The 72089-nt window shown below is 37.9% G+C and overlaps 1 long non-coding RNA gene across 3 annotated transcripts; it reads right to left on the minus strand.

Moving 5' to 3' along the window:
- Positions 1–16684: 16684 nt before the first annotated feature.
- LOC102555866 (uncharacterized) lies at positions 16685–59813 on the minus strand. Of its 3 annotated transcripts, XR_015646830.1 has the most exons (8): positions 58802–59813; positions 57396–57526; positions 56476–56611; positions 53375–53613; positions 50943–51097; positions 48415–48520; positions 47652–47779; positions 16685–17507 (listed from the first exon to the last, which is right to left on the minus strand). It is a non-coding gene; the product is annotated as an uncharacterized LOC102555866 (long non-coding RNA). The 3 variants fall into 3 exon arrangements; XR_015646831.1 differs by lacking the exon at positions 48415–48520; XR_015646832.1 differs by lacking the exons at positions 16685–17507; positions 53375–53613 and having other exon boundaries at positions 47672–47779; positions 58802–58888.
- Between the last annotated feature and the right edge of the window lie 12276 nt (positions 59814–72089).

Here is a 72089-nt window from a genome sequence, read left to right on the forward strand (position 1 = left end):
CAAAATATTTGAGATGTCCATCACTGCTGCTGATTTATTTTTCTTCCCCTCCTCCCTTGGTTCCCTGATGGAAACAGAAAAATTGAAAGTTAATAGCAGAAAAAAACTGTCTTTACTTCTTTTTCTTTCTCATTGAAAAACAGAAAAGTAAGTCAGCGGATCCTTGAGGCTATTCCTACATGTCTCCTTCTACCTAGATCCATATTTGTCAGAGTTCCTCTCATTTTTTCTTAGCCTTTCTGAATATGAATCTTGTTGTGCAATTGTGACAGCCTGCTTACTAATTCTGATGTGACTGTGTCTGCTTCCACAATTGCTTCTATTGTGTGCTCTCTTATAGTTTTTCCTCATAATTCATATCTAATATTGTATCCTCCAAGAAATGTTGGAAAATTAAGTACAATTTTCTACCCATGTACTGCTCCTCATACAGTCAGTTTGCATGAAGATACTCTGGAGTGTCTTCCTGACTCTGGACCATATTAAAAGGAATTCATTGTTGAATACAATGTTTATATACTCTGGATAGTCCTAAGAGTACATGGTGTATACAGAACATTTAATGTGTGTTCCAAAGAGACCATGACATTTTCCCAAACATATACAATTGTACATTGTTTACTACTGTCAGGAATACTCTAGTCAATATAGTAAAATTTCACAAATATCCTTAATATACCACAGAGACCTGCTTGCTAAAGACAGAATGCAAATAACATTAAAGGCTAAGTCCCTTTGTTTCCACTAGTACACAGACAGAATGAAAATTACTGGTTCCATTTCTTTCTTATCAGTATGGAATATCAAACTGTAGACAATCATGACAAGATGGCTTCATTTCCCCAAAGTGACCAAACACCCCTGAACTGTTAGTAAGAGAAGTACTGACATAGAAGAATAAACATGCTAGAGAAACTTGTAATTCCCAAAAGACAATAGCAATGTAAACAAACATTGGATTGTTGAAGAGCTATGACCGTTAATAGCCACAGGCTGACAGAATCAGTGTCCCAAGACTGTTTGTTTTCTTCGTATGGTAGTGTCTCTGCCTCTTAGCTACATCCTGAATTTTTGAGAGTCCCTATTTGAATGCTGAGTACATTTGCTGCCATAGCATTACTCATGTTAATAACCTAAGGATGTAAAATGTCGGAACATCCATAGTATCTGCAATTAGCTGAATCTTGAAATCAAGAATCTTCTCTGCAGAAGTCACACTCTGCATGACTAAGACAGTGAATACACAAACCAAATGTGATAGCTGAATTTCATACATGGTGACACTTCCTGTAGATGAGTAAAGGAATCAGGAATAAACAATCACTGTCTTTTTAACACTCCTCTGACTCCATCTCCTGTCTGCTCTTCCTTCTCTTTAGCACCATACAGTGGGGCTTTGGTTATAGCAGGAGCAGATAATTCCTGTAAAAGAGCCAGCAGCCTAACTGATCAAATCCCTCCCTACAGATAAACTTCTTTGCTCCCCTTGCTTTTGATTGAGGGAATTTGTGTGTTCAAATAGAGAATGGAATCAGAACCAATCAGTAGAGAGATCCCATATGTAGACATGAACACCAAAGCCTGATGTACCTTGGAGATCTCCATCAGAGCTGCTGATTCATCCCTTCCCTTATTCCCTAGGTATGGAGGCAGAAGCAGCAAAATCAAAAGGCTAAGGCAGGAATTCATTCTTTTATCTTCTGCACTGTATATAGTCACACACACACACACACACACAAACACACACACACACACACACACACACACACACACACACACAAACATCAGTGCTATCTAGTGGTTGAATCTATTCCTGGCACTCTGCACTTGGAGTGTTGCCACTTAATATGAGGCCTCCATTTTTGTCTGTGCCTTCTAGACTCTGACACTGATTTTTGAAATGCAGCTATATTCTGACTGTATGCAAGGTTTCTTTGTCTACATTGACATAGAGCAAAGCAAGTCCCTGGTACCTTTGAGTTGATCCTATTTCTGACTCTTTGATCCTAGACCCTAACCATTTATCTGGAAGCATATATTTCTATCTGAGTTTTTCTGATTGTGACTCTGATCTTGCAAATGTTTCTTCCTGCTCCCTGTTCATGATATCCCTATGTCTCTTGCTGTATGTTTATTTATTGAATATTTGCTTTACAGTGCTTCTTAATATATCAGTCTCCTTTAGTGTGCTCCAATAGCAATGATTGGATGGCTATTTGGAATATTCCTCTAAGACTTTTTCTCAATATACCTAAATTATCATACTAATTTGAAAGTGTTTGCATAATTCTAAAACTATCAAGATAATTATTTTTGAAAGGGATTTCTATACTATATGCATTCTCAGCAATCCCTCATTTGTGTCCAGAATTGGTGTATTTGTACATGCATTATGTATTTTTACAAAAACAAAAACAAAAACAAAAAACAGATTTCTTGACATCTAAACAGATGCAAGGGTTTTATTATTCCGGGTACCTCAGGCAAATTAGTATAATTACATAAACATCAATGACATACCTTGCAGTACTGTTTCCACAGTAAACACAGCATGCTAATAAGGAGATAATTATCATTAATTGCTCATCAACTATTAAAGTGAGAAATAGAAAATGGCTGTGAAAATTCCATTTTTGAGAGTCTATATCTCCAAGGTGATATCCCCAACAAGGTGATGTCTCCCCTTATCTTATAGAAGGGAAAAGACTGACATGGTTGAATAACCATAATCTAGGAACTAGAATTTGCCAAAGCACAATAAAAGTGTAAACCAAAGCTGGACATTCAAACATGGCTGTCATTTATCACAACAGAATGGTAACCTCTATCCAGAAAAAGCTTTGGTTGCTAGGTTCATTAGGGTCAGTGAGTACTACAGCTGTAAATTTTCATAGACTTCCAGGGTGGGTGGTGATAACATTTATTAACATAGCAATTTGATGAATGCATTAGCAAATCTCTAGCTTCTTTCTCAAGATGGGGATTAAAACCAAGTAACTCCCTTGCAGAAAACCCTGTACTACATGTCAAAGACAGGGATGGCATAACTTAAGGATGATGCCTGAGCTTCACATAGGGTCAGAAATTTTTACTGGTATCAGGATCAGATAACTCAAAGCATGGAGATTCAGCTGCTGATTCAACTAGCACTTTCCTCTCCCTCCTTTTTACTTCAGAAGCAATGAAGCTGAACGTGAACTCCAGAAAATATATGTTGTTACCATGGGCTCTTGTCTCAAATCTGTAGTTGCCCTGTATCTAGCTCTTTGGTGACAGATCCTTGCTACCTCAAAGAAAAATTTTATTCCTGCATGAACCTTAATAATTATGAATCTCAGCTTCCATGTGTACCTTGCTGCTGACTTTGTTGACTCTGTGTATTCTGCTTTTTATTTTTTCAAGGGCATTGATTTTATGCTAGAAATACACACACACACACACACACACACACACACACACACACACACACACTAGTTTACCAAAAAAGATGTTGGATTTAAAAATGAAATATGCTTTTCAAGCCCTGATCAGAATTTATGCAAATTACCTACAGAGTTTCATAATGATGTGGAAAAAATAAGTATTTATCTAAGAATGTAATGCTTAATCCTTAAAATATTCATTCATTTTCACAATTTCTTCTTAGCTAGGTTTCTCTTTTGTATGTTTGCTAAAGCATTTGAATGGTGGTGACATCACTTTTGGTATCTCATGTGCAGTACATGTTCATATTTGTTTAGTATTAATGTATGAATATTGAATATATTTGGATAAATTCACCCCTTTCTAATCCTAGTGTCCTCTAACTTCTCCAGTTCTATATAGTACAATTAGAAGTTTATGTACACAGTCTCTGTTGGCATAAGAACCAACTTTAAAATCAGCTTCCAAATCAAGCAATGACCTCATCCCTAGGCATCAAGGCCCCTCTTGCATCTGTGTCCATGGCAACCACCACATACTCCTAGCATGAGCATCACCCATGCATGGTGTTGCACGTGATTACCTGGCACCTATGTAACAGACCAAATAAAAGACAGAGTTCCCCAATCCCTTACACCTTTTTCCTCTTTCTTCTCTTCCTTGCCTCCCCATCACTACCAGTAAAACCTCTTCTCCTCATGGTTCTGTGTTGGTCTGGCAGACCTGTCTAGATACAAGCTTCCTTCTTTATTTTTTCTTCTGCTATAGGACATTTTTATTTATACTTCTATTTTAATTTTTTTCTTTGACATTTTATGTATTTATATTTCAAATATTATTCCCTTTCCCAATTTACCACCTAGCAAATCCCTAACCCATCTCCCCTCCCCAAACTTCTATGATGGGGATCTCTCACCAACCAACCCACTTGTCCTTCCTCCCCTTCCTGGCATTCCCCTATGCTGGGGCATCAAGCCTTCTCAGGACCAAGGGCCTCTCCCCCACTGAGGTCCTACAAGGCCATTTTCTGTTTCATATGCAGCTGTAGCCATCAGTCCCTCCAAGTGTATTCTTTGGCTGGTGGGTTAGTCCCAGGGAGTGCAAAGGTGTCTGGTTGGTTGGTGGTGTTGTTCTTCCTATGGGGTTGCAAATACCTTCAGTTCCTTTAGTACATTCTCTAACTCCTTCATTGGGTATCCTTTTCACCGTGCAATGGTTAGCTGCAAGCATCCAACTCTGAATTTGTGAAGGCTCTGGCATAGCCTCTCAGGTGATAGCTATATCATTCTCCTGTCAGCATGCACTTCTTGGCATCTGCAACTTTGTCAGAGTTTGGAAACTGTACTAGGAATGGATCCCCAGGTGGGGTTCTGGGCGGCCTTTCCTTCAGTGTCTGCTTCACACTTTGTCTCCATATTTCCTCCTGTGAGTATTTGGCCACCCCTTGTTATTGCATAAATTAAAATTTATTGCTATTTTATTTTATTATTGAATAGTTTTATTTTTCTTGGACATTTTATGTATTTACATTTCAAATGTTATCCCCTTTCTTCCCTCTCCTATACCTGCTCCCCTCCCCCTGCTTCTATGGGGATGCTACGATGCACACCTACCTGCTCCAATCTCAAGACCCTGGCATTAACCTACATTGAGGGGCCAAGCCTTCACTGCACCATGGGCTTTTCCTCCCTTTGAGGCTAGACAATACTATCCTCTAACACATATGTGGCTGGAGTTATGGATCCCTCCATGTGTACTCATTGGTTGGTGGTTTAATCCCTGGGAACTCTGGTGGGGTCTAGTTGGTTGATATTGTTCCTCTTCATATTGTATTGCAAACCCCTTTAGGTCCCTCAGTTTTTTCTCTAACTTCTCCACTGAGGGCCTCTTGTTCAGTCCAATAGTTAGCTGCAGTCATCCTCACCTGTATCAGTAGGGATCTGGCAGTCTCTCAGGAGACACCCATATCTGGTTCCTGTCATCAAGCTCTTCTTGGCATCAGCAATAGTGACTGGGTCTTGGTGGCAGCATATTGGTGCCCATGTGGGACAGTCTCTGGATGACCTTTTCTTCAGTTCCTGCTCCACTCAGACAACAGAGAGGGCCCCTTCCCCAAAAGAGGTCTGAGGAAACTCTACTGGCCTAGGGGTGGCTTCTCATAGTCTCTATGACCAGCCTCCCAGTCAACGTACAAATTGGACTTTGACACTTGGGTGACTTCCCTCTTGGAAGCTGTAGTTGTAACCACTTTCATGGGCTCTTGCATACACCATATCCCTAAGCTTAGGTAGGCTGCTTTCATCAGTGTGTTTGGGGCACATCCACATGGGCACTTGGCATGTATAGCCACCTTCTAGAACAATTTATAACAATTATTTTCAATTCAGTAACAATATGTTTACTTAAGGAAACTCACTGTTCATCAATATAGAACTAACTATAAGAATATGGGTGGCATTTTAAGTAATACATACCTGTCAAAGTCACTGTCTTTTTTTAATTAGATCATTAAATAATGTTAACCATTATGAAATGACTTGAGCCTCATGAATTTTGCCTCAGAACATACTAGATTTTGGCTCAGTTAAAATAGCTTAAAAATTGTGATTGCGATCTTGGCTGTTGGAAGACAAGTGTTTGATGGTGTTTAAATAACCACCATTACTGTTTCCATGCAGATGTATATTATAAATTGCGATGAAGATAGTGTTTCTCCCAGGTACTTAATTTTCAAAACATGTATTCAAGCTGGCTACTAAATCCATTTAATCTTATTTTTACAAACTCTCCCACATGTTCTGCGATGGTCTGGTAATAGCAGTATGGTTTTAGTATTGGAATTCTAGGAATAAATAACATATACACAAGTTTCAAAGCCAACATGGGTAACTTTGCCAACTACATGGCAATGCATAATATAATCATATAAGTAAAAATCTACATAATGAATATAAATCAAGGACCATAGAATTGCCCATTCTTCATAACAATATATTATACTTCTACTTCCTCCCCAGTTTTTATTCTATCTTGTGTTCTTTCATGTTCAAAATTTATTTTCTGTATAGTGGATGTAAATCAAAGGAAATATGCAATGTCTATACTGCTCAATTGCATTCCCCACATAAATAATGAGACAAGAGGAACAAAGAGAATTGTCCTCTTATAATGTCCCTGAATTTTTCAAAGATTTCAACTTTCTATATTCTACTTTACAATAAGGTCTTATTAAGAATTTCTTTCAATATTAAGGTCTTAGCCAAAATACACTATTGGTAGTTCTTATTGGTTATTTTCCTACCATATTATTTTAATATAAATACTATAGCTAGCATACATTGTACAGACACATTGTAAATTTCTAGGAATAGGACACATCTCTTCTGAGGTAAGTCTCTACTAAGAAACATGAATACAAAAAAATAGTTCAAGGACACCACAAATTTAGAACAATTATAGCACAAAAAGGGAGAACCTGTATTCTTCTGGATCAATCCCAATGTAAATCTATTCAATACAAAGAGGGGATCCCTAAGCAGAGTTACATGGGATCAACAGAAAATGTATGCATTCCAGATTACTTCTGTATAAATTTCTATACTTAAATAAAGAATAATATTTAATAAATAGTAAACAATTCCTCCCTATCATAAATTATAAACCCTGGAATATGAAATACTAATCAGTCTTCAAGATACAGAGTTGCCATAATCACATAATTATGGGAGTGGCAAATTACTTATTAAAATTATGATTAACTAGATAAGGTGGAAGCCATACCTTACGTTATTAAAATGGTTGTGAACCCATGACTAATAGATCAATGACCTATACAAACTACTTTTTCTCTTATTCTGAAAGAATTATAAATATAAAGTAAGTACTAATTACATACTAATGTCCCTACAGACACATGAATTACTTGTCTCACTTCAGGAATATTATTGTTACAGTAGATTAAAATAATGGCATTCAAGTAGAATATGAATAGAGACACAGAGCCTTTGGTAAATGATCCCAATATGGGATATCTTCATCAAATCCCTCTCCCAAAACCTCATAGATCTGTTTAATAGGAGGTAGAAAGAGGCTAAAAAAGCCAAGGATCATTGAAGGTTACATGAAACAATGTTTTCCAGAAGCAACATTACTGACAGACATAGGAGCAAGTAGAGCCTGTATCAATACATACACAAAATGTTCAGAGTTTCAAAACATAAAATAATACCAGAACAAAAGCTAGAAAGTAAACAAAAATACAGGCCCTTAGAAGGAAGACATGCTCAATTCATATCTACATTGAAGAACAGCAAAAATAAGATTATACTTCTGAGAGTGTGTCTAAAGTTATATAAGCCATACTTCAAAGTAAGCCCACTTGCAGAACAAATTTATATATATATATATATATATATATATATATATGTGTGTGTGTGTGTGTGTGTGTGTGTGTGTGTGTGTGTGTGTCTGTGTGTAATGATTATACATACATATTATATTAAATGTATTTATGGAGTATATTAAATATTTATTCTGTGTGTGTTTCTGAACTTTTGTTTGACATGTCATTGTTAATCTTGCTTAAAAATTTTTGCTGTGATGGTAGTTAAAATAACCAATAAAAAGGATGATTTGATTTTCCAAATTTGGTTGTGTTGTCCTTATTATTTTGGGAACAGCATGAAATGCAGAGGTAGAGAAGGTCCTTGTATATAAAGAGACATTCATTATACTGTGGTTGAGAAAAAGTGACTTAAATATGCAGGACTAGTTTAACATACATAAAGTATTCATGTACAGAAGTATATTAATTCAATGGATGACAAAAATTATAAAATCTTTGAGAATCCCTATCCATCTTCATAATTTGAAGAAAAACATTCAAATGTTACTTACAAAAGTTAAATTCCACTGGGCATAGTAGGGCATGTTTTTAGAGTCCATACTTGAAGAGCAGAGACAGGCAGATTTATGTTTTTTGAAGCCCAGTCTTACCTACAAAGTTCCTTCTTGTATAGTCAGAGCTATACAGAGATCCCATGTCATGAACAATCAGCATAAAAACCAACCAAACAAACAAACAAATGCCATAACTTTAAAAGGAATTGTCACATGTACAGACCTTATGGTACTTGTAATTTTAAAAGTAGTCTAAGAACATCAACTCTTCCCGACTCCAATGGAAATTATTCTAGTAGGTGTCCAAAGGATTCAGAAGAGAAAATAAATACCGGGCACTTCAGTTTTATTAATATTTTATGCTTAAGACAAAGAAAATAATTTGAAAATTTTGTAAGGATTATAGGTCTTTTTCAGAGAACACTAATTATTCAAATTATTTCCAGATAGATATAATTTTAGCAAAGCTGTAGTAAATGAGAAAATAATGTTTGCCATTCATTTTTATATACAATTACTCACAATAAAAAAATGAAAGTCATAAAGGAGGTGGCCTTACAATAACATCATGTGAATATTGATGTCTACATCCATAATGGCAGATTCTCTTGATGCTGAGAGTAAGCAGTGACGCAGAAATTAGTTTGCAATATCAACGAGGAACACAGTGAGACTATCTTGGAAAAGAACAGGACAAACCTTAGAGAAACAATGAAATAAATGTACATATGTACATTATACTATTAACACAAAAATAATATACATATAAATATTCCAAAATCAATCTTATCACTAAATACAAAAAAAAAGTAAAGAAAGCCTTTCTCTTTGGGAGAATGACTGTGGGAACTAATATGGCAATGACAGTTCTCAACTGTTAGCTTTAGATTCCATAAAAGTTTCAAGTTGCAACATATGGAGGCACTATGTTACTCAAAGTTCTCTGTGGACAATGATATAAATGATATCAGTGTAGAAACTGTCTACAGAGATAATATTGCTTTCAACTTGTTGACACTGAAATTCTCAGAGGTTCAATTTTTAATCATGATTTATGTTTCCATTGCTCCTTGGCAAATTATAGTTCTTGTACTTGCTCGTCTTTTGTGCCGTAGGATATTTGAGTTCTCTAAATGTTTTCTTTGCTTGGGAGCATTTGTGAATGAAACAGTTTAGGGTGCTACCTGATGGTAACTTAAGATAGAGTTGAGATCTATCAACAAAGCAAAGTAGCAATCCAATTATTTATCACATAGATATATCAGATGAATAGTATTTTAGACTTCCATTGAAGAAGCACTTCAAGACTGACGTAAGAATGACACATCTTAAAATAGAAAGAGTAACTTTTGAGGCAATATTACATTTTACTTCACAGGAATTAGATGCAGGTGACTTAGAGCAGGAATAACTTGAATCAAACAATCCATGCCTTTGCAACCTTCTGTCTCTTGTTGACCACATGAGCAATCTTCTTTCTCTGTGACAGCTTATAGTCAGGCTTTGGGTATACAGAGGACCAGGTGATTCCTAGTTTATATAGACAATACCCTGAACATAAAATCCTTTGCTTCAGGCAATTTTATTAGGTCCCATTATTTCTTTTTTCCATTATTTCTGATTATAGGAATATATGCATTTTCATAAAGAACTAAATAAGAAAAACAAACAAAAAAAAGAACTAAATAAGAATCAATCAGGAAATAGATCTAATATCTAGGCTTGAAAAAATCTCCAAATATCAATACCTGATCAAACCTCCCAACTCCATGGGGTCAGAATCACCCTACTCTCTTTACTGATGCTAAATTACTAGGGTTTCAACTCTACTACCCATGGTGGATTTAGTCCACTCATTCAGAAGGAGCACTTGAAACTGCAAAATAGCCATGGTCGCATCCAAGTCTTTCTACAGAGTTGTCTATCTTGTTTATTAACTAGAGTAGTAGTGCTCTCTAACCTGAAATGAGATTTTCAGAAACTAACTCATGGATGGATTTTTGTTCCAGAATGATAGAAGACAAAATGTGGGAGAAAATAGAATCAAAATCATTTTCCATTATTAGTTAGGGATGGAATCACCCCAAATATAAAGTACTGCTAAGGAAAGCATGAATTAGATGTGTCTAAAGGATCCCAGGTCCTCCCACTTTCCATGTTCCTCTAAATGTATCTGTTCCTTAGTCTTCTCTTGATTTTTTTCTAGAAACTTTTTTTTTTAGGAATAAACACCCTGCCCTGTCCTATTGCCGTATCCATGGATCACTTCTGTTTCTCTGTATCTATCTCAACCAGAAAATGAGATGGAGAAAGAAAGTATAATTAGAAATTAGTGAAGATGCAAGAAGAAGAAAATGTGTTGAAGACAAAGGAGGTACTGGCTTTCAGGCTTGGAATGGCTATTGTACATTAAACATTCAGAAAAAACCTACATATGACCATCACAAAATCCAATGTTAAAATTTTCCAGCAAGTATGGTGAGGTATATGGAGTTCTTGTTACATGTTAGGGAAACTTATACAGTGAATATATATATATATATATATATATATATATATATATATATATATATTATAGAGTCATATTTTGGTGCCTATACTATTGTATGTAATATAACACCTACTTATATGAGCAGCCCTACTTTATGTATCTGGGTTTAAAAGATAAACAAACAAATATCAGCTTGAAGTCTAAGAAAACAATATATTGGTGTTTCCTTAATTTATTGCGGATGGTTGGATATATGCATTTATGTAAAATTTATGAAAGACTTGTACACTACATATATAAAGCAACAGGCTCTATCAATGAATTAAAGAAAAACATAGTTTTGTAGAGGACATCGAGGTGGATCTGAATATAATAAACATTTTGTCAATTCTATTGCTATAGAGAATAATAATGAATACACACAGTGTATTTTGAAAATTGCAGTAGACAACTGATTCTGAAACAACGATGTCTGCTAATTTAACCTTTTAGCTTTTTTTTGATTCTTTTTTATTTTTTATTTTTTTTGGAGCTGGGGACCGAACCCAGGGCCTTGCGCTTCCTAGGCAAGTGCTCTACCACTGAGCTAAATCCCCAACCCCTTAACCTTTTAGCTTTAATGTCACCTTTTAATTAATTTATTTATATACTTACATCTGAAAGTTTACCTGCACTTCCAATTTCCACTTGAAGAGTTCTTCTCTCAGCCCCCTCCATTTCAGATCTGAGAGGGTGGCCTGGTACAAAAATAATAGCCACGACTGGTTCCTGCCTGTCACTGTTCCATGCTCTCTTGGACCCAGAAAGTTGCTCTCTGGCATTAGGGATGGCACCACAAGGCCATATAGAACTACCATTAACTTATCTCAGCAGTAGCTTGTTCCAGTGTGGAACAATGCCATGTTAGCCCAGCTATCTTCTAGCTCCAGCAATCTCTCCACTCCCATTGCTATTCACCCTGGCCACCCCTGGCTAGCCCTGGCCAATCAGGAACTCTAGTTCCAGCTACCTGGTAATATCAACACTCAACAAACTGTTACCCAATAATCAAATTTATACATCAATTTATATGTTAAGTACATACACAGAATAAATTCACTGCCAATTAATAAAGATAGAAACTGCCCACCTAGACAAGATAAAATTGACGTAGATAGAATCAACCTCCTCCTTCTCTCTCCATCTTCCTCCCCTCTCTCCTCCTCCTCCTTCCTAGACTTTCTCTGCCTATCCTTCCTCCTCATCCAATGATAGGTTTTGCTTTATCCTGGACTTGCCTTGCTGCATAATGACATCATCATACACATCAACCTTTTTGTATAATTTTAAAAGAAACCTTTTTCCTCAAATATAAGATGAGCACAATTTTTATCATTTTGTAATTTAAAAGTATAAAATGTACCTAACATACAGTCCAACATTTATCAGTTAAACAGAATATTTAGTTGTCTATTTTAGCTTAAGAAAGGCTTAAAACCTACATTATATCCTGGCTAGCATAATATTCTCAAAGTTAAACAGCCTGATAGGCTGTGAGTTTATAATCAGTCTTCAACCCCATCAGAAATCTGGGAATGACCAATATATCTGTAAATATCGAAAGCCTACCATGGGTTCTAGAACTGAGACAGTTTATAGAGACAATCTTCTACTTGCACAATCATCCTATTAGACTCTGGATACCTTTCAGAGTTATACTGATTAGATTTGACAAAGGTAGACCTCCTGAAAAACTAAATTCAAGAGACTCAAACAAAAAGTTATCTAGATACAAAAACATTTTTTGTCTTGAGAATTATATATTGCAGAGTGTACCTGCTTGGATTGCTGATTTCAAAGACTTTCAACACAACTATTATCATTTTGTAATTTAAAGGTATAAAATATACATAGTAAAATGTATTTCGGGCTAAATTCTCAGTTTGACAAGTTGTTTACTTATGAGAATTGATATTAATAGAAAGGTGACCAAATTGTTTTTATGAACTACCCAATTAAGGCCATATGGCTTGATGATGTTGGCTGTTGAGTGTTTCTGGTTAATTATGATATTTACTACAACAGGAAGCTCATGTTCTTTTAATGTGAACTCCAAGAGAATTGCTATGATAGTAACATTAATATATTATTATTATTATTTACTATGTATATATTTTGTTAATACTATTTTTTAAGTCCTAAGAAAAACAATGTTAAAATAATAACCTTAACCCCTCCCCTCAAATCCAGGTAATCAGGTTGAATACTCTTCAATAGATTTTTCAAGCTGTACATGGGTGTTGAGATATCCTGGGAAGGGGTGGGTAGGGAAAATTGAAGAAATGCAAGAGCCTGATGTCTATCTTGACTGGACTCAGCTGAAAGTTTTTGAGATCAGGATTTCAAGCAGGTACACTCTGCAATATATTTCTCAAGACAAAAATGTTTTAGTATCTAGATAACTTTTTGTTTCATTCTTTTGAATTTGTTTTTTCAGGAGGTCTATCTTTACCAAATCTAATCAGTATAACTCTGGAAGGTGTCCAGAGCCTAATCACCCTTTTAAGAAGCACAAAGACAAAACTTTTCTCCCAAAATAACATGTTTTTAGTCTGTAGCCAGACAAGCTTATATCTTGTATTCTCTCACAGAGGAATAATATAACCATAAAACTCAAAACCACACAAATTATGAAAATTAAAACAATTTTAATAAGAAATAGGATAAAGGTATATGAGCCTGTTTAAGCTGTTCTTTCTTTTCTTTTTTCTCCATCTTTATTAAATTGGTATTTCTTATTTATATTTCAAATGCTGTTCCCTTTCCTGGTTTCCAGGCCAACATCCCCCTAAACTTCCCCCTCCACTTGTATATGGGTGTTTCCCTCCACATCCTCCCCTCACTACCACCCTCCCCCCAACAATTACGTTCACTGGGGGTCCAGCCTTGGCAGGACCAAGGTCTTTCCATTCCACTGGTGCCCTTACTAGGCTATTCATTGCTACCTATGCAGTTGGAGCCCAAGGACGTCCATGTATAGTCTTTGGATAGTGGCTTAGTCCCTGGAAGATCTGGTTGGTTGGCATTGTTGTTCATATGGGGTCTCAAGCCCCTTCATCTCTTTCAGTCCTTTCTCTGATTCTTCAACAGGGGTCCCGTTCTCAGTTCAGTGGTTTGATATTGACATTCGCCTATGTATTTGCTGTATTCTGGCTGTGTCTCTCAGTTTAAGCTCTTCTAGTCTGCCATGCTGGGAAATTAACCCAAAATTTCTGTGGAGCCCATATTAAAAAAGATGAGCTTCCTGTTGTGGTCAATATCAAAAATAACCACAAACCATTCAGTAGTCAGCATCATTGAGGCATATGGCCTTAGTGGGGTAGTTCATAAAACAATTTGGTCCCTTTTTATTAATATCAATTCAAATAAGCTAGCAACTTGTCAAACTGAGACTTTAGCCCAAAATACATCTGTTGAGAATGCTCTACCTAGAGTGTAAACATCTCTGCTTAAACTTAGGGATTAATTTTCCCTATTTAAGTTCTGAAATACAGGTGAAAATCTTCATGTGATGGAGATCTTTCTAACTCTAAAAACAAATGTAATCACATTTCCATTAATACCTGTCATTAATAAGCAGGCACCTTGTCAAACCAGGATTCTCACCCAAAATTCCCATGGATCCCATGTTAGAAATTGTTTGAGTATTCTGTAAGATTTATTAGAGTATTAAATCTTTATACCATCTCTCTCTAAAGCTCTCTACTTGGAGCCTTAGACCTTCACTCATTAGCAATGTCTATAATATACATCTGTTATGTACTCTGCCTGGTACTACAGACTTTTATCTATATCTAACTAATTTTGAATCATGGGTGAAATTCCCCATATGATTTGGGCAAATTCAAATTCCCCATATGATTTAGGCAAATTCTGTATATAAGCATTCTAAAAGTAAATAAACTAGCCTTTTAAATAAATCATATCCTAATCAACATCAGCTAAGGAAGCAGGAGACCTATAGTCTATGAGCAAACTCCTCCTCTGTTCCTTTGTTTAAGAGTCCTGCCCTTGGGCTATCACATGAATCAACATGATGCTGAGACCCTCTTTCACTTAGTAAATAAAGCTTTCTCAGGCAGAAACCCTTGAAATTTTAGTAGATTCTTGCCTAAAATGTTATTTTCCACTTATTGGGGTACAAATAAAAACATAGACGCAACTGGGTCAAGCATGTCACCACTCCATCCTCTCTTTGACCCAGGTGGTTGCTCCGTGGCATTAGCTATGGCACCATAAGGCCATATAGAATTAACATTAATTTATCTCAGCAGCAGCTGGTTCCAGTGTGGCACCACGCCACATTAGCCTAGCTATCTTCTCACCCCTGCAGTCACTCCATTCCCATTGCTGGTTGCCCTGGCCAACCGTGGCCAGCCATGACCTCTGGTTCCAACTACCTGGTAATATCAAGACTCAAAGTACTGTAACCCAACAATCGATTTCTATGTTAAATACTCAATCCACAATACATCCAAAATATATTCACTGCCAGTAAATAAAGATTGAAATTTTCCACTTAGACAAGATAAATTTTACCTAAACCACCTAGATCAGAATCATCCTCTTTCTCTGTCTCCATCTTCCACCCCTTCCTCTTTCCTCCTCCTTCCTAGACTTTCTCTGCCTACCCTTCCTTCACATCCAATGATAGTTTGTCCTGTACCTGCCTGCTGCATAATGACATTATCTTACAGCCCTTCCCTGGGTATTCCCACACCCTGGTGCATCAAGTCTCTAAATGATTAGGCACATCATCTCTCAGTGAGGCCAGACAAAATGGCTGTCTGTTACATAGGTGTCCCAGTTTCTGAGCAACCCATGTATGCTTTTGTTGGTGGCTCACAATCTGGAAGTTACCAGGTGATCAGGTTAGTTGACAATATTGGTCTTTCTCTGGGGTTATCATCATCTCCAGGGTCTTAAATCCTGTCGTGTAACTCTTCTATAAAGTGCCCTAACCTCCATCCAATGTATGGTTCTGGATATCTTCATCTGCCTCAGTCAGCTGCAGGGTAGAGGCTCTCAGAGGACAGATGTGCTATGTCTACAAGCACAACATATTATCACTTACAGAATCAAGGATTGGTACCGTGGGACCAATGGGATCAATGAGACATGTCCCTGAGATGAGTCTCAAGTTGGGCCAGTCACTGTTTGGTCATTCTTCCAGTCTTCATTACGTCATCCCTATCCATACCTTTTTTGTAAAACAGAACCAATTTTGAGTTTAAAGTTTTGTAGGTGGGTTGCTGTTCCATCCCTCTATTAGGGGTCTTATTTGGCTGCTGGTGGTGATCTCTCCAAGTTCCATATCCCAACTCTTGTGCATTTTGGATATGGTTACTCACATTGACTAATTGAAGTCTCCCCCAACCCATGTTTCTGTGACTTTCCAGATAGTACTCCTATCCCCATAAGCTGCATATTTTCATTCATTTCTTTCATTCCTTCTCTGGGCCTCTCTCCAAATACCTGATCCTGTCCCTACATTTCCCTTCACACCCAGGTTCCTGACTTCCTCTGCCTACCAGACTATTTTGTTTCCCTTTTTATGTGGGATTCAAGCGTCCTCACTTGAATCTTCTTTTTTGTTTAACTTCTTTGGCACTGTTTGGTGTATAATATGTATTCTGTAGTTTTTTGTCTAATATCCACTTATCAGTGATAACATATTCATGTCCTTTTGAGTCTGCATATAGAAAAACTCATAAATAAATAAATCATATTTATTATCCTCCACAAAGCTAATGTCCAAGTGGATCTAGGAATTCTACATGCAGCTAAGCATGCTGAATTTAATAGAAAAAAGTGAGAAAATCCTTCAACACATTGGCATAGGAGAAATTTTATTGAAGAGAACAATGGCTAGGGCTCTAACATTGATAGTTGATAATCATAACTTCATAAAACTGAAAGCTTCTGTAAGGCAATAGATACTCTAAAGAAGACAAAACAGTAGCCTAAACATGAGAAAAGATCTTCACCAAATCGCTATCTGACAAAGGGCTAATATCAAATATATATAAAGAATCAAAAGGTTAGACACCAAAACAACAAATAATCGAATTTAAAAAAATGTTACAAAATTAAACAGAAAATTTTCAACTGAGTAATCTTGAATATCCAAGAAGCACTTAAAGAAATGTTCAACATGCTTAATCATCAGGGAAATGAAAATCAAACAACTGAGATGCTGTAGGATTAGTCTCTGGAAGGCTGGATGCAGGAAGTTTGATCACACTACTCCATGCTGTCACCAGGCCGGTGTTGAGCTGTGGAAAGCTGTGGGACACCCCTCTGGGGTGGGGAAGCATAGTCTGAGTACTGGAAACAGCCCGAGCTGGCTCTCAGGTCAGGTCCCAAGTCTGCAAAGACGCCGGAGCCATCTGGTTCTCAGGCTCTTGGGCATCCAGTCACCCCTGGAATGCCTCAGAAGAGCTGAGAATGAAATGGAGGCTCAGAGGCTGGATCTAGGCCGGGGATGGGGGATGGGGTGGAGCTCCAGCTGGTCCCACTGGGCGAGTCCTTTCTGGATGGTGGTAGGCTTGAGTTTAGTGGTGGGTGCTACTAGGAGCACAGGGAATCCTTCCATGAGGGTGTAGAAGGAAGCTCTGTAGGTGAAGACTTTCTTGGTGGCTCTTCATGGAGGATCCTGATAAAAGAGGCAGTCCATGGCTTCAAGTCATTTATTGTCATGGTGGAAATTGAATGAGTAAAACTGTACCCCATTTCTCAGAGTGGGCCTGAGATTAAATAGCTTTTGCAGGGAGGAGTGTCTGGCAACAGAAATGCATTGGCTAAGCCTCCATGACTTTAGGTTCCTCATCAGTCTTGAGACTACATGACCTGCGGTTGTGTCCTCTATCAGTGAAGGTGTTTGGGTCATGGTCCTTACTGAACTGGTGGTCACAAATCTATGGAGGGCTTGGGTCTAGTTTCCTGGGAGTCAGATGAAACTCCTTCCCTCCCTCATGATCACTGGGTTTTCAATCGTCCTCAACCTGGAACCAGGGTTTTTCACTGTCACACAAGATTCCACCTTATACCAATCAGAATAGCCAATGTCAAAACCTTAAGTGATATAGCACAGGTTGGCATGTATGTGGAGCAATGGGAATACTCTCCCATAGCTGATGGGACTGCAAACTGATATGATCACTCTCAAAATAATCTGTTGGTTCCTCATAATATTGGAAACACTTTTACCTGAAGATCCAACTATATTACTTCTTAGCATATATCCATAAGATATCCCACCATACGATAATAACATGTACTCCACTATGTTAGCACGAATCTTAGTTATAATAGTCAGAAAATGGATGCAACCCAGATGTCCCTCAACTGAAGAATGGATACAGAAAATATGGTTCATTTACACTATTCAGCTCAGTACTTCTGAGCTTTCTATAAATTTCAGCATTCAACCATCAACTGTTTTTAACCTTCAACTTTGTCTGTGACTCATGCTAACAATCTGGGTATGACAACAAATGCAAAATATTAATTCAAACTGGGATGAGTGTATAAAATAAACAGTAAAGTCCTATTAAAATATTTGGCTCTTGCTTACTCTAGAAAACATAATCTATTTATACTTGTAAAATGGCATTGTGTTTATTTCTGCCTAACACTGTAGTTTCATAGTAATGTTTGCAATACCTTTGTTTTTGTAATTCTCATGGACAGTCAGCATTCAAGAAGCAATGTGACAGGGACATTTCTTGATTCCTACTGTCCAATTTATCACACTGTTGTGTGTAGAAATAGGATAACCAGTATCTGGTCCTGATCTCCAACTTCTTAGTACCATTTTTTCTCTCTTACAGCAGAATACATTTTGCCAGTAACAAGATTACCCTATGATGATATTTTTCCGTTGACATTATATACCATTGTAAGACAATATTCTGTTCTATCTCCATTATTCTGCTTTCCCTTTTTGTGACCAAAAGCACTGTGAGGGCTAAAGGGTTAATTTCATCTTAACACTTATAGTAATTTAAAGAAAGAAGTTGCTACAGAAAGTTGTGGCCATGACCTGCAGACAGTAACTAAAGCATCGGCTATATGTATCACTGCTATTTACAACTTTGCAAGCAACACTGGCTGAGTATCTTTCTTTTTAAACTAATCGAGTCTATTTGCTCAGAGCGAAGATGAAAAATGTTGTATGGGTTATCCCATATCAATAGCAAGTAATCATAACCGACACATTGAACAATAGAATCCAATTGAAAGCCCATACAAATCCAGACAACCAAGGTCACCTGGTTACTTAAGAAGAAACATTGATAGATATAGTCACTGGACAAAGATACCATATCTAATTTTAAAAAATTCCTCAATATACTCATGCTCATGATTGTGTTGAAAATGCAACTCTAAATATATCAAAGACCACAGCATTAAAGATAAATACACTGAACTTATTGGACTATAATGTGAGAAAGAGCCTTAAACTCACTGACACAAAAAAAAAAGAATTTCCAGAGAGAACACCAGTAACACAGAGACTTAGACCAATAGAACCTCATGAAACCAAAAAGTTTCTACACAGTAAAGGCCACCTTATTTCAGGAAAAGTGACACAATACAGAATGGGTGAAGAGGTTGACCATCTATACATCAAATAGAGGACAAATATACTGAGTATATGAAGAACTCAAATAAACACTATACACCAAGAACAAAAAATAACATATTTTTATGATAGCAACCATAACCAAACAGAAATATCAGTACAGGTCATCAAATGAATAAGAAATATTGAAAGAAATGTCCAACATCCTTAGACATAAGGTACATACAAATCAAAACAAATTGAGATTTCATCATATACATGCTATCATGGCTAAATATCACTAGTAACAGCTCATCTTAATGACAGTTGGAAGAAAGGGAGAACCAGTCATCCATTGGTCATAGAAGAGCAGTCCTGTAAAGCAAGTATAAACCCAGTTGCTTCTCTTCTTTTTGTTTTTGTTTTGTCAAGAAGATCAGTCTACCTCAAAATACAGCTCTACCACTTTTGATGGTTTAGTCATAGGATAATTCATACTACCATAAGGACACTTGCTCAACCATGGTAATTTCTGCTCTATTTGAGAGTAAAAAATAAATAAATCAATGTATATGTATATGACTAGAAGAAGAGACAAATAAATGTGGTAAATTTGGCCAACATCATATTATTAAACTATTAAAAGCAATAAGATCATAAATTTGCATCTGCTTAGATGGAACTACAAAAACATGATCACAATGGTGTGTCCCAGACCCAGAAAAGAATTATGATATATATTTACATGTGACTATTATTCTTCAGTCAATGATTATAAAGATACAGTACTTTAAGCTGCAGAGGATAGATATAAGCTAAAGGATTAGATGGTAGAGCTAAAACCCCTTAGAAATGAGAGAAATGGTAGATAGCTTTGGATGAGCAAAGGGATCACAAAATGGAAGATGAAGTGAGGAATGGGAAGGAAGATGTAGATGAGTGAATGAATATGGGAAGAGACAGCTAAAATTCTGGGCCATTTGTGGGAAAGCAAGGGAAACAAATACAGAATAAGTTTTCTAACACATATTCATACATATTGGTAATAAAAATAAAATTGCCATAAAATTGAGGAGACAGAGTCACAAATGGTCATGTCTTTTCAACTGGCAGTTTCTAGTAACAGGGTTGGGTTTATCTTAATTAGTTGTCCAAAAGAGTCCCATGCCCATGCCCAAACAATCTATGATGTTTCCAAGAATATAACACTCTCTTCCCAAAAGTACAACAAGGCCCAATTTTTTAAGAAAATATGTATAAGGCCAAATGAAGGTGAAGATGTGGAGCTGGTGACTACATAGAGCCTGTAACTAAATGTCTTAGGTACAAAAATGTTCTTTTCATTCTACCAAAGATATATAATATACCAAGCCAGCCATTGATCTATAGTGGTGTCTTGCTTGCAAGATATGCTAGTGTCATGGTGGAACAGTGTTAGTATTATTGTGGAAGTAACCAACCAATATCTGTTTTGACTTAAGGTACACCCTCTGAGATGGTATTCACAGTCAACATGGCTTATGCAACCAAAATCCTGAGACTAGATGGTGTAGGTCTAGTACTATTCTGAAATTATAAATAGAAACACACACACACACACACACACACACACACACACACACAAATAAAATAACTTCTAATGATATTCTCCTACCTGCATATATAAGTGCTTAGCTCAGCCATTTTTAGAGAAGTTTCCTCCTACAGGAGAGAGCAACAAACACAGAGACCCATAGCTAGACATTATGAAGACAATGAATACTCAGGGAAGTCTGACTTCTCCATTTCCTCAGGGTTGAGAAACATGGTGGAAGAAAATATAAAAACATTATAAAACAAGAATGGAGGGAGGGAACCAAGTAAGGTAGGTCCTCTAAATCCAAATGATACAAGTACATAGGAACTCACAGAGACAAAGGCAGCATGTACAGTGCTTAGATGAGTCAGCATGAGGTCCTTAGTGTACATATCATACCTTCAGGCTAATTGTTTCTGTGGGATTTCTGATTTTAAACTGGAAGGCACTATACATGAGGAGCCGTAGTGGGATAGTGAGCTTCCTGAGATGACCCAGTAGGTTGCATGGCTCAGATGGTTGAATCCTGGGACAGCATAGTTCCAACCTATATCCCAGAACTGTTTCTTGCTTCTGGTGTGCTTTCTCATTGCCATTGTAGTATTACTCATTTTTCTGATATTGTGTGCTTGGCCAAAGAAAACCGTTTTACCTATAGTCTTTTATTATTGATTATTGTGCGCTAGCCTATCCTACTGGGCAAATTTCCTGCAGATTAAAATGAATATGAATTTTCATTAAATAACCTAGTTTGATGATTTTATAGAATTCCTGATTTGATTCAAATAATTTTAAGAAGTTCTGATTAAAATATTTGATAGATAATATAAGGAAATGATTTAACTTGCTTTGCCAAAAATATAAAAAGTTACATCAAGAATAGAATGTACTACTCCTCATAGAATAGTAAGCAAATACTTCATAAAATAGTAGAGTGAGTTTTCATACACTACAAGACCTAAGTAGCACTAGGAAGAAAAATAGGCTTGAAACAAATAAATGACTAAGAAAAAACATTCCTCTAATTCAGGCCCAAGAATGAGGCCAGAGCTGCACATCATGAAAAGTAAGACCATGAACACAAATATCTATTACTTAAAAATCTAAAATAAATATATGAAAGAAAATATAGATAAAATTATTGGTTTGAACTTCTAAGCAGTTTATGGAATGAAAGGTAGAAAAAGATCAGCTTTGAACTTATAATTAACAATGCTGTTTTCAGTGGGTTGGATACGCATGGCCCAGGGAGTAAGTGGCACTATTAGGAAGTGTGGCCTTGTTGGAAGAAATATGTCACTTTCAGGTTGGGCTTCGATCCTCTCCTCCCAGCTGCCTGGAAGGCAGTCATCTCCTGTTTGCCTTTGGATAAAGATATAGAACTCTCAGCTCCTTCAGCAACATGCCTGCCTGGATGGTGCCATGCTTCCTGCCAGATGATAATGGACTGAACGTCAGATGCTGTGAGCCAGCCCCAATTAAACGTTGTCCTTCATAAGAATTGCCTTGGCCATGGTGACTTATTACAGCATGGAAACCATGCTGCAACACTCTCTTGTGTAATAGTTTATCTGTTCTTGAATGAGATAATTCTTCTGCTTACACATAGAACTTTGTCTTAGGGCATAGAAACAAACTAAAGGAAAAACTAAAATTGTTGGAAATACTTGGTTGGAGTTTTCTCCATCCACCAAATTGTGTGTGTGTGTGTGTGTGTGTGTGTGTGTGTGTGTGTGTGTGTGTGATTTTTTTCTCCATTTTTTTCTTTAATGGACAGTCACCATCAGTAGTAGTTCAACTAGCCACTATCAGTAGTAATTTAGCCAGTAGTCCTAAGAACTAGATTCTTTTTCCTTTATCTCACTTGCTTGTTATCATCAGCTGAGTCTCATGCTTGATAAATTGAATTTCCCAAGGATACAGGCAATATAGGAGAGAAAAGAGGAGGACTACTGTATTAAGTATCTGAAAATAAGAGAGCTACCGGAGGTTGTTTGGGCTGCATAAATACTTGGCAGACATAAGACTCTAAAAAAAAATAGAAATTTGGGTCTCAATTCCAGTTCAACAAGGTAATGATGGTAAAATGCAACTTGTATACAAAGATAGCAAGTAGAAATTTCATATGAAACTAGACAGGCTTTTTTGCTGTGTGTCTTTTCCTAGACTGTCACGAAGAGAAGACATCTAGGAGAGGATATCAGTAAAAGAATATATACAGTCACATTGTACCCAATACAAATTTAATACTTTTGGAAACAAAGCAAGAGTTTGAAGACACTTCAGAAGAGCAAATTTATGAGATTCCTGTATCTTGTACAATAATGAAGAATCTGAATTCCAACTGTTGATGCTAGAAATTTTCCCTAACAGCACCTTTCTGGTCATTGTCAGAGAGTGAAGCCCCAGGTGAATGACACTCCAGGCAGATGATGGAGGACTTCAAGACTGAGGCATGAATGATAGAATTCTAAGTATAATCAGTGTTTTCAGATACAAGAACATGTTTTGCAGAGATTACAGGAGCAGGTGAGTCAGTACTATCATGGAGAAGGCCAAAAAGGTCCTGCATATGCTGGGTTTCTTCTTTATCATCATGTTTGAAAGAAAGCCTTCATTCTGGGCTGAGAAGCTTATAGTTAATCCATGGCTAGAGCCTGGAATCAGCTGAGAGCTGGATTCCAGCCAGGAGCCTGAGTGGTAGAAACCTATGTGCAGGTAATTTAACTAGCTCTTGTTATCTCTGTCTGCATCAAAAAAAAATAAAGAGAGAGAGAATGGATTGAGGACTAATTAGTAGAGAAATCTCAAACCTAAAAGTAGGAGTCAAAAGACTATTGCTACCTGGGAGATATTAATCAGGACTGAGTTGATTTTGTTTTTCTGTTTTTCTGTTTTTGTTGCTGTCATTGATGTTTGTTTTTATTTTTGGTGGTCTTGCAGTTTTGCTGTTTTGTTTTGTATTCATCTATTTCTCTTTGCTTCCAATCTATTGCAGCAAAACTAGTGAAAGAAAAAGGAGAAAAAAAAACAGGAAAATCTAACATTCTGACACTAGTTCTGGTTTACAACAGACTAAATGAGACAGTGGTACTGTGGGCATAGCATCTATCTAGATGCTTGGACTTAGACACTGGATATGTCCACGAAACTCCATTTCTATCTGGGACCTACTGACACTAGGCTGCCCATTCCAGTTTTCTCCAAACATGTCCTGTGTCATTTATTTTATCCCACATCCTAATATAAACTAATTCTAACTTTGCATAATATAATTATGTCTATTTGAGTGCCATTATAAGGCATCTCAATTGTAAAAAGAAATTATGTATTCAAGCCTTATTCCAGAAATATTCGTTGGCATAGTGTATTTCATAATATCATAATGATATAGAAATAATTAAGGAGGTGTTTACTTGAGAAATCAAATATTTAAAGTATAAATATTCTCAGCACTGTTTGTATATATACACTTTCTTATGTGGTGTTGTATAAACATGGCCACTTTACCATATTTTCTATTCCTCTCCATCAGGTATAATTGATAATCATTAAACATTGTATTCAATACAATAATATTTTTTCAGAGCTAGGACCAAACCCAGGGCCTTGTGCTTGCTAGGCAAGTGCTCAACCACTGAGCTAACTCCCCTACACCAATATTTTAATACTGTATTCTTTGTACTAGAATTTTTCTAACACCACTATCAATTCTACATGCATTCTTTTTATGTTCTTTCTAACAACTGACATCATTCACATCATCTCTGTGTGTGCATGTCTATTGCACCATCTACTGGAATATACATCTTAGAGCATGCATCTCAGAATAAATCTTACTCTGTTTCCTCCAAACTACTTAAGTGCCAATAACTGTTTTTCATTAATCCTGCCAAAGCCATACTTGGATTTTTATCTGACTTAATCTGGTCTAAGAATTGACCATTAAATTTCAAATGTTTGGAACTCAAGAGTACAAATGCACATTAAAAATCCATCAAAAACTAGTTTGATGCAGATGTATTTTACCTCTGTCTCATTTGGTATTGTGTTTCTCACAGTAGTGAAATTGTTCAAATCCTTTGCTGTCTAGACAGAAAAACACAAAAGATATTTCTTTCACCCACCTGTCACCATACATGGGACTGTATTCTAACACCAATATCCCTTATTCTTAATACTTATATCCTAGAAAATTCTGAGATGCTCATATTCCCAAGCAAGCAAGTTGCTTTCTGAGCCTTCTCTCTTCTCAAGAATATGATGACATCAATACCAAAAGTAGTACACTGAAGCAACTACTGCTCACTCTAAAGAACCATCTATTCTTCTTTGTTCTGATGACATCTTCTGCAGCATTCAAGTCACAACTATTGTTTTGGAATATTGGAAGGATTTCCTTGAAAACTGGCAAATATCTGTGCTATTCCACTTTGGTTCCACACAAATTCAAGAACAACACGATCCAGAGGACTCACCAATATATTCCATCCAGGCTGCTGTTTAAACATGCTGATCTATTTTCCAGTAAAGTTGGTTTTAGAATTTATCACAATACTAAGAGTTATTCAGTCAACTGAGTTATTCAAGTCAGTATTAGTTCTTTGCCATAGCACTATAGTATATTGTTGTAAAAATTGCAGCTAACAGACTCAAAGGTTCTAGGTAAACTTCATGAGTTTTCCTATTATTTGAAGTGTTACAATTTTCAAAATCTTAACCCTTACAAGGTTATGAGTTGTTTGTATGCTTGAAAGCACACCTTAACTTTTCACAACATTTGTGATCAGTATTGTAGACCTATCTCATGATTTATGAGGGACTTCATGTCAGCTAATGTAAATGTAGACACCTACCCATGGTTTGTGAATCCATAGACCCCAGAGAAGAATCTATTTCTGCTAATCTCCTGAAACAGTACGATTTCTAACTATGCTATAAATGCCAATGCCTATAAAATAGACATTTTTACCTGCGCCCCCTCCCCAGGAGAGAAGCTTAATTTTACAGTGACAGAGAACATGACAGAATTCCACACTTGTCAAAATACAACGAATGAATGACAAGAGTATGCAAAACCACACTGATATCTGCATTTCTTTCAGTCGGCAGCTGAGTAAAGCCTCTCAGAGGTCAGTTATGCTGAACTACTGTCTTCAAGGATAAGGACTTATCATTAATAGTGTCAGAGATTGTAGCTTGCCCATGGGATGGGCCTCAATTTGGGCAACTTAATGGTCCCTTCCGTTTCTGCTCCATTTTTTCCCTGAATTTTTCTTAGACAGGACAAATTTTGTGTTTAAAAATTTGTGGGTAGGTTTGTACCCTTATCTTTCTACTGGGGCACTTACCTGGCTACAGGAGTTGGCCTCCTTTGGTTCCATTTCCTTAATATTAGGCATCATGTCCAAGGTGACCTGCATTGATCCATGGGAGCCTTGCCCATCCCTGGTCTGAAATGCATCCTAGAAATTCCCTTTACCTTTCACAGGATGACCAACGGAGTAAACTATCCTACACCCCTCGAATCTCTCTGAGACTAAGCCACCAACCAAAATGGAAACATTGCCTGGAGCAACCTACCCCACCCCCACTCCTGGCTCATATGTAGCCAACATACTTTCAGAATGTCTGCTATGACTAAAATGTCTTCCATATACAATAGGGAATATGGATATATGAAATGTCAATGGCACAGATATCTAAATAAAATTGGAACAATTATCACACAGTTGTTATGTCAGTACAAAGTGGAAATTTCTAGGAAATCCCAAACTTAAAAAAAAGCTATACAAAATTAAGTGATACTAGGGGAGTCAAGATCACTATTGTATAGACAAGAACCTTAGTAGGCTATGTAATACCAAGATGTCAGTCCTATGCAAATACACATTTGCATACACACTACTCCCCAAATATACGTGTGCCTATATTGGTATCTATATCTGTGTCAGTGTCAGTATCTGTATCTATATCTATTCATATCAGTAAACATCGATCTATATATGTATATATTCAATAACGAGTGTACACAGCACTGAGTAGTTATTCATATACATAATAATTAGTGAGAAATGATAATCGTTCTAGTGGTGAATAGAGCTAACATGTATATGCTGGATGTAGGAGAAAGAAAGCTAAAAATGTAATACAATATGACTGTAAAAATTTTCAAAAAATGAGTAAAAAGCTTGCATATATATGTATAAAAAGATACACATATACCCCTACATATTGAAGGAATTGAAATATAGTGACTATACATTTGGAGAGATATTGCCCCATCTATGTAATCTGTCTGGTTATAGGAATATGTTACTTTTTAATGGTCTGATAAAGTGACTCCATAGTCCCTGACTCAAACATTACAGATCATTTCCAAAGGTATAGTTGAACTTCAAAATCCTGATTTAATGTCCCATTACTTGTAATAGTCCTTGCTTATGCCATAAAAGATGAAAGCTGAATAGAAGATTGACCAATACCGACTATATTCATATGGCTAAAACTTATTATGCTTCATGTTACTAGACAAAAAAGCAACATCCAGATTAGCATGTATAAACTCTCCAATTTGAAATAATGACCTTTCTTCAAGATATATTGGTGCCAGAGTGTCACAAATACTATGGGAGTAATCAACTATATTTTCCTTGGATTTATTACCCACCCCATGTGACAGAATCTATAACTCACACTGCTCTAGTTACCAAGAATCTGAGACTAGAAAGTCACATGACAGGAAAGAAAAAAAGCTACTATTATTTTGGTAAGGAATACATAATTAAATGACTTCCAATAAAAATACTGCTATATTCATGTCAGTGAATTATTCAACACTTTTCCATGATTTTTTTTTCTTCACTAGATGGAAAATAATGGAGAAATATTCAATGGGCTGTATATAGACACAGAAAAACTTTGGAACACTGGGCCTGACATTTCTTCATCAATCCAGTTCTGTCAATTTTCATGAGTCATTGTGAAAAAAAAATGCCAGAAAGCATGTAAAGAGTTTGAGGTGTTGTATGCCTCCAAAAACACTGTATTTTCCTCATCCAACATTAACGGTATAACACACAAGCTGAGCTGTTTAGACTAAAACCAGACAAAAATACTAGCACTGAGAAGAGAAAGCAACAAATATTCACTTGAGATTTATTTATTTATTTATTTATTTATTTATTTATTTATTTATTTATTTTTAAATTTAATAATCTTTTTTTACACTTCAGATTTTATCTGCCTCCTGTTCCACCCTATGACTGTTCCACATCCCACAACTACCCGTCTCCACCCCCCCACCCTAACCCCACAACCCACAACCCCCAGTCCCCACCCCACCAAACCTCCCCACTCCCTGGGGCCTGTGGTCTCTTGAGGGTTAGGTGCCTCTTCTGGGTCTGTACCCAGATCTAGCAGTCCTCTGTTCTATATGTGTGCGGGCATCATATTAGCTCATGTATGCTGCCTGATTGGTAGTCCAATGTCTGGGAGCTCTCAGAGAACTAGGTTAACTGAGACTGCTGGTCCTTCTTCAGGGTTGCCCTCCTCCTCAGCTTCTTCCAGCTTTTTCCTAATTCAACCAGAGGGGTCATTATCTTCTGTTCATTAGTTGGGTGTAAATCTCTGCATCTGACTTTTTGGCTGCTTGTTGGATATTTCGGAGGGCAGTCTTGATAGATCCTTTTTGGGAGCACTCCCTGGCCTCAGTAATATTGTCAGACCTTGGGGCCTCCCCTTGAGCTGGATACCATTTTGGGCCTTTTGCTGGACCTCCTTTTCCTCAGGCTCTTTTCCACTTTTTGTCCTTGTAGTTCTTTCACACACAAACAATGACGGGTCAGAATTCTGACTGTGAGATGGCAATCCTACCTCTCATTTGATACCTGGTCTTTCTGCTGGAGGTGGATGCTACAAATTTCTTCTCCCATTATAGAAAGTTTCATCTCAGGACCCTCCCTTTGAGTTCTGAGTTTCTCTCACCTCCTAGGAGGGTCCCCCCACCCCCTACCTCCCAAGAACTCAAGAAGTTAGACTGCAGTGAGTCAAATAATCCTATTATAAATGCGGTACAGAGCTAAACAAAGGTTTCTCTATTGAGAAATACCAAATGGATGAGAAGCACCGAAACATAAGTTTAACATTCTTAGTCAGCAGGCAAATTCAAATCAAAGCAACTCTAAGATTCTGCCTCACAGCAGTCAGAATGGCTAAGATAAAAACTCAGGTGACAGCAGATGCTGCTGATGAGGTGGATAAATAACATTTTTTTTCATTTTTGGTGGGATTGCAAATTGGTACAACTACTGTGGAAATAAGTCTGGTGGTTCCACAGAAAATTGGGCATAGCTGGGTCCTGAGGATCCAGCTATAGCACTTCGGGGAATACACACAAATATGCTCCAAGATATAAGAACGACACATGCTCCACTAAGTTCATAACACCATTATTTATAATTGGCCCAATCTAGAAAGCATCCAGATGTCCTTCAACAGATAAGTGGATACAGAAAGTGTGGTTCATTTACACAATGGAGTACTACTCAGCTATTAAAAACAATGACTACATGAAATTCATAGGAAAATGGATGGAACTAGAAAATATCAACCTAAGTGAGATAACCCAAACACAAAAATCACACATGGTATGCACTCACTGATAAGTGGATATTTGCCCAAAAGCTCAGAATACCCAAGAAACAATTCAGAGACTATATGAAGGTCAAGAAGATGTAAGACCAAAATGTGGATGCTTCCATCCTTCTGAGAAGAAGGAACAAAATGCTCATGGGAGGGAATACCTGGAAAAAGAGTGGATCAGGAAGTAAAGAAAAGATCATCCAGAGATTCCCCACCTGGGATCTATCCCATATTCAGTCACTAATCCAGTTACTATTGCTGATGCCAAAGAGTACTTTCTGGTATGAGCCTGATATTGATGTCCCCTGAGAGGCTCTGTCAGAGACTTACTGATATAGATGAGGATGCTTGCAACTAACCATCAGACAGAGCACTGGTACTGTAATAGAGGAGTTAGAGAAAGGACTTAAGGAGCTGCAGAAGTTGCAAACCCATAAGAAGAACAAAAATATCAACCAACCAGATCTCCCCATAGCTCCCAGGGACTAAGTCACCAACCAATGAATACACATGGAGGGTCCCATTTTTCCAACCTTCATGTGTAGCAGAGGATAGCATTGTCTGGCATCAATAGGAGAAGAAGCCCTTGGCTCATTTCCTCAGCATAGGGCAATGCCAGAGTGTTGTGACGAGAGTGCATGGATGGGAATGAGAGCATCTTCATAGAAGCAGGTGGAGGGGAAATGGGAGAGGGGGCAAAAGAGCATTTGAAATGTAAGTACATAAAATATGGAAAAAACATAAAAAAATGTTCCCATTAAATTCAGTCTGGAGAAAGGAGAAGTCATGTGTTTGGCTGTCTTTCATACAATGAGTGTGCATATGTGACACAACAGCAGCTGTAGTACCAAAACTTCAAAAATAGAATGAGAGAAAATTCCTGAAAACTGCAATGGTGCAGCCCCATAGTCATTGTAAAGTTAACACTCCTAAAGAATCTGTCCTTTATGAATCCCTGAAATATTGTGAGAAAGAAATATGTAATTATACAAATGCACAGTTAACCAATTAGTGTGGCTTTACTAAAGTTAATTTTCTCTAATACACTGATCTTCTAAGCTATATTTCATATACATCAATTAGGTAATCTTTAGATCTTATGAAAAATAACAGACACTTTCACAGTATAGTATTAAACTTACTTACAATTTATATTTCTTACATTTTAATGCACTCCATAATTTTATGCTATGTGCATGAGTTCTTTGGAAACATGTACATCTTTATGTTCTATGTTTATGCCTGGTGCTCAAGAAGGCCTTATGAAGGCATCAGAACTTTGCTGAGCATCTAACTTGTACTAGGCTCTAGGCATGTGCTGGGGACACTCTCAGAAGTGTCCCAACATCATTGCAAAGGCACGGGACTAAGCACCTGTTTAAGTGTTCATGATCAACGTCAGAAAACAAGTGTGTCTGAGAATGCAGTATAGAGAATTCTTGAATCCCAATCATCATTCTTGGAAGTGTAAAATATACCAGGTGATCCAGGAAATGGCATTGAGATTCCTCAAAAATGGAATTACCAGGTGATCCGCTGAGCCCAGTTTTGGAAATGGATGAAAGATATTTGAAAACAGATCCTAGAAGAGACATTTGGGCACCCAAGAAAATGCTAGTGTTTTTTGCAATATTTCAGATTTGGAGCATCCTGCATGCTCACTGGCGGACAGAAGAGTAAGAAGGTGAGCTTCACCAGTGTCCATGTTTCTCACTGCGTCCCTGAACTGTCTCCCTTCAGAACACATCTTAAACTGGTTTCAACCAGAAGCCATTCTTTACAGGAGAGGTTATTCTGTTATCCATATTTTTATTCGAGGCATTTATTCAAAGAATACTTAAAAAGTCCCTGCCTTCCTTTCAGACATCGCTCAGATGTAGGACTACTGCTTATCAAATTTAAAGTGAAAAACAGATTTTTATTTAATTTAAAAACTGTGGTGCACCGATGTGCTTGTAAGTCATAATAAAAATTGATTCTGAGAAAAATAAAAGGGAAAAAAAAGAAGGCATCAGATAAATGATGCTAATAATACACAGTAGTTTGCTTAAAGTATGATGTACATATAAAGCACATCCTCTTGGACAGCAACACATGTTCTCAACAGCTGATCAATGTCTCCATGTATCACTTTCATTTCTAGAAAGATATAGTATAATTATAGTTAACTATAGTAATACTTTTGATAGTACTTAATGATTAATGCACACAATTATCAGGTTATGTATGGTAATTTTATTCCCATCAGTTTCACCTCTGTAAAAGGTTTTCCTAAACTACTGTCCATAAATTTAGCACAATGTCATTGTGAATGTATAATGATGTAGAAGCAAAGTATTTCTCTAAAAATGATTTCCTTATATGGTATCAATATGAGAGGAAGCCTTTAGACAAATGGAAGCTCAATGCCTCAGTAGGGGAATGTTCAGGGCTGTGAGTCAGGAGTCAGTGGGTAAGTGGGTGAAGCAACCTCAGAAAAGTTGGGGGTAAGAGGACAGTTTGGGGGTTTGCAAAGAGGAAAATTGGAAGGAAGGTACTATTTTGAAATGTAAATAAAGAAATTAAGTAACCAATAATAAAGAATAGTACATAATATTTAGGAATATAATTTCTAAGCTATAACAGATCCCCTGCCAATTTCAATAAGGATAGTATCTCTCTATGGGTCTGATGAAAGTATTTTAAGCAAGGATGTGTTGAAGTAATTAAATGTAGTTACACAATAATTACTATTTGTACAATTTATCATTACTATTGACAGAAAATATTTTGTCATTAGTGGAATAAAATTTTTCTGTGGTATCCAATTTCAAATGAAAAACTAAGTATCTTCAGCTATTAGCTTGTCAAATAACATTTTTTTAATTTTTTATTAGATATACTTTTTACTTACATTTCAAACGTTATTGCCCTTCCCTGTTTTCGGTCCATAAGCCCCCATCCCCTCCCCTCCCCCTCCCCCTCCCCCATACAGGTATTCCCCCTACACATCCCCCTTATCCCTCCCCAATATTCCCCTTCACTGGGGGTCCAACGTTGGCAGGACGAAGGGCTTCTCCTTCCCCTGTTGCCCCAACAAGGCTATTCTCTGCTACATATGCTCTTGGAGCCCTGGGTCAGTCCATGTATAGTTTTTTCATAGTGGTTTAGTCTCTGGAAGCTCTGGTTGGTTGGCATTGTTGCTTTTATGGGGTTGCAAGCTCCTTCACCTCTTTAAATACTCCCTCTAATTTCCCCCAAGGGGGTTCTATTCTCACCTCGGTGGTTTGCAGCTAGCATTTTTTAAAAATATGAAATAAAATTGACCTATTCCTTATGAAGTTATTGTTACGATAAAATAATTATTAGGGAATCACAATAAAAATGTGAATGTCATAAGGAATTCTTGCCATTTTGTATTAAATGAATATCCATTTTAATATGAATTTTAACTGTGTTAAAATAAGGATAGTGGAGTCACTCCTGACTATTTACAGGTCTCTATCTCCTGCAACATTTACAAAGGCACTCATACAGCTACTCAGATTATTCAATAATTGTCCCAAATAAGCACTATAAAATGAAACAATTGAGTTTTTCTCCTAATCACACCCATCCATGAAGTAATATACACAAAACCATCATTTTCTTAGTTATAGTGTGATCTCTTAAACTTTTCTCTTCCTTCAAGCACATGTCTACAAAGAAGTGCTATAAGACCTCATCAATTTGGTGCTTAGCTACTGCACACACATTCTTTTCCTATTTTTTCCTCTCTGCCCTGGCTTGTGTTCTGAAAAATAGACATTAAATTCTTCTTACAATCTAGATTCCAACATCAACAAAAATCAATGCTTGTTCTAAAGGCAAATACCTGAAGGGAGGAACAAAAGCAGAGTCCATAACAACCACTTCTTCAATACTAGCATCGCCCACACAAGATTAGCCAACCCACACCAATCATAAATCCAGAAATCCACCAGTCATTTCTACAGGACAATCAGATAAAAACAACCCACTAAATAAGTCACTATCCTGTTTACTCCATTTTATATAAAATTGATAAAACCTAAGAAGCATGCCCAATCATTGCTGTAATCCTTCCTCTCTTCCATCTCTCACTTTCAATTACCCTCTCCCCCATAACTCTGATATTTCTATAAACACACACACACACACACACACACACACACACACACACACACACACACACACACACACACACACACATCTCCACTCTTTTATAATCAGGTAAAGAGTATTCTTTGTCAACTCTTCTATCATGACCTTATTCCATAGATCTATCATCGTTGTTTCACATGTGACTTCAATGTATCTTACTAATAAAGTATTTAAAATACTGCTTCCTTGATGAGTTGTTATTTCCCTGCCTATATTACCAACACTCTGATTCTGTGTTCCACTTTCTCTGTGCTCTCTTTAACAATTAAATTTGATGAAAACAAAAAAATGGATGATCATGAGAAAAGATCCACAATATTTAACAAGATAAATACATAGACACCATTTCAAATTCCAACAATGTATTATGACATCTACTAAGGCAAAGAAGAATTCTTCTAAATAAACACAAGCAAATTCCTTAAAGAACTATGAGATCTGGGTTTGATTGCTTGAAGAGACAATGATAGATAAATGTTAAAGTGTAAAATATATTTAGAGGACACATTTAATAGAGAAAAAATTCAACACAGTCATTAAATAGGAAAATAAAAAGGGATCTCCTGAAAGGTACACCACAGGGAATCTTAGTAAAATCTTTAAAATTGTGACATTTTCTGCCACAAAAACAAAAGCAATGTATTCATAAAACATAGAGTTATTTAACATTTCTTTTGATTTTAATTTAATGTAAGTAGCAGAACTACAAAGAACGTGGTAGCAGATTTTCCTGTTACTTGATTTTGTGTATTTAATAGACGTAATAATATTCACAATTTCATAAATATTTGAAAGTTGTACCACCTGATGGCTTCCTCTTTGAGATTCACATTTGGAAGCCTTACAGAGAAAAGAAGGCTTCAAGGAAAATTTTGAGACAAATAATTTGATAGCAAGTCATTAGTGGGAGATTCTTTTTGATATATCTTCCATCTGCATTCAAACAGCAGATATCAATTTAATGTATATATAAAACACACCTGAAGTTCATATTCTCACTCTCCCTTTAACAGCAAATGAGTACTTTTAGTACAACTATGTGTACATAGATATGGGACTCTCTTCGAACATGTATAGCCACTAAGGGCAAGCATTGCTGATAAAATTTGTTCCTGTTCCTTCATCAATTAAAATGAGCACTTGCTGAGAATTTTGTTGGTTTGATATAGTACAAAAATTGTGGGTGCAATTTTAGTTGATGGGATTCATTTGTGCAGCTGTACTTAAATATCCATCAAATACTGTTTCAACTCAGTTGGATTTTACCACTGGCTAACTTAAAATATTGTTTCTTTCAGGAATGGAACTTTCCAAAGCTTCTAGTTCACTGGTCACTAAAAATCCATAAATCTTTATGTTCATCAACCCTCCATCATTTCCTAACATTGCATCCTAGTACCTATATGTCTGGCTTTTGCTATGTACTTTATACAAATAAATCCCAGATTCTTTTATTTCTAAGTGAAAATGTTCCTGACTGAGCGTTTACCTGTCTTTGCTAATATTGCTTTATCATATGAGGCTTCTATATACATGGAAGAATTCAGAATTTATTCATTTTCACTTAGAAACAGATTCAATACAAATGTTGACACATTTAATTATATTACCAAACATACACCTCTTCCTGTGTTTGTTCTTGCACAGATTACAATATGAATTGACACACACGTTTTGTTTGGCTGTCTTTGTCAGTTCTAACAAAATATTTTTATAAATGTCAATTTGATTTCCATGATAGTCTTAAGATACAGGATGAATCTCATTTGTTTTTAAATATTTGTTTCTGAGTGATCTTGGCTTCATGTATTGATTTCCTCATTCCTGGTTTTCTCAGTTTTACCAATTTCATCTTTACTCTTATCTAGACTCAGCCACCCAACAGAGCCTTCTCTGGTGAATCCCAAACATATTAATGGCACGTGTGAAACAGTTCATAATGGACTAATTTCCCTTGTACTATTTCAGCTTGTACAGCATTTGTCTCAAGCTGAGTACTGTGGTCATATTGCTCATTTTAACAATTTCTGTAGATTTTTGACTGTTTCTTTCTTCTCCCATGTCCTGCATCCAAAGCAAAAAGTCTGTAAAAGATTCTCTATTGGTTAAAACATTTCTGAGTTTCCAGCAAATACAATGTTTACTTTTCATTTATTACAGTTATCTTTGGAATCTGACCAAAATTAAGAATAGAATCTACATGGTGGCTTCACTGATTCTCTATGTCTCTCTGTTGCTCTGTCTGTCTTTTCTTCTGTCTTTTCCTCTTTCTGTCTGTCTCTGTCTCTCTCTGTGTTTCTGTCTCTGTCTCTCTATTTCTATCCCTATCTTTCTCTTCATTGTCTTCTTTGCTGGTATGAAACACCTACCTAGAGTTCCATGATTTGGGTACCAATTTGTATTCTTCATTATTAGTTTCATCTGGTTTTCCTCTATTTTTGTCTACCATAAGGTTAAAAAATAAATTAATAAATACCCCAAATCTCCATTTCCCACATTTTATCCAATTTACCCACTTATGCCAGAGGCCAATATGAAAGATCTCAGCATAGTTTTAGTTTCTCATGCAATTTCCAACTTAAAACAGCAGTCTCTCCCAGGACTGTCATCTTAACCAATGACAAATCTCTTAGTTCAGAGAATATAAACCACATGTCCCTTCTCTAAAGTGTGACTCTCTTAGAAAATTGAAATTATCTACACTTCAGGAAGGAATATGGCTACATACAACATGGAAAAAGACTGCCATCCCGTGATTTTCTATGGAGAAATATCATATATCCTGGCTTGGTGGCTTCAAAGTATCAACATCTGTCATTATCCATCATATTAACAATGCCCCTGCACTATTCCCAAAAAAAAAATACAGGGAAAATGCAAATGGTTTTATTAGAAACCCTATGCCCTAATTCAACATTGTTTTAGTTGTCCAACTCCACATCTGACAGACAGCTTTTAACATCAGGTTTTATTCAGATGACTATAGTCCCTCAAATTTATTTTTTTAAGACTTCTTCATCCATGGTTTTGAAAGATCTCTGTTCGAATTAATAAATCTCAGTGTCAATCGTGGCAAAAATATGGATGTGGGCATTACTGACATGAGTGCTCAAAGGCCCACTCTGAGCAAGGGACCTGACAACACCATGGCTAATATAGTTGGAATCCACATTAGGTTTCCACTTCTGGGAGAAGTAAAGAGGAAAAGGATTGTGGTTCCTGGAACTATGTGACTTGTTTTTCTATGGCCGTATGGAGATTTCTCCTCAATAATTGTTCAGTGGTTTCTTCCCAAACTCATGCTATGCTTTATCAACCTCCCAATCACCCCAAGTGTTGCTAAAAGCCATTACCTTACTGAGTAAAGTAAATAATGTTGAAACTTCATTTAAGTCACTATTAGCAAACTAACAGATGGTTCCACCAAATTTTTCTTGGAGGAGTAAATGACAATTCCAGGTTTGCAAACCATAAGTGATCAGCTATTTACTACACAATGGGAGCTCAATCAAAAACGTTTCACTGGAATGTCTCAGCAGAAATAGTGGCTTTCTAATATCTGCATATATGGAGCCATCCTCTGCTATTCTACACACACACACACACACGCACACACGCACACACACACACACACATTCATACATATACACATATACATATACATCATACATCATATTCATATATAACACCTCTCAGAGTACATGTTAATTTAAAATAGAATTGCATATAGCAGGTTGGAGGGAGAGGCTGGATACTCAGGTAAGGTCATCTTGGCTCTACTTGCTCTACTCTTTCGGAAGAAAAACAATAATAAGGACCAAGATATACTAAGATATTTACAAGTTGCTCAAACTACAGATCTCATGATGTAAGTTGAATTCTTTAGAGAGAGTCATTTTCAGATATTCCTTTAAAATAAAATTCAAAGACATAGCTGAGAGTTAGTGCTGTTCTTCATGCACTAGTTTGAATTTAGTGCTCATCACATTTTTATCTTATCCCCAGGTGAGCAAGTTGGAGGTCTTTATGGAAGACAACAGCTAATATTTCAAACTTCACACCTGTATCCTAGCCTGAGCTGTGGTACTAGACAAGGGAAACTATTTACATGCAGCTCAGTGGTTTCTTCAAATTTAAATAGCAAGGTATCACAGAAATGATGTGCATTTGGGTGACTGCAATTTGTCCACAAGTTCCCAGGTTTCAAAGCAAATTCGAATTAACACCTGCACCCTCTACTATCCTTTACTACACCTACCTTTACACATGAGTATAGAAAAGAAATTGGGGAAGAACCTCGAAGACATAGGTGCAGGTAAATTTTTCCTGAAGAGAACAATAGTAGTTTATTTTCTAAGATCAAAAATCACCAAATGGAACCTCATAAAATTGCAAAGGTTCTTTAAGGCAAAGGACAGTCTCAAAGGACAAAACATCAACCAATGGATTAGGAAAAGGACTTTATCAATCCTACATCCAATAGAGAGCTAATATCTAATATATACAAATAAATCAAGAAGTTGGATTCCAGAGAGTCAATTAATCCTGTTAAAAATGCAGTACAGAGCAAAACAAAGAATTCTGAGCTGAGGCATATTTAATGGCTGAGAATTTCCTAAAGAAACGTTGAACATCCTTAGTCATCAGGAAAATGTAAATCAAAACAACCCTAATATTCCACCTCACATCAGTCAGAAAGGCTAAGATAAAAAACTCTGGTGAAAGCAGATGCTGGTGAGAATGTGGAGAAATAGGCACACTCCTCCATTTTTGGTGGGATTGCAAGCTGGTACAACCACTATGGAAATCAGTTTGGATGTTCCTCAGAAAATTGGACATAGTACTACCAAAAGACCCAGATATACCACTCCTGGGCATGTACCCAAAAGATTCTCCAAGATATAACAAGGACACATGCTCCACTACGTTCACAGCACCTTATTACTAATAGCCAGAAGCTAGAAACAACCAAGATGTCCTTCAACAGAAGAATGGATAAAGAAATTGTTGCACATTTACACAATGGAGTACTACTCAGCTAATAAGAACTATATGAAATTCTTAGGTAAATGGATAAAATTAGAAAATATAACCCTAAATGAGGTAATGCAAAAGAACACATATGGTATGAACACACTGATAAGTAAATATTAGCCCAAGCGCTCAGTGTACCCATGATACAATTCACAGAGCACATAAAGCTCAAGAAGAAGGAAGGCCAAAGTGTGGATGCTTCAGTCCTTCTTAGAAGAGGGAACAGAATACTCACAGAAGGAAATACACAGACAAAGTGTGGAGCAGAGCCTGAAGGAATGGCCATTGTTAGACTGCCCCACATGGGGATCAATCCCATATAAAGTTACCAAAGCCAGAAACTATTGGGGATGCCAAGAAGGGCATACAGCCAGGAGCCGGATTCAGCTTTTTCCTGAGAGGCTTTGCTGGAGCCTTACAAATACAGAGGCAGATTCTTGTGGCCAACAATTGGTCTGAGAACGATTTCTACAAAGGAGGAGTTAAAGTAATGAAGAAGCTGAAGGAGTCTACAACCCCACAGGAATAACAACAATACCAACCAAGCGGACACCTAAGATCTCCAAGAGACTGAACCACCAACCAAGGAGTACACATGGAGGGACCCATGGGTCAAGCCACATATGTAGCAAAGAACGGGCCTGTGGGGCATCAATGGGAGGAGATGCACTTGGTTCTGTGAAGGATCATTTCCTCAATTTAGGGTGAATGCACTGAATTGTGAATGTGGGAACATCCTCATAGAAGCAGCGGGTAGGGGGTTATAGAGGGATTGAAAGGGGATAACATTTGAAATATATATACATAAAATATCCAATAAAATTAAAGTTAAAAAAACAATGAGTATTCAAGGTTGAGTCAAATGATGGACATGAAGCATTCACAGAGAGGGGTTGGGGCACTTCAACAAGGAGAGATATAGTCGGGGTGGTAGGTGTTCTAATTCTGAGGGAAATTGGTGATTCTCCCAAAGATCATTAGAATTAAAGGAGCCATAGCATGGTTATATTGGCAAGAATTCTTATCACCATTGGTATAACAGTGAATTCTAACTACTGGAGAAGCTATGCCTGTAGAGACCACACTAGGGGTATGTTAAAAGATGTTATCTATGTTAGAAATGCAGTGATAATTACAGGTGACTAGCAAAACTATGTACCCATCGCCCTTAAAAATGAAAATTAAGAATTAAAGAGCAGAAATTCCCCAGGTGTTTACCAGAGCAGTACATATTTAGAGTCACAGCATTTAACATCTTCTTATTTTCCTGACCATGTATGACCACATGGTTATTCCTAGTGCATCCCTCTATTATATGAAAGGGATCCTCTGAAAATGCTTCCTTTCATACAATTCTATTAATCATAAATAAATAATTGACAAAGTTGTCTTGCCGGTAGATCATCTAACATTAAAAAAAGCATGGAGTAAGTGTTTCTTTGGAGAGGACATTTGCTTTTCTTTCAAATTCATATTCTGTAAGGAAGAATATAAGCAATGTCTCGAAAGTCACCTCATTTACCTCAGTTTTCAATAGAAGCCTTACTGGGGCATGTCTAGCTACTTTTTTGTTGTGGCAAATTGAAAATATAAACAAAAGTGGAAAATTTGGTGCAAGATCGCTCCGAAAGCAAAGCAGGAAATCTTTACATTTTATAAAAAAGATATAGACAGGTCTTCCTGGTTGCTGCCGCTGCAGAGAGCCCCTGGGCAGCACCCCACGAGCGAACCTGAGCCTCGGGACCACAGGTAAGACCAAATTTTCTGCTGCAAGAAAGCTGCCTGGTGAGCTTGGGACACGGAAGCAGAATTTCTCTAGGAGGCACGGTCTGTGTTTACCGGAAGTCCCACACCCGCGGATCCCGGCCCGCAGCAGCTCTATGCTCCCAGACCCGGTGAGAGAGAGACCCAACCGCCTGGTCAGGTGGGCACTCCTGAGGCTGCAGAGCGGAAGAGACCACCAACACTGCTCACCCCTGCCCACATCCCTGGCCCAAGAGGAAACTGTATAAGGCCTCTGGGCTCCCGTGGGGGAGGGCCCAGGAGCGGCAGGACTTCTGCACCTGAGACACCGCCGGAACCTGAAAGAAACAGACCGGATAAACAGTTCTCTGCACCCAAATCCCGTGGGAGGGAGAGCTAAACCTTCAGAGAGGCAGACAAGCCTGGGAAACCAGAAGAGACTGCTCCCTGCACACACATCTCGGACGCCAGAGGAAAAAGCCAAAGACCATCTGGAACCCTGGTGCACTGAAGCTTCCGGAAGGGGCGGCACAGGTCTTCCTGGTTGCTGCCGCTGCAGAGAGCCCCTGGGCAGCACCCCACGAGCGAACCTGAGCCTCGGGACCACAGGTAAGACCAAATTTTCTGCTGCAAGAAAGCTGCCTGGTGAACTCAAGACACAGGCCCACAGGAACAGCTGAAGACCTGTAGAGAGGAAAAACTACACGCCGGAAAGCAGAACACACTGTCCCCATAACTGACTGAAAGAGAGGAAAACAGGTCTACAGCACTCCTGACACACAGGCTTATAGGTCAGTCTAGCCACTGTCAGAAATAGCAGAACAAAGTAACACTAGAGATAATCTGATGGCGAGAGGCAAGCGCAGGAACCCAAGCAACAGAAACCAAGACTGCATGCCATCATCGGAGCCCAATTCTCCCGCCAAAACAAACATGGAATATCCAAACACACCAGAAAAGCAAGATCTAGTTTCAAAATCATATTTGATCATGATGCTGGAGGACTTCAAGAAAGACATGAACACACTTAGGGAAACACAGGAAATCATTAATAAACAAGTAGAGGCCTACAGAGAGGAATGGCAAAAATCCCTGAAAGAATTCCAGGAAAACACAATCAAACAGATGAAGGAATTAAAAATGGAAATAGAAGCAATCAAGAAAGAACACATGGAAACAACCCTGGATATAGAAAACCAAAAGAAGAGACAAGGAGCTGTAGATACAAGCTTCACCAACAGAATACAAGAGATGGAAGAGAGAATCTCAGGAGCAGAAGATTCCATAGAAATCATTGACTCAACTGTCAAAGATAATGTAAAGCGGAAAAAGCTACTGGTCCAAAACATACAGGAAATCCAGGACTCAATGAGAAGATCAAACCTAAGGATAATAGGTATAGAAGAGAGTGAAGACTCCCAGCTCAAAGGACCAGTAAATATCTTCAACAAAATCATAGAAGAAAACTTCCCTAACCTAAAAAAAGGAGATACCCATAGGCATACAAGAAGCCTACAGAACTCCAAATAGATTGGACCAGAAAAGAAACACCTCCCGTCACATAATTGTCAAAACACCAAACGCACAAAATAAAGAAAGAATATTAAAAGCAGTAAGGGAAAAAGGTCAAGTAACATATAAAGGGAGACCTATCAGAATCACACCAGACTTCTCGCCAGAAACTATGAAGGCCAGAAGATCCTGGACTGATGTCATACAGACCCTAAGAGAACACAAATGCCAGCCCAGGTTACTGTATCCAGCAAAACTCTCAATTAACATTGATGGAGAAACCAAGATATTCCATGACAAAACCAAATTTACACAATATCTTTCTACAAATCCAGCACTACAAAGGATAATAAATGGTAAAGCCCAACATAAGGAGGCAAGCTATACCCTAGAAGAAGCAAGAAACTAATCGTCTTGGCAACAAAACAAAGAGAATGAAAGCACACAAACATAACCTCACATCCAAATATGAATATAAAGGGAAACAATAATCACTATTCCTTAATACCTCTCAATATCAATGGCCTCAACTCCCCAATAAAAAGACATAGATTAACAAACTGGATACGCAACGAGGACCCTGCATTCTGCTGCCTACAGGAAACACACCTCAGAGACAAAGACAGACACAACCTCAGAGTGAAAGGCTGGAAAACAACTTTCCAAGCAAATGGTCAGAAGAAGCAAGCTGGAGTAGCCATTCTAATATCAAATAAAATCAATTTCCAACTAAAAGTCATCAAAAAAGATAAGGAAGGACACTTCATATTCATCAAAGGAAAAATCCACCAAGATGAACTCTCAATCCTAAATATCTATGCCCCAAATACAAGGGCACCTACATACGTAAAAGAAACCTTACTAAAGCTCAAAACACACATTGCACCTCACACAATAATAGTGGGAGATTTCAACACCCCACTCTCATCAATGGACAGATCATGGAAACAGAAATTAAACAGTGATGTCGACAGACTAAGAGAAGTCATGAGCCAAATGGTCTTAACGGATATTTATAGAACATTCTATCCTAAAGCAAAAGGATATACCTTCTTCTCAGCTCCTCATGGTACTTTCTCCAAAATTGACCATATAATTGGTCAAAAAACGGGCCTCAACAGGTACAGAAAGATAGAAATAATCCCATGCGTGCTATCGGACCACCACGGCCTAAAAGTGGTCTTCAATAACAATAAGGGAAGAATGCCCACATATACGTGGAAATTGAACAATGCTCTACTCAATGATAACCTGGTCAAGGAAGAAATAAAGAAAGAAATTAAAAACTTTTTAAAATTTAATGAAAATGAAGATACAACATACTCAAACTTATGGGACACAATGAAAGCTGTGCTAAGAGGAAAACTCATAGCGCTGAGTGCCTGCAGAAAGAAACAGGAAAGAGCATATGTCAGCAGCTTGACAGCACACCTAAAAGCTCTAGAACAAAAAGAAGCAAATACACCCAGGAGGAGTAGAAGGCAGGAAATAATCAAACTCAGAGCTGAAATCAACCAAGTAGAAACAAAAAGGACCATAGAAAGAATCAACAGGACCAAAAGTTGGTTCTTTGAGAAAATCAACAAGATAGATAAACCCTTAGCCAGACTAACGAGAGGACACAGAGAGTGCGTCCAAATTAACAAAATCAGAAATGAAAAGGGAGACATAACTACAGATTCAGAGGAAATTCAAAAAATCATCAGATCTTACTATAAAAGCCTATATTCAACAAAATTTGAAAATCTTCAGGAAATGGACAATTTCCTAGACAGATACCAGGTATCAAAGTTAAATCAGGAACAGATAAACCAGTTAAACAACCCCATAACTCCTAAGGAAATAGAAGCAGTCATTAAAGGTCTCCCAACCAAAAAGAGCCCAGGTCCAGATGGGTTTAGTGCAGAATTCTATCAAACCTTCATTGAAGACCTCATACCAATATTATCCAAACTATTCCACAAAATTGAAACAGATGGAGCCCTACCGAATTCCTTCTACGAATCTACAATTACTCTTATACCTAAACCACACAAAGACACAACAAAGAAAGAGAACTTCAGACCAATTTCCCTTATGAATATCGACGCAAAAATACTCAATAAAATTCTGGCAAACCGAATTCAAGAGCACATCAAAACAATCATCCACCATGATCAAGTAGGCTTCATCCCAGGCATGCAGGGATGGTTTAATATACGGAAAACCATCAACGTGATCCATTATATAAACAAACTGAAAGAACAGAACCACATGATCATTTCATTAGATGCTGAGAAAGCATTTGACAAAATTCAACACCCCTTCATGATAAAAGTCCTGGAAAGAATAGGAATTCAAGGCCCATACCTAAACATAGTAAAAGCCATATACAGCAAACCAGTTGCTAACATTAAACTAAATGGAGAGAAACTTGAAGCAATCCCACTAAAATCAGGGACTAGACAAGGCTGCCCACTCTCTCCCTACTTATTCAATATAGTTCTTGAAGTTCTAGCCAGAGCAATCAGACAACAAAAGGAGATCAAATGGATACAGATCGGAAAAGAAGAGGTCAAAATATCACTATTTGCAGATGATATTATAGTATATTTAAGTGATCCCAAAAGTTCCACCAGAGAACTACTAAAGCTGATAAACAACTTCAGCAAAGTGGCTGGGTATAAAATTAACTCAAATAAATCAGTTGCCTTCCTCTATACAAAAGAGAAACAAGCCGAGAAAGAAATTAGGGAAACGACACCCTTCATAATAGACCCAAATAATATAAAGTACCTCGGTGTGACTTTAACCAAGCAAGTAAAAGATCTGTACAATAAGAACTTCAAGACACTGAAGAAAGAAATTGAAGAAGACCTCAGAAGATGGAAAGATCTCCCATGCTCATGGATTGGCAGGATTAATATAGTAAAAATGGCCATTTTACCAAAAGCAATCTACAGATTCAATGCAATCCCCATCAAAATACCAATCCAATTCTTCAAAGAGTTAGACAGAACAATTTGCAAATTCATCTGGAATAACAAAAAACCCAGGATAGCTAAAGCTATCCTCAACAATAAAAGGACTTCAGGGGGAATCACTATCCCTGAACTCAAGCAGTATTACAGAGCAATAGTGATAAAAACTGCATGGTATTGGTACAGAGACAGACAGATAGACCAATGGAATAGAATTGAAGACACAGAAATGAACCCACACACCTATGGTCACTTGATTTTTGACAAAGGAGCCAAAACCATCCAATGGAAAAAAGATAGCATTTTCAGCAAATGGTGCTGGTTCAACTGGAGGGCAACATGTAGAAGAATGCAGATCGATCCATGCTTATCACCCTGTACAAAGCTTAAGTCCAAGTGGATCAAGGACCTCCACATCAAACCAGACACACTCAAACTAATAGAAGAAAAACTAGGGAAGCATCTGGAACACATGGGCACTGGAAAAAATTTCCTGAACAAAACACCAATGGCTTATGCTCTAAGATCAAGAATTGACAAATGGGATCTCATAAAACTGCAAAGCTTCTGTAAGGCAAAGGACACTGTGGTTAGGACAAAACGGCAACCAACAGATTGGGAAAAGATCTTTACCAACCCTACAACAGATAGAGGCCTTATATCCAAAATATACAAAGAACTCAAGAAGTTAGACCGCAGGGAAACAAATAACCCTATTAAAAAATGGGGTTCAGAGCTAAACAAAGAATTCACAGCTGAGGAATGCCGAATGGCTGAGAAACACCTAAAGAAATGTTCAACATCTTTAGTCATAAGGGAAATGCAAATCAAAACAACCCTGAGATTTCACCTCACACCAGTGCGATTGGCTAAGATCAAAAACTCAGGTGACAGCAGATGCTGGCGAGGTTGTGGAGAAAGAGGAACACTCCTCCATTGTTGGTGGGATTGCAGACTGGTAAAACCATTCTGGAAATCAGTCTGGAGGTTCCTCAGAAAATTGGACATTGAACTGCCTGAGGATCCAGCTATACCTCTCTTGGGCATATACCCAAAAGATGCCTCAACATATAAAAGAGACACGTGCTCCACTATGTTCATCGCAGCCTTATTTATAATAGCCAGAAGCTGGAAAGAACCCAGATGCCCTTCAACAGAGGAATGGATACAGAAAATGTGGTACATCTACACAATGGAATATTACTCAGCTATCAAAAACAACGAGTTTATGAAATTCGTAGGCAATTGGTTGGAACTGGAAAATATCATCCTGAGTGAGCTAACCCAATCACAGAAAGACATACATGGTATGCACTCATTGATAAGTGGCTATTAGCCCAAATGCTTGAATTACCCTAGATCCCTAGAACAAACGAAACTCAAGACGGATGATCAAAATGTGAATGCTTCACTCCTTCTTTAAATGAGGAAAAAGAATACCCTTGGCAGGGAAGGGAGAGGCAAAGATTAAAACAGAGACTGAAGGAACACCCATTCAGAGCCTGTCCCACATTTGGCCCATACATATACAGCCACCCAATTGGACTAGATGGATGAAGCAAAGAAGTGCAGACCGACAGGAGCCGGATGTAGATCGCTCCTGAGAGACACAGCCAGAATACAGCAAATACAGAGGCGAATGCCAGCAGCAAACCACTGAACTGAGAATAGGTCCCCTATTGAAGGAATCAGAGAAAGAACTGGAAGAGCTTGAAGGGGCTCGAGACCCCAAAAGTACAACAATGCCAAGCAACCAGAGCTTCCAGGAACTAAGCCACTACCTAAAGACTATACATGGACTGACCCTGGACTCTGACCCCATAGGTAGCAATGAATATCCTAGTAAGAGCACCAGTGGAAGGGGAAGCCCTGGGTCCTGCTAAGACTGAACCCCCAGTGAACTAGTCTATGGGGGGAGGGCGGCAATGGTGGGAGGGTTGGGAGGGGAACACCCATAAGGAAGGGGAGGGGGGAGGGGGATGTTTGCCCGGAAACCGGGAAAGGGAATAACACTCGAAATGTATATAAGAAATACTCAAGTTAATAAAAAAAAAAGATATAGTTATTGGAGTTATTAGAAAGCAGACAAATAATAAGACCCAGAGAGTCCCTAACTTTTGCATTTCCCACTGCATAAGACTGATGTTTCTTTTCCTCTGGTTGTTAATATGATTGGTTTGTATAGCACTTTCCCCTAGACTACTCCAGATAACATGAATTTACTAGTTATAGTCATCTCAGAGCTACAGGCAAAAGCCTGGGCAAATTGAAAATCTCCTATAGAAAAAGTACATTCATTTTTTTCCTATGGACAGACTCTTGTTGTACTGTGTAGAGAACATGAATCTTAATGTATCCAGTAACTTTTCTACAATGAAACACCATCCTTCTGCCTTAAAGCTTTTCTTTCTTGTGATTTCATTCTCCCAGATCAGCATGGGGAACTATTATCTATTATCCTTCCCAAGGACAGCCAAGTTCTTCTCCCACATGAAACTGAAGTAGGAAGATTGCAATAGCAAATGAATTGTAAGTGCATCTATACAGCTGTTATCTGCCAGACAGTCCAACCCCTCAGATCCCGGTTTGATTACCATTTCCTACCTTGGATGTCATATTTTTTTATCCCAGATGAAGCTGACAGAAAATTAAAACCCAGATCTTCATCTACACATCAGCACTGTGGTGAAAAGATTTGAGGCAGCATATTCATGTTTATCTTTCTGAGGTCTCTATGGGAGAAAAATGATTAACTTGTACCAGTATCTGTTATTGTTCCAGAAAAGTCAAATCACCATGCCCACAACAAATGCCATCTACAGAACCTTCCCTTCTTACACACTGAAGTTATTTTCTACACTTTCTCTATAATTGCGGGCACTGCTGAATTTGTATTCAAAATACTCTTCATAATATTTATAGTCAATATGTCAGAAAACCTTAGGCATACTTCAGCCCAAGAGTTGTCTGAATCTAGACATCTCAGGAATAATTTCTCCATCTAGCGGGCAGGTAAAACAAGTTCAGGGAAACAACTCCTCTCTTGGTTCTGCCACTATTTCCTCTTGTCTGCTAACCAGAGAATTAGAATGTAAAGAAAGAAGTTATTTATTATTTAATCAAAGATACACAAGTTGTAAAATTATTTCTTATAATGCCTTAATTATTAATGCAATTGCCCCACACCTCTCTTTCATTGTCATTTTGAGTTACAGACCAAATTTCTAGGATGAGTCCTGAACATCAAGGTTGAAAGTTGAAGAACATGAAATCAGGTGTTCCGTATAAGACCCAGTCACCAAAGTTTCCTCCTTTGCTCAACCTTGTTGTTCAAAATATGATTGAACAACACTTTAGCCCAACTTACTCCTCCTCACTTCGTGGTCTCATCCTTTAAAACGTGCTGAACAATTTCTTTTTAGAGTCAGAGTTCTCCCAAATCCATTCAGTGACTCTGATATATCAATAAAGACCTGAGTACAATAAAAATTTGTCAAATGCTTAAATATTTACTAATATAAACTTTCAAAGACACTCTCACCTACCAAATCTATGCTCTTGTTCCCAACTCGTCAGAATTGCTGCCTAATTCAAATCAAGATCTTGCTTTGCTGGACTCTTTCTAACTGCTCGGGTGGTTTGGTTTTATGAAGCTCAACATTGGTGCTTTGTATGGGAATGAATCACCCAAGAATTTGAATTCCAATGCTAACTTAGCAGGACCCAAGACTGTTTTTCAGTCATCTTGACTTCTGTAGACAGACTTGTATTCTGTTCATTGATTGTTGTGTTAAAAAAGAAGAACCTGGATACAGTATTGCTCCTGGGATCAGAGTTGTGCTGAGATGCCCCAGGGGACAATGATTTCCACATGGAGGAACTTCTATTTGTATTTCTGAGCAAGTTAAACTGTTCCTTTCTGTCACTTTGTGTCTATAGTTTCCTTTAGTTTGAATATTGCTTTGTGTTTCATATTCAGAAAACTGGCCAAAATTAACCTAGAGGCCAGTTGACCCTTACTTTAATCTTAACCCATCTCAAGGATTTTTAGAATCAAAAACAAAACAAGGAAACAAACAAATAAACAAAAACAGCTAAATCAAGACTACAAGAACTGGTAATCCGGTGCTGCTCTTTGAGCCCTGCACACACAGCTAGGAGCTGAGCACTGCTGGAAAAGCCTACCTCCTACCTGAACCAGGCTGACAGCAGTCCTGAGGCTGCCTGATCTGTACAAGTGCTCTTAAAGGGGGCAGCAGGTTCTCAGCTTTCACTAGTAAGTAAGCTGGTGACTAGTACAGCTACAGAACTGCCATGCCCATGAGAAATAAATTCAGTAGGTAGCAAGAGTTTCCTCTCTTGAAATTATGGATCGAGGAAGTAAGGAAAATATTCTTTCCCTGAAATGTATATATTAAAATGCGGCCACTACATATTAACTTTTGACTGATCTTAAATGTATATATTTACTACATTCTGTACATCTTTGTTATCAATTATTGGCTTATAAATTATAGGGGCTGACTAAAAATTTGTATCGTCTGTTATAAAAAGTTAGCTTAAAATAAGTAACTCAGGATGGGACCCATTGTAGACAAAACACGACATGAGGTTTTAGAAATAGTTTAAAATTGGAAAAAAGTTTTTATGTAATACCTGCCCTGTCTTAAAAGTCAGACTAGAATTTAAAAGTCATTTATTTAATGAGGTATCAAAGCTGTACCTCCATGTATTTCCATACAAAACGTTTCTTCCTGACAGCCAATCATTGTAATATAAAAATAACCTAATTATTATTGATTATAGAAACACTAACTTTTTATAATGTTGAAATTGTATTTTGGCTTCTGAAAGAACGTAATTGGGCTCTGTGTCTGCACTCTTCAAAACTGTGTTTTATTTTGATATTACAAAGAAAAATTGAAAGATTTAAACTTCTTCAAAGAAAGTTTTGGTAGTATAGGCTCCTGAATTCCTTTTCCATCCTAGGAACAGCTTGGAGGCTACAGCCTTTGAAGTATCCCCGAGCGAATCCCCGCAGAAGTAGAGGAATTTCAACACTTCTGCCTTGTGTTTATTGTTTGTTTCCTTTGTACTCATCCCTATGGATTCCCTTCCCTCAACCATCAAGGCATCCTAGATAGAGGACTGAAAACAGTTCTGGTTCTACATGGTCTCAATGTCAAAGTCCATGATCTGGAATTCGAGAATAGGCTGCTATTTTAGCCTCCTGGATTTCCCTGGAGTACATATAGGACCCTGACCTCTGGATGGGTGCTCTCTCCCTTACCTGCAAGCAAGAGGTCTGGGATCACCTGTCCCTGGTTCTTTGTCCTCCCTGTAGTCATTGCCAATCTTTGGCATTCTTCCCAAGAGGCTGTGGTGCCCCCCCCATAACAATCACTAGGATCACAGGATCAGACTAATATTCACCTTTCCACTACTAACAAAATTCAGCCTTCCCTGGCAAACAGAATGATCTCAGTGATTAGGAGGAGGGGCCTCTGTGCCAGCCCTCTAGGCCTCCAGCCTTCCAGCCATCAGGCTACAAACTGTCTTATAGCCCTGTTGTGTCAGGTTCCTCACTCACAATTCCTTCTACTCATATCCCCATTTTACCCCTGGTGTGATTTAGGGGGAACTTTCCTTCCGGTGGTCACTCCTATTGAGGTCACACCTATTATGCCAATTCTTCATGCCGGATTGCCTCTCCCAGGAACCTCCTTTTCTTCAGGTATATCATGAGATTTCCCTGTCAATCTTGGCCCTGATGGAGTGACTAGAACCTGAATTCCCACTCCTATGGCAGACTTGTCATTAGTCAGAAAAGGTGCCAATGATTCTGACCCAGACTCAACATAACTTGAACAGGTACTGAAGCAATGGGCCATGTACCTGCAGACATGTTATATAGGTATAATCTTCAGAAGGTGGTGTTAAAACCACCCATGTTTCTTAATTGGAAGTCTGAATATTGTGACTTTGCTGAGAATCAGGCTAGAATTAACCAGCAGTCTTGGGAGTCCTTCAGAGTCTTCTGGCCTGTGTGACTGAGGCAGAGAAAAGGATGGTCAGTGATGTCCCCAGAGACATGATCATCAAGCAGCTTGAATGGCAGGGCCTTAACATTGCTACTGGAAATGCTATGGCAGACTGAAGCAATGATGTTATCCATATAAAGGTTGTTCACCCTCATGATTTGGACCCTGGTGCAGGCCCCATTACAGTACTGACTGCTTCCATTGCTGCTTTGGTCATGGAGTGTGTACAGAAAAGAAACCTTCCTCCTGAAAGGCCACCTGATTGCACCTGTTGAGGTTGTGGCAAGCCTTGTCAACTCAGACAGTATTGTTCTTCAACTAGGTCCAAGACCAGTTGTCTCAGGTGTAAAAAAGATTTCCAATGGGCTAAGGATTGCTGTTCTCAAAAGCAGGAAGACAATGTAAATTTCAAAGGGGACACTCTTTAGCCCTGCCAGTAAGAGGGAACCCTTCTTGTCCAGGAGTATTTGGACCTTGCCTGTGTTTGCTCATTTCAAAATGATGAGTATACATTTAGATTGTTAAAAGATTGCTTCACACAGGGGCAGATGTCACAATAATAACATAAAATGATTCATTGAGGTTACCACATTGGAGATTGCAGCCTGTTCCCTCCATTACAGGAGTGGGAGCCCAACAAGTCACAAGAGTGACTACGACCCTGTTTCTTGGCAGGACTTAGATTGCAAATAGGGGTCTTTTACACCTGTTATGGCTGATATTCCCTGCAACATCTGGGCAAGAGATATTCTAGAAGACATGAGTGATGTCCTTACTACAAATACTTGGCTTTTTTGAAGACATAATACAACATGACCAAGTGGATCAAAAATTGTGGATCAACCCCAATTATAATGGCCACTGCCCACCCAGTGCCAATCGACATCAAGGTACCTGACCCTGTAAAATTGTCCTGGCTATCTGAAACTGATATCTGGGTGGACCAGTGGCCAATTATTTTGCTGACTGCAGTTAATTTCCAGCACTACCTTGTTGTTTTTTCTTGCAATGTGAATTTCAGTTTGCCCTTTGTGGATGTAGTCACTACAAAATGGTGATTAAAAGGCAAGCATCCCACAGAGGAAACTTTCTGCTTTACCATCAATTTCTCAACCATTGGCTCTTGTATTTAACTGTATAATGTAACCATGGGGAACTTTCATGGTAAGCTAACCTATAGCATCATGTTAGGTATGAAACTTCACGTTTCCCCGTATTGATTACAAATACCAAAAGTTTCCCCAAGCACATTATGTTCACCTCACTGTGCAAGGATTCCTCAAATGCCTATTTTTTGTGTGACTTCCTATCTTTTTGGAGCACTGCCAAGCTGCACTAGGTGTAAGATTTACCAGGGACTACCTGATACTGTCATCTAACCTCAAACATTTCATGTGAATGTTTACCTCACATGATCCTTCCAATATTATTCCCTTTGTTAACAGGGATTCTATTCAATTCTGACATGAGTCCATTATAACTATTGGTATTTATGTGACCCCTCTAACAGTCTTGATTTATGCCCCCTTGCTCTCCTAAAATGTGGCCATCTTGTTAATGGGATATATTTCCATATAAAGTGATTGTCTTAAGCATAAAATGGACAACCCTTGTGAATGTGACTCCTGGCAGCCAGGTTGGCTGAAAAATCACAGTAGTCTGTGTCTGACCTCCCTTTTTTATTTATGGTCATTATTATCAGATCAGTCTTAACTGTTTTAATGAAAACTTCTCCTGACAACTTGCTGGATGTGGTATTCAACAATGGACCAGCCATCACTGCAGGCACTGCATGGTTGACACCAGATATTATTGCATTGACTCAGACGGACATTATGGCAGAGAATGTCAATGTCATAATCTCTAAGTCATCTGAAGCACTACAGGCACAGGAGGTAATAGATCATCAACTTTATGAAGCCATTCACATTTTATAACAGATTGACTTAATGACAGCAGAGTTGGCATTGTTACTAACATTTCTATATTGACCTGTGATTCCAGGTCTCACTAAATATTCCTAACCATTTTCCAGGTACATAATGTTACTGAAGCTCAACCACATGTGGTTCAATATATTTAAGGCACCTAGTCAAACAAACCCCTTAGCTACTATGTGCTGCTAAAGAAGAACATATCCAAACTAATCATGTTCTCTTTGCTTTTCCTAGATGTCATATTCTTGAGAAAAGTGTAGGACAATTTTAAGAGGGTGTTTGTCCCCTCATGAATAGCCATTTATGCTATGATGGGAAGAATTGTCCTACTGATAATTATTTTAAGTACCTCACACATCATATTTCCAGGCAATACTCCACAAATAAGATGACCCTCCAGTTGCTGATGGTTCTTAAAAATCCTGAAAGTGCTTAAAATCCTGATTGTGCAACCCCTAAGGAAGTGAGCAAAGCCTGGATGTCTGAGATGGGTGAGACCACCATAGGCTCTTTCTCATCTCTCCCTTGTGTTACATGCCTCGGTAGTGATGTCACTTTGAGGGCTGATATTCAATGATGGGTAAGATCCTGGAAGACAGGAAAATTAGAGACAGTCACAGTCTAGTATACTGGGAACACTCCAACGTGGAGACAACAATGTGGAGGAAATGGCACCCTGGCTTGCACTAGGCTGTCAAAGTCTAAAAACAAATGTGTGGAAATGTAGAAGAAATGGAAGTGGCTGCCTCTCCATAAATGTTGTAGCACAGAGCAAAGAGACAAAGGCAACCCCTGCAGAAGGACCTACTTGGAGACTGCCAGAAAGACTAAGGATTGCTGATGCAGATCATCCAGGTTGTTGGGAATTATGCTTAGAAGAGAAGCTTGCATTGACCAATAAAATGCAGGTGCACTTTATAAAGAGCACCCTTCTGTGACTAATTAAATGAGCTTGTAGCAGTATTCATATAAGGCTGCTGGGATGTTCCAATCCATTCCAGGATCTGTGCCATTGATTCTGTGTCTCCTCATCTCCAACTCACAAGAGCAATTAGCATCAGGCAGCAGAGGTGCAAGACAGTGATATAAGTTATAAGAAAAATGAGAAATGATTCATATTAATACCGCTTTCTATGATATCATTATACTAAGATTTCCAAAGATCAGAATGTTATCATTGATCAATGGCATTCTGATAACATTGTAGAGTACTGGGTGCTTATTTTCTAGTCACAAGCTCAAGTTTTTAAACCCCCTTGAGTTGTCTTCTGAATATAAACTTAACAGTGCTTCTCATCAGGCTTTTAAACCATAGCTATAGCTTTTTCTAGGTCGCAAAGGCATGAATCTATACTTGATGTCTGACAGATATCTGTTCACTATTTTTAAATAGAGATGTAAATACAATCATAATACTAATATACCTCCTTTTGTAAACTAATATTTGCACATGGTTCAGGAAATCATAAGACTTGATCTACCTGTCACACATCAAAGAGACTTTAGATACACTTGTCTGTTCCTGAAAATGGGATTGTCCATTTGGTCTTAGTATTCCTCACCTTTCCCAATTGCTGGAAAATTTTAACTTCTGTCCATAATCCATATTTGTCTCAGTATCTTCTTGACTGACAATCACTGAAAGCTCTTAAGCACTGGAATTGCTAAAAGCTGATTTAAACTATTACAAAATATGTGATTGCTTCTGATAAATTCCCCATCAATAGCCTTTGATTACACTTTCAGTCATCCAGAGCCCTAATAGTAATGTCCTAAAGTCAGTTGGAAGTAGTTAAAGATGAGAATACAGCAAACATTTTCTTACCTAATAGGCTGAAATACTAAGTCAAAAGGAAATGCTCTACCATAAGAGGAAAATGGCTACCTATAATGCGAATTCACATACCAAAAAACAAGTTTTGTTTTTCCTGGTTAAGATTTATGGCACTTCCATGATAAACATTTTTTATGTTTTGGTCAATATCACATTAATGCTGCAAGTTTATTTAAGGGCCAGGAGAATTACCATCAAAGATTTGATTCAGGTACATGAAGATTGTGTATAGGGTGTGTAAAAAGACAGTGGTCTCCCAGCATCTCTATCATGCTGGAAATAAGTATAGAGTAGCAACTCATATGTCTAGTCTTTCTTGTTTGTTAACCAGTATTTCACAAAAGAAGGTAAAAGAAAATGTTACTTAATACCTAAACTGAGGTACACAATTGTAAAAGTATTAGCTATAATGCCTTAATTAACACCATGCACTTGGCCCATTCCTATGTTCCTGCATTATATTGATTGAGTAACAGGCCAAATATCCAGTATAAGATCTGATCACCAAAGCTCTGGGTGGAAGACCTTGAAATCAAGTGGCCCATATAAGACCCAGTCACTGATACACCGTTGCTCAAATTCTTCTGTCAAAATATAATTGATCAACACCACAACCAATCTCACTCCTCTTCAATTTGTATTATCCTCTTTAAAAAGCATTGCATACTTTCCTATTTTTCACAGTTCAAATTCTGACTCTGACCTGAGGCCCAGATTAATCAGCAGTAGTTTGAGTAAAATAAAAATTAATCATCTGCTTAAATACTTACTAAGATAAACAAAGACATAGTCAACCCTAGAGTCTGAGCTGTTGTCTCTGGATGGTCAGGTTTTGCTGCCTAATTCAAATAAAGACTTTGGTTTGCTGAACTTCTATGACTGGTGAAATTCTTCTAATTTTTAGGACCCCAAAAATGTGCATATTTGCGAAACAACTTGTCCTCATCTATTGAAAGGTCAAGGGCTCAGGATCTAAGTGTATGACAAGAAGGGGTTGAGCAGAGGAGTGATATACCATTCACAGGTGTATGGAGGAGAAATTTACTATCTGTTACATTATTCAGGAAATGTTTTACTTCCACAGATTCTCCTTCTAGCCATACCCCTCTTCCCAGTTTTATGAAGGGAAACGTCCACACCGACATACAATATCAAAATGGATATTTCCATGGGATATAATCCTCCTACTCTATGTGTCTATACCTGGAATTGGAAACATACTGGGGTTTCCAACTTTAATAGCCATAATGCTATCATTCTGCTCACTCTGAGGGTGTCGGACACTGTGGAATGCATAAGAATAATAGGCACATCCAGTATTTGACCAATTTTTTTCTTTCCGGAATTTAGCATGAGGAATGGTCTTCTAGAACACTATATATAGGGCCCTTAAAACAAGTAATGTGATATAGTGTGTTATCTCTGTAAACCCTCAGCTGATGTTCTGGTAATGACAGGAAATGGAACTTGAAAAACAGAATTACAAGGTTTTCTAGCAATAACCAGGGATGGAATGGCCCCAATTTAGTTTTCTGCTAAATGATCTTTGGATTAGATGTTTCAAAACCACCTTGGATCCTTTCGTTTGACATATTGCTTCTTTTTTAGATACTTACCCAGGTTCTTTTCTCCATTTTTTTCTTAGAAATTTCTTTCAGAAAGAAGTATCACCCAGGTCAGGGAACTCAGTTCTGCTTTATCAACCTCCATACGTCACAGCAAACCTCCATAACTCTAAAATTGTTTAAATATCTATATGAATCAATGGAAGAGATGGAAAAAGAGTCAGAGAAGAAACATGGGAAGAATATAAAGGCTTCAAAATTCGAGGAAGTAGGAAATTTCTCTTCTAGTATTGCCATGTCTATTGCACAGTAAAGTCACTGAGAAATCTGCTTAAGGATTATACAGAATTCAATAAGTTAAAATATTCAGGAAGAATGGAAATAGTATATGGGGTTTCCATTACATGTTGAGGGGATTTTTCCAATGAATACATGCAGTGGAATGAGAGTCACAGTTCTTGGAACCACTGCTTTTATACTTACAATTCCAAGTTAGTCCACTCACACACCTGTGCATGTGAAGAACATTAACTGGTCTCAGTGGGTTTGGAATTAACTAATTAGCTAATTAATTGAGTTAAAATTTGAGGAAGTAATATGAGGTTGGTAGCAGATATAGATTTATGGAGGACTAGTGCCTTAGTATATACATGAAAATGGGTTCCATTTAAACATAAAAACATTATTTAGATATAACATCACAAGGAGATATAATTATGGCACACACACATTCCATTAATTCTCTCCCACTAGAGAACCCTGACTATGACACAGTGTATTTGTATAAACAGCCATGCTCATTCTTTCAAAACTTTTAAAATAAAATCACAGTATCTGCTAATTTTATCAATTTTCCACTGGTCTCATCATTTTATGTAGATTGGTTCTATAGATGATAAGACATACACCACATTGTACCTACCAATTTTACAAATTTGCTTTGATCTTAAACACATATGGCAACTACTCACAGTCTTTGTCTGCACTATTGCAAATCATGTCCAGGCTGAGATCTGAAGATAAGCATCTGCAGAATAGAGTCCCATTTGAAGTCATTGTGGTTGATCTTCACTTTCTATTTGTGACCATGCAGATGAATTATCTGGTTAATACGTGAAATATTTAGAGGATTACAACAATTTTTTTACAATAAACAAAGGAATAAAATAATATTAGACAATATTTCTAGAAGGGTTTTGGTAATAAATGTGTCAAATAACTGAAGAGAAATTTATTTCTCCATAGGTATATGAATAAAATGTTACACAATCATAAATGTGCTATACAGGAAAAAGGTAAAAACGGGGGTAGCCCAGACTTATTCTAGCATTTGCAGAAATTTCAGTTTCTTTTAATTTATTACACTATTAATCTACCCAAAATAATTATCTTAATTATACTAAGAGAACTCAGTCTCACAAAATTAATATGAAGAAAACTACAGGTAGACAGGTGACATAGATTTTAACCTCTAGACTCTAGTTTTCAAAAGTCCATTAAATGTCATAATGTGCATAACTATAAGTATACAAGAAAACATTGATTCATACCTCACAAAATAAAGAAAAAAAGAAATTTTAAATTAAAGTGAGATAGTAAAGTCCTGAGTGTACATGTTTCTCATAAGCACAACCATGTCAATACAACTAAAAGCTCAAGCCCATAGGATTTGCAAAGCTTTCTCAGTGGGATTACTAAAACTTACAGTGCTATGAGTTTATGAGTTGTTTGTATATGTAGTGTCCATCAACCACAGCTTCTTTACCCAGGATAATTGCAACCTACGGATGTTTCTCTACAGGTATCTCCTTCCTACATTAACTTGTCATTATATTAACTTACTATAATTTATAACAAATGACTTATTTTTCATCCTTCAATATACCATAAACAAAGCCCCTTGTTCATCTGTACTCAGAAAACCATTTCCCTGATCCTGATATGTAAAAAAAAAAATTAGGCCTTCCTTAAGGTTCAGAATTCTCCGGCCCTCCATCCTGCCTAGTTCCACCCATATAATATCCTCACTTATCTAAAGACTGTTCCCACTCCTCAACTTCCAGCATACAAGTCTAACCTCAGAACTTGGAATCTAAACAATACCTGGACTCACACAAAACTCTGGAATTGAAACCTCACCAATCAACACATCAGAAAACTCTACCCTAGAGAGCTCTGCCGCATCCTCATGAAATCCTATATAAAGCTGTTTTCTGCTTAGATTACTACAGCTTCTGACCCAAGCAATAGTATACATGTTCCTGTATTTCTCTAACTACCCCTATGATGTATGTGCATGTTAGTATGTGTTGTTACATTGAGGTATGCCTTGACTTCCAAACCAGTTTACTTTTGCCTTCAGAGCTGTAACACTTACATACAAGATGTGGTTGCATAGGCTCTGTTGGTGCTTGAATTCCTCTTCAGGGTCCATTCTGCACTGGAGTTGTTGACTGCAGGCTACCTGCAACAAACATAACTTCCAATCCATCAGTCACTTAGACCACCATCCAGTGGTGGAAATTAGGTAAGTTTCCTCTTTCCTCAGTGATAATATATTCCTGAGTCCAAGGAAATGACTGGTGAGGGTCCAGCACACCTCTGGTACTTTTGGATGTGAAAATATCTCTAGACATGGACTTCAAGTTTATGCTGGCCCTCTCTTCACTTGACTCCATTCAGCCTCCCACCATGGGAGCTGAAATCCTGTAGTTTCTTAATCTAACAGGACTTTTGTGCGCCTTCCCACTCTGTTCTTTTGCCTTCTATTCAATGTGCCTATAATCCCACCATTTCTCTGGTCATTTGTGGCACTTTTGGTTGTGTCCAACCCTTCCCTATTGTCCTCCTGTCCTCCTCAGCATGAGGACATCAAGACCAGATCACTTTCTAGCTAACCTTCTAGGTCTGGCCATAGATGACTGAGGTTGCTCAGGTTCTCCTGTCCTAACCGACATCATCTCTGAGAGGAAGCCTCAGGTAGTAATCACAGCATTAGAGTGATCCAGCTCCTTCCTTCTACATACTGTCACCACATTTTCAGTCCTGATAAAAGTTTTGGAGATTCAATTCTCCTCTAGATTTTTTTATTGTTAACATAAGGAAATAGTAGTAACAATTTCATCAGACTCCACCACTTATCAGTTGTTTTAGGGATATCCTCTTATTCAACCTATTTCTAGTAGAATTAAACTGTCCTGTACAATTTATAGGAAGGGATACTCTAGCTAAAATAGTAATCCCTATTTCTTTCTCTCCCCAAATGCACTTGACTCCAGCATGGCAGATCATCACCTTCTTCCTTTTCCTCCAAACCACACCTTTTTTTTTCTTATGAAATTTCCCAGTGGATCACTGGATATAGAACACCCAAAATCTGCCCCAGCCCCTAACCCACCATCATTCCACCACTTATTTAATAAAATATGTCCATCCCCATTATGTTAAAGGGCAAGACAACCTGCTTCTTGAATTTAATTGTTTGGAATAGATTTTCTGTCTTCTATGTGCAGATGACTCCATGGTATCAGGTCTATCCATAGGTTCCTTTCTATACTTGGGTGTCTAGATGGAAAGCAGTGAGGATAGTTGAATGTATGAATGCTGGTAGGCACCAATTATTTTGTTTTTGACTGGGCTTCTTTGAGTCTGTGAGGTTCCTGTATCTTGTGTTTATTGGTTTTGTTCTTGTTTTTTTCTCCTCTGCCAGGCACCATCCACTTGTAAGCAAATACTGCTTGCTATTGCTGTTTCGATGGCCAGAGGTCAGAATTTATACCCTGCTCTTTCTGGTCACTGAATTCAGGTTAAAGAGATAGCATTTAAAATGCTGTCTTAAAACAAGGTATTATATTTCCATGCATTCATATACAAGAATGCACACTAGCTATAGCCTGTTTGGTTATATATGAATCAAAGTAATTAAACTGATGCTTTATTTTCAATGATGACAACCACTGCAACTTCATGAGTGATCCATAAATATTTTATATCTAAACATGCTCTATCTTCATACATATAGATAAATGATAGATAGATAGATGATAGATAGATAGGAGAGAAAGAGAGAAAGAGTGAGAGAGAGAGAGAGAGAGAGAGAGAGAGAGAGAGAGAGAGAGAGAGAGAGAGAGAGAGGATATGGATGTCTAAAATTCAAAGAACCTCAACTTCTAACCAATAGCCCTTCCTAAAATGGTCAGAAAATATTACTATTTCAGGATGTCAAGGGCTGTTTTCCCAATGGTCATTGGGTCCTAAAGGAATATTATTATAATAGTGGCAGGAACATTAAAGATATTTGCCCATATGCATTGAGAATAATCTGGGTTTTCATAATTGCACATCAGCTGTGGAATAATATTCTGCCTGGCTTCTTTCAACAATGCTGGTTGTTTGCCCTCCTAGTTAAACACATGACCATGATTCATGGCCTTATCTACTGGACTCCTAGTAACCTTTACCTCACCTCTTATTTATTGCCCTGAGCAAAATACCATCATCATCATACCCTATCTGTACAATATCTGTCTTCAGTATACTAATATTTTAACTCAGGTAAATATTTTATGAGTGCAGTATGGAATATTAATATTTTAAACCACACTCTTTAAAGCAGGTAGATTATTAACAGGCTGAAACATTATTATGAGCCATTAATTTATTTATTTTCATGTGCTCTATTTGTCAAGGCTATTATGAAATTACTAAGACTTTGATTAATGCTGTCTGTACTCACCGTACATGGTACAACCATCAACTCCTTAGTTTTCTCATTTGCCTTCTCTCTACTTGTCACTTTCAGCTTGATATCTATGTCTATACCATTGTACACTCAATATTATCAGCTTTTACTCTTGATACATCATTATAACTATCACAAAACTTCTCCTCTGATGTTTCTCAGTAATGCAATATTTGCATTGCTGCTGTGATTGACTCATTTTTCTCTATTCTATCTTAACTGAACATCAGTTCTGACCATACATTTGTTTACTCTCATATGTTCTATGAAGAAACAAGAATCTCAAGGAATGGACCTAGAACTCTAGGTAATATCTAAAGTATACAATTGAAAATGATTTCTCATTGTATTCACCATGTCAGGCAAAGCAGTAAAATTTTAGAAATATAAATAACAAACCACACAGCAGTGATTGTTGGAAAGAGTGCTGATGAAAAGGCCTTGGTCACTCAGTAGAAGTTTAATCTCAAAGAGAGACAAGTAGATATTTTGTGTAGATTTCTTTAGATAGATATAATACCATCCTGAAAATATCAATAGATAGTTGACTAGAAGTGATCATAATTTGTTTGACTTCATAGAAGGAATGTGCAGAGAAGAAAGAGAGTAGAAACTATAAAAAAACTATTATTTGCCAAAGCACAATATCAATTTCACTCTGACTGTTAAAAATGAAAATGAAAGTTAAACTTCTGGTACTCAGGAACAAGATCATAAGAATTCAGTCTGGCAGTGTTAGATCTTTGTCATCAAAGGGCCTTGAGTCCCATGTAGGACAGTGTCTTCAAATGTTTCAGCGTTAGGTTCTCAGAGAGTCTCAGCATACCATATGAAAACTAACATTGCTAAAAGTATTATTTACAGTTGATCCCAAAGACAGTGTAAAAATCAAAACTAAATGACATATTTCAGATGCTGATTCCTGAAGTGAATCATCTTCTTTTCAGATTAATGCATGACTCTAAGACTGAGGCAGGTAGTGCTAAAGTTAAAACTTCATGCTCCAGTGTGGGAAATACCCGCAGGGTGGTACCCTCTCATACACAAAAGGAGGCAGGATTTGGGGAAGAACTCTGGGAGAGGAAACCTAGAGGGGGCAGAATTTGGGATATAATTACATAAACAATAGCAACAAAAGACTGAGACAGGAATGACAGATCTTAAAACAGAAGCATTAGTTTCATAGGCAGAAAAAAATCTTCTGCACAAGAAATAGGAGCAGCTAACTCAGCATGAATGTATGGGAAATAAAATAAAGAGTAGATTAGAATAAGTCATGAAATAGATCTCAAACTTAGAAATGAAAAATCAAAATTAAAATAACCTTTCAGATTTTTTCCAGAGCTGGTGACCGAACCCAGGGCCTTGTGCTTGTTAGGCAAGCGCTCTACTACTGAGCTAAATCCCCAACCCGAACCTTCCAGATTTTTATTAGAGCTGTTACTTCATCCAAATCACACATTGCCATTTACATTTTGGTAGAAATAGAAAATTGAAAAGAGAAAATGGGAAAATGTAATGTACGCTGACCTCTGCCTCCAACACACAATAGGCAAATACAGCCAGGAGAGCATAGGCACTGTCAAAATGTATCTGTCTGCCTGGACATGAAGCTTACTATCTGCAAGAACACTGTTATTGCTGATTGGGCTCTTCTGAGTGTGATTTCATGTTTCCAAGCAAAGCATGTAGAGCATCCTGCTTATATTTTTGATCTGACTGTGGCAGATCTCACTGTGTCTAACACTATAAGTTTGAGCCATCATTCTAGATATGATATTTTCAAATGTTATAATCCATTACACATGCTATTCTAATTATATAAAGAAATGAAGGGTCTGATCACTCTTCAAACAAATCCAAGAGCATACTGTGCATTACTGTGTCAAAATGACAAAGGAAATTTAAGAGACACGCATTTTAGAATGTAAATGGTTAAAATAAATGTACATATTCTCAAAATTCTAATGAATATTGTGAATTTAAAAAAAATATATACTGCATTCCCGATGTTAGAATTGATCCCCTATCTGAACTAGCTGTGCTCCTCCCAGTTTCTTGGATATTCTATCTCTTTAAAGCTAATCATGTTTGTTTAAAACATTTGTCTATGAATGGATATAGAATGGTCTAATAGAACTAGAGTAGAATCAGAATGAATCCCTGAAGTAACCTGACCCTCCATTCTCTATCACCTCATCAAAACCCAATAGCTACTCAGATAATGAGAATGATTCAGGAGTCCTGCCTCCAGTTGCTTAGTAATATTAGCTGTCTTGAAATGTAATAAAAATCGTGCGCACAACTTCAGCTCAGCTGTTAAGGCTCAGAATACAAAAGTTACAATTTACAAACCACATGAAGCTCAAGAAGAAGAAAGACCAACGCACGGATGCTTCAGTCCTTCTTAGAATGGGGAACAAAATACTCACAGGAGAAAATACAGAGACAAAGTGTGGAACAGAGATTGAAGGAAAGGCCATTCAGAGACTGCCCCATGTGGGGATGCATCCCATATACAGACACCAAGCCCAGACACTACTGCAGATGACAAAAAGTGCTTGTATCAGGAGCCTAATATAGTTGTCTCATTGAGAAGCTATGGCAGAGCCTGACAAATACAGAGGCAGAAAATCCCAGCCAACCACTGGATTGAGCAGTGAAGGAATTAGAGAAAGAACTGAAGGAGCTTAAGGGGTTTGCAACACATAGGGAAAACAACAATATCAACCAACAAGAACTGCCCCCAGAACTCCCAGGGACTAAACCACCAACCAAAGAGTACACATGGAGGGGCCCATGGCTCCAGTACCATACATAGCAGAAGATGGCCTAGTTGGACATGAATGGAAGAAGAAGCCTCTGGTCCTGGGATGGTTTGATGCCCCAGTGTAGGGAAATGCTAGGGCAGAGAGGCTAGAGTGGGTGGGTATGGGGGGGAGCACCCTCGTAGAAGCAGGGGGACGAAGAATGAGATAGTTGGTATCTGAGGGGAAACAAGGAAAGAGGATAACATTTTAAATGTAAATTAAAAAAAATATCCAAAAAACCAGTTTTCACATACAACTGTAATGATATAGCCATCAAATAAATATTTTTGATATAGATGCCCAAAATCTCCGTCTCAACTGGATATGGGTTTCTCTCTCAACTGGAATTGGCCAAGTAGAGAGAATCTCCCATTTTATTCAAATTTGTGTTTGGTCAACTCCTTATTACTATGGTATATTGATGATAATATTGCAAAGAAAAGTGCTACAAAGTTCCTACAAAATTTTTATGATGTTATGAACTATCTCATGTCATACTTTTCCATATCTTAGCCATTATTATCATAATAGTGGTTTGAGATCACAAAATTACACATGTTTATCATATCTCTGGAGGAGTAATAAAAAAATCTATCACAAAGATTGTTTTCTAGATATCTAAGCCTGGCCAACTACCCATGATTGGCATAATCATGGACCCTGGAGAACATTACTTGACAATATCCTGAAACAGCTCAACTTTGAACTGTTTTCTAAATATGTTCATTTTAATCGCAGATGAGTTTACCTGTCACCTTCAGGAAACAAGCTTCATTTTTCAATAGAGAGAAACCATTAAATAACTCCACAATGTAAAGATCAAAACACAAAGCTTAACCAAAAATAATAGGTCCTACTCAACTTAATTGATGAGTCTAACAATTTACCATATAGCCAAAAGTCAAAGAACATTGCAGAAATACAACAGAAAATTTATAACAGTATCTAATTTATATAACAATATGTAGTTACATGTACATTTGTATCTATGAGTAACAATAATATTCATTAAAAAGTGGTAATGATACTTAGAGTGTCAACTTTAACCCAAGTGGTCGTTAAATAAATTATATATATATATATATATATATATATATATATATATATATATACACACACACACATACATGTGTGGGGGGGTGTGAAAAAAATGTGCATGAATTCATCAAATATTTGGTGGGACAATGTCCAAGGTAGAAATCATATTTCACATAGGCTTCTTATCAAGTCATTGCCAAAGCTGTCCTACAGTCCTACACATGTATACCATAAGCCTATAGAAAGTTATGGTTTAATAACAACAAGCAGCCCAATTTCTGAGTGTATTCCTTTTTTTTATTAACTTGAGTATTTCTTATATACATTTCAAGTGTTATTCCCTTTCCCGGTTTCCGGACAAACATCTCCCTCCCCCCTCCCCTTCCTTATGGGTGTTCCCCTCCCAACCCTCCCCCCATTGCCGCCCTCCCCACATAGTCTAGTTCACTGGGGGTTCAGTCTTAGCAGGACCCAGGGCTTCCCCTTCCACTGGTGCTCTTACTAGGATATTCATTGCTACCTATGGGGTCAGAGTCCAGGGTCAGTCCATGTATAGTCTTTAGGTAGTGGCTTAGTCCCTGGAAGCTCTGGTTGCTTGACATTGTTGTACTTTTGGGGTCTTGAGCACCTTCAAGCTCTTCCAGTTCTTTCTCTGATTCCTTCAATGGGGGACCTATTCTCAGTTCAGTGGTTTGCTGCTGGCATTCGCCTCTGTATTTGCTGTATTCTGGCTGTGTCTCTCAGGAGCGATCTACATCCGGCTCCTGTCTGTCTGCACTTCTTTGCTTCATCCATCTTGTCTAATTGGGTGGCTGTATATGTATGGGCCACATGTGGGGCAGGCTCTGAATGGGTGTTCCTTCAGTCTCTGTTTTAATCTTTGCCTCTCCCTTCCCTGCCAAGGGTATTCTTTTTCCTCATTTAAAGAAGGAGTGAAGCATTCACATTTTGATCATCCGTCTTGAGTTTCCTTTGCTCTAGGGATCTAGGGTAATTCAAGCATTTGGGCTAATAGCCACTTATCAATGAGTGCATACCATGTATTTCTTTCTGTGATTGGGTTAGCTCACTCAGGATGATGTTTTCCAGTTCCAACCATTTGCCTACGAATTTCATAAACTCGTTTTTTTGATGGCTGAGTAATATTCCATTGTGTAGATGTACCACATTTTCTGTATCCATTCCTCTGTTGTAGGGGATCTGGGTTCTTTCCAGTTTCTGGCTATTATAAATAAGGCTGCGATGAACATATTGGAGCACGTGTCTCTTTTATATGTTGAGGCATCTTTTGGGTGTATGCCCAAGAGAGGTATAGCTGGATCCTCAGGCAGTTCAATGTCCAATTTTCTGAGGAACCTCCAGACTGATTTCCAGAGTGGTTTTACCAGTCTGCAATCCCACCAACAATAGAGGAGTGTTCCTCTTTCTCCCCATCCTCCCCAGCATCTGCTGTCACCTGAGTTTTTGATCTTAGCCATTCTCACTGGTGTGAGGTGAAATCTCAGGGTTGTTTTGATTTGCATTTCCCTTATGACTAAAGATGTTGAACATTTCTTTAGGTGTTTCTCAGCCATTCGGCATTCCTCAGCTGTGAATTCTTTGTTTAGCTCTGAACCCCATTTTTTAATAGGGTTATTTGTTTCCCTGCGGTCTAACTTCTTGAGTTCTTTGTATATTTTGGATATAAGGCCTCTATCTGTTGTAGGATTGGTAAAGATCTTTTCCCAATCTATTGGTTGCCGTTTTGTCCTAACCACAGTGTGCTTTGCCTTACAGAAGCTTTGCAGTTTTATGAGATCCCATTTGTCGATTCTTGATCTTAGAGCATAAGCCATTGGTGTTTTGTTCAGGAAATTTTTTCCAGTGCCCATGTGTTCCAGATGTTTCCATAGTTTTTCTTCTATTAGTTTGAGTGTGTCTGGTTTGATGTGGAGGTCCTTGATCCACTTGGACTTAAGCTTTGTACAGGGTGATAAGGATGGATCGATCTGCATTCTTCTACATGTTGCCCTCTAGTTGAACCAGCACCATTTGCTGAAAATGCTATCTTTTTTCCATTTGATGGTTTTGGCTCCTTTGTCAAAAATCAAGTGACCATAGGTGTGTGGGTTCATTTCTGTGTCTTCAATTCTATTCCATTGGTCTATCTGTCGGTCTCTGTACCAATACCATGAAGTTTTTATCACTATTGCTCTGTAATACTGCTTGAGTTCAGGGATAGTGATTCCCCCTGAAGTCCTTTTATTGTTGAGGATAGCTTTAGCTATCCTGGGTTTTTTGTTATTCCAGATGAATTTGAAAATTGTTCTGTCTAACTCTTTGAAGAATTGGATTGGTATTTTGATGGGGATTGCATTGAATCTGTAGATTGCTTTTGGTAAAATGGCCATTTTTACTATATTAATCCTGCCAATCCATGAGCATGGGAGATCTTTCCATCTTCTGAGGTCTTCTTCAATTTCTTTCTTCAGTGTCTTGAAGTTCTTATTGTACAGATCTTTTACTTGCTTGGTTAAAGTCACACCGAGGTACTTTATATTATTTGGGTCTATTATGAAGGGTGTCGTTTCCCTAATTTCTTTCTCGGCTTGTTTCTCTTTTGTATAGAGGAAGGCAACTGATTTATTTGAGTTAATTTTATACCCAGCCACTTTGCTGAAGTTGTTTATCAGCTTTAGTAGTTCTCTGGTGGAACTTTTGGGATCACTTAAATATACTATCATGTCGTCTGCAAATAGTGATATTTTGACCTCTTCTTTTCCGTTCTGTATCCCCTAGATCTCCTTTTGTTGTCTGATTGCTCTGCCTAGAACTTCAAGAACTATATTGAATAAGTAGGGAGAGAGTGGGCAGCCTTGTCTAGTCCCTGATTTTAGTGGGATTGCTTCAAGTTTCTCTCCATTTAGTTTAATGTTAGCAACTGGTTTGCTGTATATGGCTTTTACTATGTTTAGGTATGGGCCTTGAATTCCTATTCTTTCCAGGACTTTTATCATGAAGGGGTGTTGAATTTTGTCAAATGCTTTCTCAGCAACTAATGAAATGATCATGTGGTTCTGTTCTTTCAGTTTGTTTATATGATGGATCACGTTGATGGTTTTCCGTATATTAAACCATCCCTGCATGCCTGGGATGAAGCCTACTTGATCATGGTGGATGATTGTTTTGATGTGCTCTTGAATTCGGTTTGCCAGAATTTTATTGAGTATTTTTGTGTCGATATTCATAAGGGTAATTGGTCTGAAGTTCTCTTTCTTTGTTGGGTCTTTGTGTGGTTTAGGTATAAGAGTAATTGTGGCTTCATAGAAGGAATTCGGTAGGGCTCCATCTGTTTCAATTTTGTGGAATAGTTTGGATAATATTGGTATGAGGTCTTCTATGAAGGTTTGATAGAATTCTGCACTAAACCCGTCTGGACCTGGGCTCTTTTTGGTTGGGAGACCTTTAATGACTGCTTCTATTTCCTTAGGAGTTATGGGGTTGTTTAACTGGTTTATCTGTTCCTGATTTAACCTCGATACCTGGTATCTGTCTAGGAAATTGTCCATTTCCTGAAGATTTTCATGTTTTGTTGAATATAGGTTTTTATAGTAAGATCTGATGATTTTTTGAATTTCCTCTGAATCTGTAGTTATGTCTCTCTTTTCATTTCTGACTTTGTTCATTTGGACGCACTCTCTGTGTCCTCTCGTTAGTCTGGCTAAGGGTTTATCTATCTTGTTGATTTTCTCAAAGAACCAACTTTTGGTTCTGTTGATTCTTTCTATGGTCCTTTTTGTTTCTACTTGGTTGATTTCAGCTCTGAGTTTGATTATTTCCTGCCTTCTACTCCTCCTGGGTGTATTTGCTTCTTTTTCTTCTAGAGCTTTAGGTGTGCTGTCAAGCTGCTGACATATGCTCTTTCCTGTTTCTTTCTGCAGGCACTCAGCGCTATGAGTTTTCCTCTTAGCACAGCTTTCATTGTGTCCCATAAGTTTGGGTATGTTGTACCTTCATTTTCATTAAATTCTAAAAAGTTTTTAATTTCTTTCTTTATTTCTTCCTTGACCAGGTTATCATTGAGTAGAGCATTGTTCAATTTCCACGTATATGTGGGCATTCTTCCCTTATTGTTATTGAAGACCACTTTTAGGCCGTGGTGGTCCGATAGCACGCATGGGATTATTTCTATCTTTCTGTACCTGTTGAGGCCCGTTTTTTGACCAATTATATGGTCAATTTTGGAGAAAGTACCATGAGGAGCTGAGAAGAAGGTATATCCTTTTGCTTTAGGATAGAATGTTCTATAAATATCTGTTAAGTCCATTTGGCTCATGACTTCTCTTAGTCTGTCGACATCACTGTTTAATTTCTGTTTCCATGATCTGTCCATTGATGAGAGTGGGGTGTTGAAATCTCCCACTATTATTGTGTGAGGTGCAATGTGTGTTTTGAGCTTTAGTAAGGTTTCTTTTACGTATGTAGGTGCCCTTGTATTTGGGGCATAGATATTTAGGATTGAGAGTTCATCTTGGTGGATTTTTCCTTTGATGAATATGAAGTGTCCTTCCTTATCTTTTTTGATGACTTTTAGTTGGAAATTGATTTTATTTGATATTAGAATGGCTACTCCAGCTTGCTTCTTCTGACCATTTGCTTGGAAAGTTGTTTTCCAGCCTTTCACTCTGAGGTAGTGTCTGTCTTTGTCTCTGAGGTGTGTTTCCTGTAGGCAGCAGAATGCAGGGTCCTCGTTGCGTATCCAGTTTGTTAATCTATGTCTTTTTATTGGGGAGTTGAGACCATTGATATATTGAGATATTAAGGAATAGTGATTATTGCTTCCCGTTATATTCATATTTGGATGTGAGGTTATGTTTGTGTGCTTTCATTCTCTTTGTTTTGTTGCCAAGACGATTAGTTTCTTGCTTCTTCTAGGGTATAGCTTGCCTCCTTATGTTGGGCTTTACCATTTATTATCCTTTGTAGTACTGGATTTGTAGAAAGATATTGTGTAAATTTGGTTATGTCATGGAATATCTTGGTTTCTCCATCAATGTTAATGAGAGTTTTGCAGGATACAGTAACCTGGGCTGGCATTTGTGTTCTCTTAGGGTCTGTATGACATCAGTCCAGGATCTTCTGGCCTTCATAGTTTCTGGCGAGAAGTCTGGTGTGATTCTGATAGGTCTGCCTTTATATGTTACTTGACCTTTTTCCCTTACTGCTTTTAATATTCTTTCTTTATTTTGTGCGTTTGGCGTTTTGACTATTATGTGACAGGAGGTGTTTCTTTTCTGGTCCAATCTATTTGGAGTTCTGTAGGCTTCTTGTATGTCTATGGGTATCTCTTTTTTTAGGTTAGGGAAGTTTTCTTCTATGATTTTGTTGAAGATATTTACTGGTCCTTTGAGCTGGGAGTCTTCACTCTCTTCTATACCTATTATCCTTAGGTTTGATCTTCTCATTGAGTCCTGAATTTCCTGTATGTTTTGGACCAGTAGCTTTTTCCGCTTTACATTATCTTTGACAGTTGAGTCAATGATTTCTATGGAGTCTTCTGCTCCTGAGATTCTCTCTTCCATCTCTTGTATTCTGTTGGTGAAGCTTGTATCTACAGCTCCTTGTCTCTTCTTTTGGTTTTCTATATCCAGGGTTGTTTCCATGTGTTCTTTCTTGATTGCTTCTATTTCCATTTTTAATTCCCTCAACTGTTTGCTTGTGGTTTCCTGGAATTCTTTCAAGGATTTTTGTGTCTCCTCTCTATGGGCTTCTACTTGTTTATTTATGTTTTCCTGGAATTCTTTCCGGCATTTTTGCGATTTCTCTCTGTAGGCTTCTACTTGTTCTCTAAGGGAGTTCTTCACGTCTTTCTTGAAGTCCTCCAGCATCATGATCAAAAATGATTTTGAAACTAGATCTTGCTTTTCTGGTGTGTTTGGATATTCCATGTTTGTTTTAATGGGAGAATTGGGCTCCGATGGTGCCAGGTAGTCTTGGTTTCTGTTGCTTGGGTTCCTGCGCTTGCCTCTCACCATCAGATTATCTCTAGTGTTACTTTGTTCTGCTATTTCTGACAGTGGCTAGACTGTCCTATAAGCCTGTGTGTCAGGAGTGCTGTAGACCTGTTTTCCTCTCTTTCAGTCAGTTATGGGGACAGAGTGTTCTGCTTTCTGGCGTGTAGTTTTTCCTCTCTACAGGTCTTCAGCTGTTCCTGTGGGCCTGTGTCTTGAGTTCACCATGCAGCTTTCTTGCAGCAGAAAATTTGGTCTTACCTGTGGTCCCGAGGCTCAAGTTCGCTCGTGGGGTGCTGCCCAGGGGCTCTCTGCAGCGGCAGCACCAAGGAAGACCTGTGCCGCCGTTTCCGGGAGCTTCAGTGCACCAGGGTTCCAGATGGTCTTTGGCTTTTTCCTCTGGCGTCTGAGATGTTTGTGCAGAGAGCAGTCTCTTCTGGTTTCCCAGGCTTGTCTGCCTCTCTGAAGGTTTAGCTCTCCCTCCCATGGGATTTGGGTGCAGAGAGCTGTTTATCCGGTCAGTTTCCTTCAGGTTCTGGCAGTGTCTCAGGCAGGGGTCCTGCCGCTCCTGGGCCCTCCCCCACGGGAGCCCAGAGGCCTTATACAGTTTGCTCTTGGGCCAGGGATGTGGGCAGGGGTGAGCAGTGTTGGTGGTCTCTTCTGCTCTGCAGCCTCAGGAGTGCCCACCTGACCAGGCGGTTGGGTCTCTCTCTCTCTCACGGGGTCTGGGAGCAGAGAGCTGCTGCGGGCCGGGATCCGCGGGTGTGGGACTTCCGGTCCTGAGTATATTCTTACTCCTGTCATCATAAAGAAAATTTTGAACACACGCCTCCCAATAAACTTTTCCTGTACTGTGTCATGTTTGTTGTGCTTCTTTAGGAGGTTTCATTTTGTGTGACTGCAGGAGAAAAAACTCTTGGATATTGCTGGCAACAAACACTGCCCTAAAACTGCAATCCATTCCAATTATTGAAAGCTCTATAATTAATTAACATTTTACCACCATCTAAAGCATGAGCATTGTAAACAAACAAAATTTAATGTAATATTATTCACATATTTTTCAATGTGTACACTTTAAAAGTA

This window comes from Rattus norvegicus, chromosome 1 (genome assembly GCF_021556685.1).
Source record: "Rattus norvegicus strain SHRSP/BbbUtx chromosome 1, alternate assembly SHRSP_T2T, whole genome shotgun sequence".
Classification (NCBI taxonomy): domain Eukaryota; kingdom Metazoa; phylum Chordata; class Mammalia; order Rodentia; family Muridae; genus Rattus; species Rattus norvegicus.